This window comes from Molossus molossus, unplaced genomic scaffold (genome assembly GCF_014108415.1).
Source record: "Molossus molossus isolate mMolMol1 unplaced genomic scaffold, mMolMol1.p scaffold_m16_p_5, whole genome shotgun sequence".
NCBI classification, from domain to species: domain Eukaryota; kingdom Metazoa; phylum Chordata; class Mammalia; order Chiroptera; family Molossidae; genus Molossus; species Molossus molossus.
In genome coordinates, this window is record NW_023425388.1 from 73,066,786 (window position 1) to 73,132,590 (window position 65,805).

The window sequence follows — 65,805 nt, forward strand, 5'->3', positions numbered from 1 at the left end:
AATACCACGTTTACCTATGCCACAAACTTAACCGGAAGGTAACCACCATTCTGATTTACATTTTAAAAAAGGTCATTGTATCTGCTGTGTGGAAGATTTTAGGGAAGAGGTGGAAAATTTAGAGACTATTGATAACATAGGCAAGATTTAATTATGATTTGGACAAGGGTGGGAATACTAGAGGTGGTAGGAATTGGATGGATATGGGATGTGTTATGGAGAATGTAAAAATCTATTCTCTCCCCTTTTAAAAAATCTCTCTCACGCATGTTTATAGGTATAGGTTTTATTTGTTTGTTTGTTTATATTCTCTTGCCTGTTTTCAACCACTAGAACATAAGCTCCATGAGGTCAGGAGCTCATTCATTGTTATATCCTTAGTAACTAGAACAATGTTTGGCATTGAATAAATATTTGTTGAATGAATGTATTGGCATCCTGTTAGTTAACCCCTCCTTATGTCAGGTGATGTTCTGAGTGGTGGAATCCAAACCTGGAGAGAAGGGTCAATACAGAGAAAGAAGAAGTAAAAGACAGGGCAATCTAACAGGGCAGGCACAAGGGACAGAGCCAAGATAATAAGAACCTGGAAATGAGAATGAACGGACTGCCAGGCAAATTAGCACATCCTTCCAGACAGAGTATTTTGGACTCTTATAGACTAGTGGACTCTAGAGCCAGCAGAATATAGCAAGTGAGATTTTCCAGGTGCCACACAGTGGATGCCACAGGAAGCCTCTTTCTGTGTAAAACCTGCTCCAACAAACAAAGAAGCAACACCTTGGACAAGAATGAACTCTAGGCATATTGGCTGCAGCCGTAGTCAGCACTGACTTTTTACATAATGAGAAGGTCAACAGTGCTGCTACAGAGAGCACAACTGACTAATATTTGTTTATCTCTTCTTGTGGACTGTGAGCTACTAAAGGGAAGAGACTGCCTGCTACGAAGTTTGCATTCTTAGAAAATGATTGAGAGAAGAGATGAAAGGAGGCAGAAATAAATTGGATCATGACGCTCTTCTTGGCTATACCTAAGAGCGTGGAGAGTAGTTTTAGCCTCTTAAAATCAAATTGATAGAAATCTTTGTATGCGAGAAAAAATGGCGGCGGAGTGAATGGAAGCTACACAGACCATCTCCCAGGACCAAATTGGAATTACAATGAAAATAAAGACAAATAGTCAGGAAGGGGCAACCGAAAGGCAGCTTGGAGGACCACATAACCAAGCACACTGACTCAATCCTGGTAGGCTTGCGAGGATGCAAGAGGGGGCCGGGAGCCCACGGTCCCCAGCGGCCTGGGCTGGGACCAGCAAACTTGGCTGGGACCAGGGGACTCAGCTGGAAGCTGTGCCCTTGGCTGGGTCCTGTGGCCTTGGCTGGGTCCTGTGACCTCAGCTGGGTGCTACGCCCTCAGCTGGGACCTGTAAACTCGGCTGGGTGCTATGCCCTCAGCTGGTGCCGCAGCCTCAGCTGCCCATGGCTGGGAGCAGCGCCCTTGGGTTAAAAGTCCCAGGAGGATCCACGACGCAGAGTCTGGACAGAGGCTAAATTGGCAGCAGCCACTCACCTTGGGCTCCGGCAGAGGGAAGGCAGACTGGACGGGAACTGTGTGGGGAAACTCGGGATTTGGAGGGTACTTAGAGTTTTTGCTGAGTGCAGCCATGCAGAACTGTGGTCATCTTACTCCTTCCCAGGGCCCCGGGGAGAGACATCAGCCCCTCCCTTGGAGATTCAACCCCACCCATGGCCATTGAAATGCTAATTGAGGCCCATTAACAACCAGCACCTGCCCCACCCTCTGGAAATCCTTACACTGAGCACCTAGGGAGTTTTTCAGTCAACTCAGAAACCAAGGTTCCTCACATGACCTCTACTAATAGCCTCCAGGCAAAAAAGCTAGAGGATAACTACCATTCCCTGGGCTAGCAACTCTAACCAGGAAAGTTAAGACTTGACAGTGGTGTTTAAAGTGGGTCCTCCCTGCCTCATTTAAACCCAGGTGAGGGAGCCACAAATAGCAGAACACCAACACCCACAGAGAAAATTTGGTAGATTTCAAAGCCCACTGTGATAGCCAAAATGGTGAAAAACAGAAACAAAAGGCAAATAAAAGAACAAGAGACGTCTACCGAACATGAGATAAATGAGGTGCAGTTAAGCAAGTTAACAGAACTAGAATTCAGAGCCATGATCTTGAGGAAGCTCAACAGCATGTGTAAGGACAAGAGCACCATGAGTAAAGACATAGAAATGTTGAAAATCAACCAATTGGAAATTAAAAACCACCAAGAAGAAATGAAGAATGACATATCAGAAATGAAAAACACATTGGAAGGTCTAAAAGCAGAGTAGAGAAAGCTGAAGACTGGATCAGTGAATTAGAAGACAGGGTAGAAAAAATCAACCAATCAGAAAACCAAAAGGAAAAAATAAATAACAAACAGGAAAACGGCTTAAGAGAACTGTGGGACAACTGGAAACAGAAAAATATTTGCATCATAGGAGTCCCCGAAGAAGAAGAAAATGAACAAGGGTTAGAGAATATATTCAAAGAAATAGTGACAGAAAAATTCCCTAATTTGGTGAAGGGAGAAGGCATTCAAGTTCAAGAAGCACAGAGAGCCCCAATTAAGAAGAACCCACACAGGCCCACACCAAGAGACACAATAATCAAATTGCCAAAAATTAAAGACAAAGAGAGAATCCTAAAAGCAGCAAGAGATAAGCAACAGGTTACCTACAAAGGAAACCCCATAAGGCTTTCAGCAGACATCTCACAAGAAACACTACAGGCCAGAAGGGAATGGCATGAAGTAATCAAGGACATGAAAAACAAGGATCTGAACCCAAGACTACTCTACCCAGCAAGGCTATCATTCAAAATAGAAGGTCAAATAAAGAGCTTCCTAGACAAAACAAGGCTAAGGGAACACATTAGCACCAAACCAGTGCTACAAGAAATGTTAAAAGGACTGCTGTAATTAGCAGGAGAAATGGGAAGAAAAATAGAACCACACTAAACAAAAATGTCAATAAATAAGTACATATCAATAATCACCTTAAACGTAAATGGATGGAATGCTCCCATAAAAAGACACAGAGTAGCTGACTGGATAAGAAAGCATGACTCATCTATATGTTATTTACAAGAGACCCACCTCACAACTAAAGACTCAGATAGGTTGAAAGTGAAGGGATGGAAAAAAATCTTACAAGCAAACAGAAAGGAAAAAAAAGCTGGGATAGCAATACTCATATCTGATAAAATAGATTTCAAAATGAAAGCCATAACTAGAGACAAAGAAGGCCACTACATAATATTGAAAGAATCTATCCAACAGGAAGATATAACCTTGATAAGCATATATGCACCCAATATAGGAGCACCAAAATATATTAAAAATCTTCTGGAGGACTTCAAAGGAGAAATCAATAGCAATACAATCATAGCAGGGGACTTCAACACTCCACTGACATCACTGGATAGATTCTCTAGAAATAAAAATTAGCAAGAAAACAGAGACTCTAAATGAAGCACTAGACCAAATGGATTTAATAGATATCTATAGAGAATTACACCCAAAAACTGCAGAATTCACATTCCTCTCAAGTGCACATGGGACATTCTCAAAGGTGGACCACATGTTAGGACACAAACTAAATCTTTACAAGTTCAAGAAGATTGAAATCATATCAAGCATCTTCTCAGATCACAATGGCATGAAACTAGAAATCAATTGCAACAAGAACATGTAGACATTTGAACACATGGAGGCTAAATAGCATGTTATTAAACAATGAATGGGTTACCGAGATGATCAAGGAAGAAATTAAAACTTCCAGGAAACCAATGAAAATGAACACACAACAACACAAAATCTATGGGATGCAGCGAAAGCAGTTCTGAGAGGGAAGTTCATAGCACTTCAGGCCAACCTTAAGAAACAAGAAAAATTTCTAATTGACTGTCTAACCTCAAACTTAAAGGACTAGAAAGCAAACAAAAAGAAAACCCCAGAGCAAGTAGAAGGAAGGAAATAGTAATGATAAGAGAAGAAATAAATGACATAGAGACCAAAAAAACAATTCAAAGGATCAATGAAACAAAAAGCTGTTTTTTCGAAAAGATAAACAAGATTGATGGACCCTTAGCTAGACTCACCAAGAAAAAAGAGACAGAACCCAAATGCATTAAATCAGAAATGAAAGAGGAGAAGTAACAACTGACACCACAGAAATACAAAAGATTGTTAACAGCTACTATGAACAATTGTATGGCCACATTTTGACAATCTAAGCGAAATGGTCAAATTTCTAGAAACATACAGTCTCCCAAAACTGTACCGGGAAGAGATAGAAAACTTGAACAGACCAATAACAACTAAGGAAATTGAAGAGGTAATCAAGACTCTCCCAGCAAACAAAAGCCCAGGCCCAGATGGCTATACGAGGGAGTTTTACCGAACATTCAAAGAACTAACACCCATTCTCCTCAAACTATTTCAAAAAATTCAAGAAGAAGGAACACTTCCAAACTCATATTATGAGTCCAGCATAATTCTAATTCCATAACCAGAAAAAGACACTACGAAGAAAGAAAACCACAGGCCAATATCCCTGATGAACACAGATGCCAAAATCCTGAACAAAATACTAGCAAATCAGATCCAGCAATACACCAAAAAAATTATCCACCATGACCAAGTGGGATACATCCCAGGGATGCAAGGTTGGCACAATATTCACAAATCAATAAACGTGATTCACCACATAAATAAAATGAACAATAAAAACCACATGATCATATCAATAGATGCCGAAAAAGCCTTTGACAAAATCCAGCATCCGCCTCTGATAAAAATGCTCAGCAATGTGGGAATAGAGGGATCATATCTAGATATAATAAAGGCCATATATGAAAGCCCTACAGCCAACATCATACTCAATGGGCAAAAATTAAAAGCATTTACCTTAAGAACAGGAACAAGCAAGGATGCCCACTTTCACCACTCTTATTTAACATAGTACTGGAAGTCTTAGCCACAGCAATCAGACAGGAAGAAAAAATAAAAGGGATCCAAATTGGAAAGGAGGAAGTGAAACTGTCATTATTTGCAGATGACATGGTACTATACGTAGAAAACCCCAAAGACTCCATCAAAAATTTACTAGGCTTAATAAATCAATTTGGCAAAGTAGCAGGATACAAAATTAACGTCAGGAAATCGATGGCACTCTTATACAACAATGATGAACTCACAGAGAGAAACTAAGAAAATAATCCCATTTACCATTGTGGCAAAAAAATTAAGATACCTAGGAATAAACTTAACCAAAGAAATAAAGGACCTATTCGCAGAAAACTACAGGTCATTGAAAAAAGAAATAGAACAAGATATAAAAAAGTGGAAGCACATACCCTGTTCATGGATTGGGAGAATTAACATCATTAAAATGTCCATATTACCCAAAGCAATCTATAGATTCAATGCAATCCCCATCAAAATACCAACGTCATACTTCACAGAATTAGAACAAGTACTTCAAAAGTTTATATGGAACCAAAAAAGACCTCAAATAGCCACAGCATTCTTGAGAAAGAAGAACAAAGTTGGAAGGATCGCATTATCAGATTTCAGGTTATACTACAAAGCGAATGTAATCAAAACAGCCTGGTACTGGCACAAGAACAGGCATATAGACCAGTGGAACAGAACAGAGAACCCAGAAATGGACCCAAGGCAATATGCTCAATTAATATTTGACAAAGGTGGCAAGAGCATACAATGGAGTAAGGACAGCCTCTTTAATAAATGGTGCTGGGAAAATTGGACAGCTACATGCAGAAAAATGAAACTAGACCGTCAACTTACACCATACACAAGAATAAACTCAACATGAATAAAAGACTTAAATGTGACTCATGAATCCATAAACATCCTAGAAGAAAATGTAGGCAATAAAATTTCAGACATCATATGCAACAGAGTTTTCACTGATACATCACCTAAGGCAATAGAAACAAAGGAGAAAGTGAACACATGGGACTACATCAAACTCAAAAGCTTCTGCACAGCAAAAGATACAAGCATCAAAACGGAAAGGCAACCCACTGTATGGGAGCGCATCATTGCCAATGATATATCAGATAAAGGGTTAATTTCCAATACATATAGAGTGCTCATACAACTTCACAAAAGGGAGACAAAGAACCCAATTAAAAAATGGGCAGAGGAACTAAATAAACACCTCTCCAAACAGGACATACAAATGGCTAAGAGACATATGAAGAAATGCTTAACATCACTAATCATCATACAGATGCAAATTAAAACAACAATGAGGTATCACCTCACACCTGTCAGAATGGCCGCCATCAACAAATCATCAAACAACAAGTGTTGGCGAGGGTGTGGAGAAAAGGGGACTCTAGTACACTGTTGGTGGGAATGCGAACTGGTACAGCCACTATGGAAAACAATATGGTGTTACCTCAAAAAATTAAAAATTGAACTTCCACTTGACCCAGTGATCCCACTTGTAGGAATATACCCTAAGAAGCCTGAAACACCAACCAGAAAGAATATATGTACCCCCATGTTTGTAGCAGCACTATTTACAATAGCTAAGATCTGGAAACAGCCCAAGTGCCCATCAGTAGACGAATGGATAAAAAAGCAGTGGTACAGACAGACCGAAAAATGGCGGCGGAGTGAACGGAGCTACACAGACCGTCTCCCAGAACCAAACTGGAATTACAACTATAACACAGACAAATCGACGGGAAAAACCAACAGAAAAGCAGCTTGCGAGGACCAGACAACGAGGGACACTGACTCCATCCCGGTAGGCTTGCGAAGGCGCGAGATGGGGCTGGGAGCCCACGGTCGGCAGCTCGGCAGCGGCCTTAGCTGGGAGCGGCGCCCTCGGGTTACACTCCCAGGCGGTTCCCAGCGCAGCCGGAACAGAGGCTAAAACACCCACAGCCAATCACCTTGGGCTCCGGCAGAGGGAGGGCGGACTGGACTGGAACTGTGTCGGGACACTCGGGGTTTGGAGGGCGCTCAGAGCTTTGGCTGAGTGCAGCCACTAAGGACGTGGCCACATTGCTCCTTCCCAGGGCTCTGAGAGAGGCAGCAGCCCCTCCCTCGGAGATCCAACCCCACCCTGTGGGCCATTGAAGTGCTAATTGAGGCTCACTAACAACCAGCATCTGCCCCACCCTCGTGAAAGCCCCTTGGCAGAGCACCAGAGGGAGTTTTTCAATCAACTGACAACCCAAAACTCATCAATTAACCTAGACTACTAGCCTCCAGGCAAAAAGCTAGAGGATAACAGTACCTTTCCTGGGCTGGCAACTTTAACCAGGAAAGTAAGACTTGACAGTGGTGTTCAACGTGGGTCCTACCTCGCTCATCTAAACACAGGAGAGGGAACCACAAACACCCACAGGGAGAACTTGACAGGCTCCAAAGCCCACAGTGATAGCCAAAATGGTGAAACACAGAAACAGAAGCCAAATGAAAGAACAAGACACCTCCACCGAAGATGAGATCAATGTGGAGCAATTAGGCATGTTAACAGAGCTAGAATTCAGAGCCATGATCTTGAGGAAGCTGAACATCATGAGTAAGGACATAGAGACACTGAAAATAAGCCAAATGGAAATTAAAAACCAACAAGAAGAGATAAAAAATGACATATCCGAAATGAAAAACACATTGGAAGGTTTAAAAAGCAGAGTAGGGGAAGCTGAGGACCGGATCAGTGAATTAGAAGACAGGGTAGAAAAAATCAACCAATCAGAAAAACAAAAGGAAAAAACTATTAAAAAACAGGAAGACAGCTTAAGAGAACTATGGGACAACTGGAAACGTAATAATATTCGCATCATAGGAGTCCCCGAAGAAGAAGAAAAGGAGCAAGGGATAGAGAATATATTCAAAAAAATAGTGAGAGAAAACTTCCCTAATTTGGTGAAGGAAGAAGGCATTCAAGTTCAAGAAGCACAGAGAGTCCCAAGTAAGAAGAACCCAAACAGGCCCACACCAAGACACATAGTAATTAAAATGCCACAAATTAATGACAAAGAGAGAATCCTAAAAGCAGCAAGAGATAAGCAACAGGTTACCTACAAAGGGAACCCCATAAGGCTCTCAGCTGACTTCTCCCAAGAAACACTACAGGCCAGAAGAGAATGGCATAAAGTAATCAAAGTCATGAAAAAGAAGAATCTGAATCCAAGACTACTCTACCCAGCAAGGCTATCATTCAAAATAGAAGATCAAATAAAGAGCTTCCCAGACAAAAAAAGGCTAAGGGAATACATTAGCACCAAACCAGCACTGCAAGAAATGTTAAAAGGACTGCTGTAATTAGCAGGAGAAATGGGAAGAAAAATAGAACCACACTAAACAAAAATGGCAATAAATAAGTACATATCAATAATCACCTTAAAAGTTAATGGATTGAATGCTCCCATAAAGAGACACAGAGTAGCTGATTGGATAAGAAAGCATGACTCATCTATATGTTGTTTACAAGAGACCCACCTCTCAACAAAAGACTCACATAGGTTGAAAGTGAAGGGATGGAAAAAAATTTTCCAAGCAAATGGAAAGCAAAAAAAAGCTGGGGTAGCAATTCTCATATCTGATAAAATAGATTTCAAAATGAAGACCATAACTAGAGACAAAGACGGCCACTACATAATATTGAAAGGATCTATCCAACAGGAAGATATAACTTTGATAAACATATATGCACCCAATATAGGAGCACCAAAATATATTAAAAATCTTCTGGAGGACTTCCAAGGAGAAATCGACAACAATACAATCATAGCAGGGGACTTCAACACCCCGTTGACAGCACTGGATAGATCCTCTAGGCAAAAAATTAGCAAGGAAACAGAGACTCTAAATGAAGCACTAGACCAAATGGATTTAATAGATATCTACAGAGAATTACACCCCAAAACTACAGAATACACATTCTTCTCAAGTGCACATGGGACATTCTCAAAGACAGACCACATGATAGGACACAAACTAAATCTCTACAAGTTCAAGAAGATTGAAATCATATCAAGCATCTTCTCAGATCACAATGGCATGAAACTAGAAATCAATTGCAACAAGAACATGCAAAGACATTTCAACACATGGAGGCTAAATAGCATGTTATTAAACAATGAATGGGTCACCGAGGAGATCAAAGAAGAAATTAAAAACTTTCTGGAAACCAATTAAAATGAACACACAACAACACAAAAACTATGGGATGCAGCGAAAGCAGTTCTGAGAGGGAAGTTCATAGCACTACAGGCCTACCCCAAAAAACAAGAAAAATTTCTAATTGACTGTCTAACCTCACAACTTAAAGAATTAGAAAGCAAACAAAAAGAAAACCCCAGAGCAAGTAGAAGGAAGGAAATAGTAAAGATCAGAGCAGAAATAAATGACATAGAGACCAAAAAAACAATTCAAAGGATCAATGAAACAAAGAGCTGGTTTTTCGAAAAGAAACAAGATTGATGGACCCTTAGCTAGACTCACCAAGAAACAAAGAGAGAGAACCCAAATACACAAAATCAGAAATGAAAGAGGAGAAGTAACAACCAATACCACGGAAATACAAAAGATCGTTAACAACTACTATGAACAACTATATGGCAACAAATTTGACAATCTAAGCGAAATGGACAAATTTCTAGAAACACACAGTCTCCCAAAACTATTCCCGGAAGAGATAGAAAACTTGAACAGACCAATAACAACTAAGGAAATTGAAGAGGTAATCAAGACTCTCCCAGCAAACAAAAGCCCAGGCCCAGATGGCTTCACAGGGGAGTTTTACCGAACATTCAAAAAAGAACTAACACCCATTCTCCTCAAACTAATTCAAAAAATTCAAGAAGAAGGAAGATTTCCAAACACGTTCTATGAGGCCAGTATAATTCTAATTCCAAAACCAGAAAAAGACACTACGAAGAAAGAAAACTACAGGCCAATATCCCTGATGAACATAGACGCCAAAATCCTGAACAAAATATTAGCAAATCGGATCCAGAAATACATCAAAAAAATTATTCACCATGACCAAGTGGGATTCATTCCAGGGATGCAAGGCTGGTACAATATTCGCAAATCAATAAACGTGATACACCACATAAACAAAATGAAGAATAAAAACCACATGATCATATCAATAGATGCTGAAAAAGCATTCGACAAAATCCAGCATCCATTTCTGATAAAAACGCTCAGCAATGTAGGAATAGAGGGATCGTATCTCGACATAATAAAGGCCATATATGAAAGACCTACAGCCAACATCATACTCAATGGACAGAAACTAAAAACATTTCCATTAAGAACAGGAACAAGACAGGGATGTCCACTTTCGCCACTCTTATTTAACATAGTACTGGAAGTCTTAGCCACAGCAATCAGACATGAAGAAAAAATAAAAGGGATCCAAACTGGAAAGGAGGAAGTGAAACTGTCATTATTTGCAGATGACATGATATTGTACATAGAAAACCCTAAAGACTCCATCAAAAATCTATTAGACTTAATAAATGAATTTGGCAAAGTAGCAGGATACAAAATTAACTTCAAGAAATCGAGGGCATTCTTGTACATCAATGATGAACTCACAGAAAGAGAAACTGAAAAAACAATCCCATTTACCATCGCTCCAAAAAAATTACGATACCTAGGAATAAACTTAACCAAAGAAGTAAAGGACCTATTTGCAGAAAACTACAGGTCATTGAAAAAAGAAATAGAGGAAGATATAAAAAAGTGGAAGCACATACCCTGTTCATGGATTGGAAGAATTAACATAATTAAAATGTCCATACTACCCAAAGCAATCTATTGATTCAATGCAATCCCCATCAAAATACCAACGACATATTTCATAGAACTAGAACAAATACTTCAAAAGTTCATATGGAACCAAAAAAGACCCCGAATAGCCACAGCAACCTTGAAAAAGAAGAACAAAGTAGGTGGGATCACAATACCAGATATCAGGTTATACTACAAAGTGAGTGTAACCAAAACAGCCTGGTACTGGCACAAGAACAGGCATATAGACCAGTGGAACAGAACAGAGAACCCAGAAATGGACCCAAGGCAATATGCTCAATTAATATTTGACAAAGGTGGCAAGAGCATACAGTGGAGTAAAGACAGCCTCTTTAATAAATGCTGTTGGGAAAATTGGACAGCTACATGCAAAAAAAGGAAACTAGACCATCAACTTACACCATACACAAAAATAAACTCAAAATGGATAAAAGACTTAAATGTGACCCGTGAATCCATAAAAATTCTAGAAGAAAATGTAGGCAACAAAATTTCGGACATCATACGGAGCAGAATTTTCACTGATACATCACCTAAGGCAACAGAAATAAAGGAGAAAATGAACACATGGGACTACATCAAACTAAAAAGCTTCTGCACAGCAAAAGAAACAATCATCAAAATGGAAAGGCAACTCACTGTATGGGAGAACATCATTGCCAATGATGTATCAGATAAGGGGTTAATTTCCAATATATATAGAGTGCTCATACAACTCCACAAAAGGAAGACAAAGAACCCAATTAAAAAATGGGCAGAGGAGCTGAATAGACACCTCTCCAAACAGAACATACAAATGGCCAAGAGACATATGAAGAAATGCTCAACATCACTAATCATCAGAGAGATGCAAATTAAAACAACAATGAGGTATCACGTCACACCTGTCAGAATGGCCGCCATCAACAAATCATCAAACAACAAGTGTTGGCGAGGGTGTGGAGAAAAGGGGACTCTAATACACTGCTGGTGGGAATGCAGACTGGTGCAGCCGCTATGGAAAACAATATGGTGCTACCTCAAAAAATTAAAAATTGAACTTCCATTTGACCCAGTGATCCCACTGCTGGGAATATACCCTAAGAAGCCTGAAACACCAATCAGGAAGAATATATGTACCCCCATGTTCATAGCAGCACTATTTACAATAGCTAAGATCTGGAAACAGCCCAAGTGTCCACCAGTAGACGAATGGATAAAAAAGCTGTGGTACATATACACAATGGAGTACTATGCAGCGGTAAGAAAGAAAGATCTCTTATCCTTTGAGACGACATGGAGGGACCTGGAAAATATTATCCTAAGTGAAAGAAGCCAAGCAGAAAAAGACAAATACCACATGATCTCACTTATATACGGAATATAATGAACATAACAGTCTGAGGAATACAGTAGACCCAGACACATGGAAGTAGGGCACAGACTGACATCCCTCAAAAGAGGGATGGGGGGTGAGGGGGTGGGAAGGGATAAACCACAAAACTTATATGCATGTATGCATGACCAATGGACATGGACAACTAAGCCGGGGACAGGGTGGAGGGGGTGGGTGGGGAGGGGGGTGCCAATGGGGTAAAAAGGTAAAATATCTGTAACAAAAAAATAAATAAAAATTCATAAAAAAAAAAAAAAGAAAAAAAAAAGCAGTGGTACATATACACAATGGAGTACTATGCAGCTATAAGGAAGAAAGATCTCTTATCCTTTTGAGACTACATGGAGGGACCTGGAAAGTATCATCCTAAGTGAAACAAGCCAAACAGGAAAGACAAGTATCATATGATCTCACTTATTTGTGGAATATAGTGAACATAACAGTCTGAGGAATGGGGTAGTCCCAGAGACGTGGAAGTGGGGTACAGACTGACAATCCCCAGAAGAAGGGGTGGTGGGGGAGAGATAAACCACAGAACTTATATGCATGTATGCATGAACAGTGGACATGGACAACAAAGCTGGGGACAGGGCAGGGAGGGAGGGGGAAGGGAGAATCAGTGTGGGAAAAAGGAGAAACATCTGTAACAAAAATTAATTAATAAAAATAAATAAATTTTAAAAAAAGAAATCTTTGTGTGCATTAAATTGTCAATGGTTAAGACTTTGAGCTCAATACCATCGACTTCTTCCCAGTTTAGAATTTGCTCCCAAGCAGCAAATTGATCCACCCACTAGTTTAAACTACTCACACAGAATGGCCACCAATAAAAAATATGAACTTGAAATTACTGATGTCAAAAATTTTAAATGAGCCATTAGGGCATTTACATAGCTCCTTAATCTTTGCTAGGGAAAGATCCTTCAACTTGCTTTACTTAGGAGTCTGACAGTTTCTTAATTAAACAACTTTCCACCTAGAAAAGGACTTTTCCAAAGTAATTAAAAATAAATGAATAAGAAAAGAATATGAAGACTGTTCTTCCAAATAGTTTTGGTCAGTATTCCATCAGGTAACTTTATTTATTTAGTTAGTTATTTAAAGTATACAAATCCTTCCACTTTGGATTAAATGCAACCTTGTTGACATTTCAGAGCTATTTTAGAGGGTTTCTTTGTGTGTGGGGGAGGTACCATTTCTCACAGTTTCTCTGGGCTGCAGCAGCATCCTGAGGTAACAGGATGTCCTAGTGTGTCCTACTCTATGAATACTGAGAAAGAGAATTCTTTTTTATTCTGAAGGCCAAAAGTGAGGCTTAAGACTGAGCACTGATTAAAGATGCAAATGAGCCCTGGCCGGTTTGGTTCAGTGTTTAGAGCCTTGGCCTGTGGTCTGGAGAGATGCGGGTTCGGTTCCCGCTAAGGGCACGTACCTCGGTTGCAGTTTGTCCCCAGCCCTGGTCGGTTGTGCAGGTGGCAGCCACTCAATGTGTTCCTTTCACGTCGATGTTTCTCTTTCTGTCTCTTCCTCTCTCACCCTCCCACCCTATCTGAACAAAAAACAAAAACCTGTCCTCAGGTGAGGATTTAAAAAAAACAAAAAACAAAACAAAAGTTGTAAATGAAAAGAAAAAAGCATGTAGCATTATCCTCGATGTGAATATTGTTTGTGTCTCTGCCACAGAAGTTTGATAAAATGGCTCTGCTATTTTTCCTGCTGGGGAAACCGCTTATCACAGAGCAGGAGAGGTGGTGTCCCTCCAAGACCAAAGTGAAGAGCTTGTATTTTGCCTCCTTTTCTTTTTTCCCCATTTCCTCTTAGGCACATAATTTTTCCAGGCAATAGAACAATGTTTTGAATTCAGTTACTCTGTGCAAGAGGACAAACTATGTGTGACAGAGACCGTGGTTTCTCAGGGTGTCTGGGACAACATATTTCCCCAAGTCTTGGTTCCAGGTTGCTGAGAATGTAGGTCAGCATGGGTCTGATCAGTGAGTACACCCCCTTCTGGATACCTCCTTACATTTACTCTCATGTTCATCAAATAACTACCCACTTTTCCAGTGTCTCTAAAGCTACTCTGTTGTGCACATCTGGCCTTTCCTCCCGCTCAATTCATATGCAACCAATGTTAGGTAGTGTCTTGTCAGTGAATTCCAAACTTGCACTTCCAAAAGCTAGTTTTGAATTTTATTTATTTTTTTTTTTTTTTTTATTGATTAATTTTTGTTAGAAATGATTCTCCTTTTTTCCCCCAGTGGTTCCCCCCTCCCCCTTCCCTCCCCGCCCCTTCCCCTGATTGTTGTCCATGTCCACTGTTCATGCCTATATGCATATAAATTCTGTTGTTCATCCCTCTCTCAGCTCCCCACTCCTTAGGGGATTGTCCTCAAACTGTTATGTTCATTATATTCCAGAAATCAGTGAGATCATATGAAATTTGTCTTTCTCTGCTTGGCTTGTTTCACTCAGGATGATACTTTCCAGGTCCCTCCATGTAGTCTCAAAGGACAAGAGATCTTTCTTTCTTATCGCTGCGTAGTACTCCATTGTGTATATGTACCACAGCTTTTTAATCCATTCGTCTACTGATGGGCACTTGGGCTGTTTCCAGATCTTAGCGATTGTAAATAGTGCTGCTACAAAGATGGGGGTACATATATTCTTTCTGATTGGTGTTTCAGGCTTCTTAGGGTATATTCCTAGAAGTGGGATCACTGGGTCAAATGGGAGTTCAATTTTTAATTTTTTGAGGTGACACCATATTGTTTTCCATAGTGGCTGCACCAGTCTGCATTCCCACCAACAGTGTACTAGAGTCCCCTTTTCTCCACACCCTCGCCAACACTTGTTGTTTGATGATTTGTTGATGGCGGCCATTCTGACCGGTGTGAGGTGATACCTCATTGTTGTTTTGATTTGCATCTCTCTGATGATTAGTGATGATGAACATTTCTTCATATGTCTCTTAGCCATTTGTATGTCCTGTTTGGAGAGGTGTCTATTTAGTTCCTCTGCCCATTTTTTAATTGGATTCTTTGTCTTCCTTTTGTGGAGTTGTATGAGCACTCTATATGTATTGGAAATTAACCCCTTATCTGATATATCATTGGCAATTATGCTCTCCCATACAGTGGGTAGCCTTTCCGTTTTGATGGTTGTATCTTTCGCTGTGCAGAAGCTTTTGAGTTTGATGTAGTCCCATGTGTTCATTTTCTCCTTTGTTTCTATTGCCTTAGGTGATGTGTCAGTAAAAATTCTGCTGCGTATTATGTCTGAGATTTTGTTGCCCACAGTCTCCTCTAGGATTTTTATGGATTCATGGGTTACATTTAAGTCTTTTATCCATTTTGAGTTTATTTTGGTGTAGGGTGTAAGTTGATGGTCTAGTTTCATTTTTCGGCAAGTAGCTGTCCAATTTTCCCAGCACCATTTATTAAAGAGGCTGTCCTTACTCCACTGTATGCTCTTGCCACCTTTGTCAAATATTAATTGAGCATATTGCCTAGGGTCCATTTCTGGGTTCTCTATTCTGTTCCACTGGTCTATATACCTGTTCTTGTGCCAGTACCAGGCTGTTTTGATTATGGTGGCTTTGTAGTATAACCTGAAATCTGGTATTGTGATCCCTCCAACTTTGTTCTTCCTTTTCAAGATTGCTGTGGCTATTCGAGGCCTTTTTTGGTTCCATATGAACTTTTGAAGTAATTGTTCTAATTCTTTGAAGTATGCCGTTGGTATTTTGATGGGGATTGCGTTGAATCTATAGATTGCTTTGGGTAATATGGACATTTTAATGATGTTAATTCTCCCAATCCATGAACAGGGTATGTTCTTCCACTTTTTTACATCTTGCTCTATTTCATTTTTCAAAGATCTGTAGTTTTCTGCGAATAGGTCCTTTATCTCTTTGGTTAAGTTTATTCCTAGGTATCTTAATTTTTTTGCCGCAATGGTAAATGGGATTGTTTGCCTAGTTTCTCTTTCTGTGAGTTCATCATTGGTGTATAAGAATGCCATCGATTTCTTGACGTTAATTTGTATCCTGCTACTTTGCCAAATTCATTTATTAAGTCTAGCAAGCTTTTGGTGGAGTCTTTGGGATTTTCTATGTACAGTATCATGTCATCTGCAAATAATGACAATTTCACTTCCTCCTTTCCAATTTGGATCCCTTTTATTTTTTCTTCCTGTCTGATTGCTGTGGCTAAGACTTCCAGTACTATGTTAAATAGGAGTGGCGAAAGTGGGCATCCTTGCCTTGTTCCTGTTCTTAAGGGAAATGCTTTTAGTTTTTGCCCATTGAGTATGATGTTGGCTGTAGGTCTTTCATATATGGCCTTTATTATGTCTAGGTATGATCCCTCAATTCCCACACTGGTGAGCGTTTTTATCAGAAATGGATGCTGGATTTTGTCAAAGGCTTTTTCAGCATCTATTGATATGATCATGTGGTTTTTATTCTTCAATTTATTTATGTGGTGTATCACATTTATGGATTTGCGAATATTGTACCAGCCTTGCATCCCTGGGATGAATCCCACCTGGTCATGGTGGATAATTTTTCTGGAGTATTGCTGGATTCGATTTGCTAGTATTTTGTTCAGGATTTTGGCATCTATGTTCATCAGGGATATTGGCCTGTAGTTTTCTTTCTTTGTTGTGTCTTTTTCTGGTTTTGGAATTAGAGTTATGCTGGCTTCATAAAACGAGTTTGGCAGTCTTCCTTCTTCTTGAATTTTTTGAAATAGTTTGAGGAGAATGGGTATTAGTTCTTCTTTGAATGTTCGGTAAAACTCCCCTGTGAAGCCATCTGGGCCTGGGCTTTTGTTTGCTGGAAGAGTCTTGATTACATCTTCAATTTCCTCTGTTGTTATTGGTCTGTTCAAGTTTTCAATCTCTATCTGATCCAATTTTGGGAGGCTATGTGTTTCTAAAAATTTGTCCATTTCGCTTAGATTTTGGAATTTGTTGCCGTATAATTTTTCATAGTAGTTGTTAACGATCTTTTGTATTTCTGTAGGGTCAGTTGTTATCTCTCCTGTTTCATTTCTGATTTTATGTATTTGGGTTCTCTCTTTTTGTTTCTTGGTGAGTCTAGCTAAGGGTCCATCAATCTTGTTTATCTTTTCAAAAAACCAGCTCTTTGTTTTATTGATCCTCTGGATTGTTTTTTTGGTCTCTATGTCGTTTATTTCTGCTCTGATCCTTACTATTTCTTTTCTTCTGCTTGCTCTGGGGTTTTCTTTTTGTTTACTCTCTAGTTCTTTAAGTTGTGAGGTTAGGTAGTCTATTAGAGATTTTTCTTCTTTTTTGAGGTAGGCCTGTAGTGCTATAAACTTCCCTCTCAGAACTGCTTTTGCTGCATCCCATAGATTTTGTATTGTTGTGTCCTCATTTTCATTGGTTTCCAGGAAGTTTTTGATTTCTTCCTTGATTTCCTCGGTGACCCATTCATTGTTTAATAACATTCTATTTAGCTTCCATGTGTTAAAATGTCTTTGTATGTTCTTCTTGCAATTGATTTCTAGTTTCATACCATTGTGGTCTGAGAAGATGCTTGTTATAATTTCAATCTTCTTGAACTTGTAGAGACTTAGTTTGTGCCCTAACATGTGGTCTATCTTTGAGAATGTTCCATGTGCACTTGAGAAGAATGTGAATTCTGTAGTTTTGGGGTGTAGTTCTCTGTAGATATCTATTAAATCCATTTGGTCTAGTGCTTCATTTAGAGTCTCTGTTTCCTTGCTAATTTTTTGTCTAGTGGATCTATCCAGTGATGTGAGCGGGGTGTTGAAGTCCCCTGTTATGATTGTATTGCTATCGATTTCTCCTTTGAAGTCCTCCAGAAGATTTTTAATATATTTTGGTGCTCCTATATTGGGTGCATATATGTTTATCAATGTTATATCTTCCTGTTGGATAGATCCTTTCAATATTATGTAGTGGGCTTCTTTGTCTCTAGTTATGGCCTTCAATCTGAAGTCTATTTTATCAGATATCAGTATTGCTACCCCAGCTTTTTTTTCTTTTCCATTTGCTTGAAAGATTTTTTTCCATCCCTTCACTTTCAATCTGTGTGAGTCTTTTGTTGTGAGGTGGGTTTCTTGTAAACAGCATATAGATGAGTCTTGCTTTCTTATCCAATCAGCTACTCTGTGTCTTTTTATGGGAGCATTCAGTCCATTTACATTTAAGGTGGTTATTGATATGTACTTATTTATTGCCATTTTTGTTTAGTGTGGTTCTATTTTTCTTCCCATTTCTCCTGGTAATTACAGCAGTCCTTTTAACATTTCTTGCAGTGCTGGTTTGGTGCTAATGTACTCCCTTAGCCTTATTTTGTCTGGGAAGCTCTTTATTTGACCTTCTATTTTGAACGATAGCCTTGCTGGGTAGAGTAGTCTTGGATTCAGATCCTTGTTTTTCATGACCTTGATTACTTCATGCCATTCCCTTCGAGCCTGTAATGTTTCTTGTGAGAAGTCAGCTGAGAGCCTTATGGGGGTTCCTTTGTAGGTAATCTGTTGCTTATCTCTTGCTGCTTTTAGGATTCTCTCTTTGTCTTGAATTTTTGGCAGTTTGATTACTATGTGTCTTGGTGTGGGCCTGTTTGGGTTCTTCTTACTTGGGGCTCTCTGAGCTTCTTGAACTTGAATGCCTTCTTCCTTCACCAAATTAGGGAAGTTTTCTGTCACTATTTCTTTGAATATATTCTCTAGCCCTCGCTTACTTTCTTCTTCTTCAGGGACTCCTATGATACGAATATTATTACGTTTCCAGTTGTCCCACAATTCTCTTAAGCTCTCTTCTTGTTTCTTAATCTTTTTTTCCTTTTGGTTTTCTGATTGGTTGATTTCTTCTAGCCTGTCTTCTAATTCACTGATCCGGTCCTCAGCTTCCCCTACTCTGCTTTTTAGACCTTCCAGTGTGTTTTTCATTTCTGATATGTCATTCTTCATTTCTTCCTGTTGGTTTTTCATTTCCAGATGGTTTATTTTCAACATTTCTATGTCTTTACTCATGTTGCTCATGTCCTTACACATGCTGTTGAGCTTCCGCAACATCATGGCTCTAAATTCTAGTTCTGTTAACTTGCTTAACTGCACCTCATTTATTTCATCTTCTGTAGAGGTCTCTTGATCTTTCATTTGGCTTTTGTTTCTGTTTCTCACCATTTTGGTTATCACAGTGGGCTTTGGAGTCTGCCAAGTTTTCCCAGTGGGTGTTTGTGTTTTGCTGTTTGTGGCTCCCTCTCCTGGATTTGGATGCACCAGAGAGGACCCACTTTAATCCCGCCAAGTCCCCTGTTCTCCGGGAGTCTGTGTGGCTCCAGCGGAGAGTTTAGCAGGCTATAGCGTTAGGAGGGCCCATGCAGGGTGGCAAGGGAGATGGTGGGAATAATTTCCAGCCAAGTTCCCTGGTCCCGCCCAGTTCCCTGGGGGCCGTGAGTCCGTGGGGCTTCAGCGGCTGCAGAGTTTCCAGGGCCATGCAACGTTTGCAGGTCCCACCGAGTTGCCTGGGGGCCAGGAGTCTATGCGGCTTCAGCGGCTACAGGGCCTTGCACGGCAGGAGGGGAGGCAGTAGAATTAATTTTCCGCCTAGTTCCCAGGTCCCTCCGAGTTCCCTGGTCCCGCCCAGTTCCTTGGGGGCCAGGAGTCTGTGCGGCTCCAGCGGAGAGCCTAGCCTAGCCGGCTGCAGAGTTTCCAAGGCCGTGCACGGCAGGGAGGGAGGCGGTAGCGTTAACTCTCCACCGCGTTCCCCGGTCCCACCGAGTTGCCTGGGGTCTGCGAGTCTGTGCGGCTTCAGCAGAGAGCCTAGCCTAGCCGGCTGCGAGTCTGTGCGGCTCCAGCAGAGAGCCTAGCCTAGCCGGCTGCGAGTCTGTGCGGCTCCAGTGGAGAGCCTAGCCTAGCCGGCTACAGGGTTTCCAGGCCGTGCGCGGCGGGGAGAGAGGCGGTAGACTTAATTTTCCGCCGCGTTCCCCGGTCCCACTGAGTTGCCTGGGGGCCAGGAGTCTATGCGGCTTCAGCGGCTACAGGGCCTTGCACGGCAGGAGGGGAGGCAGTAGAATTAATTTTCCGCCTAGTTCCCCGGTCCCTCCGAATTCCCTGGTCCCGCCCAGTTCCTTGGGGGCCAGGAGTCTGTGCGGCTCCAGCGGAGAGCCTAGCCTAGCCGGCTGCAGAGTTTCCAGGCCGTGCACGGCAGGGAGGGAGGCGGTAGCGTTAACTCTCCACCGCGTTCCCCGGTCCCACCGAGTTGCCTGGGGTCTGCGAGTCTGTGCGGCTTCAGCAGAGAGCCTAGCCTAGCCGGCTGCGAGTCTGTGCAGCTCCAGCAGAGAGCCTAGCCTAGCCGGCTGCGAGTCTGTGCGGCTCCAGCGGAGAGCCTAGCCTAGCCGGCTACAGGGTTTCCAGGCCGTGCATGGCGGGGAGAGAGGCGGTAGACTTAATTTTCCGCCGCGTTCCCCGGTCCCACCGAGTTGCCTGGGGGCCAGGAGTCTGTGCGGCTTCAGCGGCTACAGGGCCTTGCACGGCAGGAGGGGAGGCAGTAGAATTAATTTTCCGCCTAGTTCCCAGGTCCCTCCGAGTTCCCTGGTCCCGCCCAGTTCCTTGGGGGCCAGGAGTCTGTGCGGCTCCAGTGGAGAGCCTAGCCTAGCCGGCTGCAGAGTTTCCAAGGCCGTGCACGGCAGGGAGGGAGGCGGTAGCGTTAGCTCTCCACCGCGTTCCCCGGTCCCACCGATTTGCCTGGGGTCTGCGAGTCTGTGCGGCTTCAGCAGAGAGCCTAGCCTAGCCGGCTACAGGGTCTCCAGGCCGTGCGGTGGGAAGAAAGATGGTAGAGTTAACTTCCCCTCTAGTTCCCTGGCCCCTGCCCAGGCCGCTGCGGACCCTGGGCTCTCGGTCCCCACTCCCGTCCTCGCAAACCTACCAGGACTGAGTGGGTGTTTCTGGTTAAGTGGTCCTCCAAGGTGTCCTTCAGCTGCCCTTTCCTGACGGTTTGCCTTTGTTTTCGTTGTAAATCCAGTTTGGTCTTGGGAGACGGTCTGGGTCCCTCCATTCACTTCGCCGCCATTTTTTCCAACCTCCTGATCCTTTCTTTAAGGCTATGTGGGAGGTGTCATTATTCCCATTTTATGGATGAGAGAAATGAGTCTATGGGACATTAGTAATTACCATGGGTCACTCTGTAAGAAGGAGAAAGTCAGGCCTTCCCCTTCAGGGTCACTCCATAAATCTTCACTGAGGTGCCAGATCAGCTGCCCAACTCACATCTGAATTTTATTTCTTTTACATTTATTTTACTTAGCATAAATCCCTCTCTCTTGCTCTCCTCTTTCTCTTGTTCTTCTCTCTTGTTCTCTTCTATTTAGTTAATGTTTCTTTCTTGGGTTAGAAAAAAAGATGGAAAGAGCTAAGTGAGGGACTTTTTAATATATGGCTCTTAAATCATGGAATAGAAATTGAGAATCATTACAAACCACATATCATCATAGGCTTTTCCAGAAAAGAGTAGATGCTAATTTGCTAATTTCTCTTATCAGGCATGTGCTCCCTGACTTCCCTAGGGGGCTTTAGGCATTGAGATTGAAGAATCCTGAGTAGGCACTGAGAAGCCCCACTTTGCCAGTGGGTCTATGTAGGGGGTGGGGACGCTTTAGGGAGACACCAAGGTGGCCAGCAGTATTAGGTCCTCTCCCACATATGAGTTGAGCACGCCATCTGGTGGTTGAAGCTCATAGAAGGAAAGAAAACTTGAGGCCCCAAGAAGACAGATACAGCTCAGGGTTAGGCTGGCTTCTCCTCTGAGTCAAATCCTGCTCACTGAGTGGCTGTATTTGAACTTTACAAATGCACAGGTGACAAATGTTATGCACAATATTAGGAGGTTGGTGGAAACCATGTGATATTTAAGAAAAAGAATAAAAGATTTTAAGGACCTATTAAGAAAGGTAAAAAGTACTATTATACAATTACTCCAGAAAGTAGAATTCTAAAAGTAAAAGTGCTCTGGTTGAACAAATAAATGAGACTCTTCTATGGGAAACACAGAAAGGTATTAAAGGAAGAGAAAAAAGAGAAAGTATGGGAAGAAAATAAAAGGGGGAGAGAGGGAAATGAGTGCTTTGTAGATAGTTCTAGACCTGGGTCCAATTTCTGTGCTGCCACTGATTTAAATCCTCTATGCCTCAGTGTGTCCAATGGGAATAATTCAACCTATCTCTTAGGGATGCTATGAGGGTCAGATAAAAAATATATGAAAGTGCCAAGCCCAGAACCCCACATAAAAATGCTCAATAAGTGGCCTGGTCAGTGTGGATGGGTCAGAATGTCATTCTCTACACCAGAGCGTCACAGGTTTGATTCCTGGTCAGGGCACTTGTCTGGTTTTTGGGTTTGATCCCCAGCCCTGGTTGGGGTGTGTGTAAGGGGTGACCAATCAATGTTTCTCTCTCACATCAATGTTTCTCCCACTCTCTCTACCTTCTCCCTTCCTTCCACTTTCTCTGAAATCAATGGGGAAAAAAAGATATCCTCGGGTGAGAATTTTTTTAAAAAGCTCAATAAATGGTAGTTGTTATTAGTAGAGAGAAGCCAAAAGAAAAGAAAAGAAAAGAAAAGAAAAGAAAAGAAAAGAAAAGAAAGAAGAGGAAAGACCTCCAAAGGAATGGTATAGAACACATTATGCTTTGAGAAAGGAAACACCATCTAGACTGTCTAACTTGGCACAGGTATTTGATCAACTTAAGAGGTGTAGACCATGAAAGGAAAACTCTTCTCTAGCTCTGGTGGACAGGGGGTCTCTGTCTGAAGCCCACCTTTGTTATAATAGTCACAAGAGTCTGTGAGGGCTCCACAGGAGGGCCTTCCCTCTTGGCTCCCCTTGGTCCTCAAGCTATGGGCTGACAGCCTTACTCAACACCCAGTGGGTCTTTAATTACATGCTGGGAGCTTATGTGAAGGAAAGGCTTGTGACCCACTGGAGATGGGCTGATGAAAGGGTAGCAACTGAGGGCCAAGTTTTGTTCAGTGAGAGTTGCGATTAGCATGGCGTAGTTTGCAAAGGGCTTTCTGAGAACCCTGGCTCGCCACAGTGTGTGGCAATTCATACCACCTGAATTCTCTTGGAAAAGTTGGACAAAATATTTGTATAACCTGAGGCACCTTTCCACTCACCTAAAATCTGACTGCTCATGACAGACCCAGGAGGTGGACACAGAGAGCTGCTTCAGTCTCTTGTTTGGAACCTGATATGCTATTTCTAAGGATTGCCTAAAGTCCTCCAGATACCTGAAGCTTTTGGAGAGCAAAACACTGCACTGCACCACACACACACACACACACACACACACACGCCTTTAAGGAAGGTCTTAGCCAGAACCCAGAACTGGAGATCATAATGCCCCTCCCCTGATGTAATGGCTGACCTGTCTCAGGGGAACAACAGCGATTGCCTGCATTTCTAACCTTTTACCAGCTTCCTTCCATGCCAAGGAGAAAACTAGGAACAAGAATACAGTAATATGATCTCCAATTAGCATAAAATAAAAACAACCCAGTCATGTTTTCCACGGGCTTTTCCAGCCTCAAACTAAATGCATGAAGTAGGGAGAAAGATAAAAATATATACATGGAAATCTAAATATATATATTGTCTCTGTGTGTACTGCCAAGCACCCTGACCCAGTGATTATCTATCTCTAGGAAAACCAAGCGGCCAGATGCAGAAATCTGAGAATTTTCCCGCTCCAGAGTGCAGTGTGAGTACAGACAGGGAGGGAGAATATCCTGATTACTCAGTATAGAAGGGGTTAAGTCCTCAGCCATCCTATTCTAAAGTGATTTATGATGATGGGTAGTGTTTCAAAACTTTCCCCCACCCAAAGAACAGCCCTCTCCCTCCCCACCGAGTCCACTCTCAACGTGCTGAAATGGGAAGGAGGCGGTGTTTTGCTGATCTGTTAAATTCTTAGTGAAGTTTCCTTGATTTCCAGTGGCTGCTGTTGTTTGAGTTTGGTTTGGATCAAAACTGAGGTTGTCCTGGCATTCCTGGGACTGAAACCAGGCAAGAGGAAGAAGAAACAGAAGGAGAAGGAAAAGAGGAGGGGAAAAAAGGTGGCAAGAAATAAAGGGAGGAGAGAAGCGCAGGAAAAGAGAAAAAGCCTATTTTCAACATCACATTCCTGTGTTTTCCCTCAGCCTGGAAAACATATTAATCCCAGTGCTTTTACGCTCGGAAACAAAGGGACCAAGCCAGGCTGTGGGGAAAAGGGTGATAAGAAGGATCCTGGGACTCTAAAGAGAGAAGAGTGAGAATCGGAAATACCTGGGGCTCCACTTCAAGGGGCGTCCTGTCGGCACAGGGATTGGCACACACAGATACAAGGCTGAGCAGAAACGACAGAAAAATGGAGATGCAAAGACTTAAAAGGACAGCTCCTGTCACCTCATCCTGCTTGTCAAGAAGGTAAAAAGCCAGAAAGAAAAGAAGAAAGCAGCTGAGCCATCAGGTCAGGACAGGCGACTTTGGGAGCTGGAGCTGCAGCTCACCCCAGCCTTGTAAAGGAGGCAGAGGGTTGGGAGGAAAAGCATTTCATCTAGGAAACTGTCCTGGGACCACACTTCAGATTGCTTTTTGGATCCTCTGCATTCCATCTCTATGAGCCACAATGTAAGTGTGTAATCAATCCTTTCTGTTTTTGGTGTGTTTGTTTCTTTGTTGCTTGTTTGAAGAAATGAAATGGGAATGTTGTCATAATTAATACGCTCAATGTGCATTTTCTCTGGACATCACAGAATCAGACGAAGGGCGCAGTATGCTGAATGGGGCACTGAGTTGGGTTTCTTGCTTAATGTAACTGTCTCTGCTAAGCGCTGACAACTTATAGGGGCTTAAAAGTAACAGGATCTCATCCTGTTTTCCATTCCCTGACCTCCCTCCTTGTTCTTCTCTAACCATCCCTTCCCCCAGCCTTTGGCCAAAGTAGAGAAAGGGAAAATGCCCAGCTCTGTTTGCAATTAAATAATTTTCTTTCTTTCTCCCCTTCCCCTCCCCGTTTGTGTTTTGACCTTGCTGCCTCCCAAAGTGGATTGCACAATGACATGGAGGATGGGACCCAGTTTTACCATGCTGTTGACAATGTGGCTGGTGTGTGGATCCGAACCCCACTCCCAGGCCATGAATCGAGGGGCCAATGGAGGACAGAAAGCGCCTCTGGCCTCCCCAGTCAACAGAAGGCCAGCTCGGTTGCTGAGGCACACGGGGAGGTCTCAGGGAATTGAGAGAACCGCTCTGGGAGGACGAAATCATCAGCCTCTCCAAAGAAGGAGCAGCGGGCCGGTGTTAAGAATGGCTCATGAAAAGGCCCCTCCAGCCACGCTGGACATCAACGGGGCCCCGGTGAGACCTGAACGGAGACCGACAGTCCGGAGTTCTCCCCGTGAGATGGTCCGAGATGAGGGGTCCTCAGCTCGGTCAAGAATGTTGCGCTTCCCCTCTGGGTCCAGCTCTCCCAACATCCTCGCCAGCTTTGCAGGGAAGAATCGCGTGTGGGTCATCTCGGCCCCTCACGCCTCGGAAGGCTACTACCGCCTGATGATGAGCCTCCTGAAGGACGACGTGTACTGCGAGCTGGCGGAAAGGCACATCCAGCAGATAGTGCTGTTCCACCAGGCCGGCGAGGAAGGCGGCAAGGTGCGGAGGATCACCAGTGAGGGCCGGGTGCTGGAGCAGGCCCTGGACCCCAGCCTCATCCCGAAGCTGATGAGCTTCCTGAAGCTGGAGAGGGGGAAGTTCGGCATGGTGCTGCTGAAGAAGACGCTGCAGGTGGAGGAGCGCTACCCTTACCCGGTCAGGCTCGAGGCCATGTACGAGATCATCGACCAGGGCCCCATCCGCAGGATAGAGAAGATCAGGCAGAAGGGCTTTGTCCAAAAGTGTAAGGCCTCCGGGGTGGAGGGCCAGGTGGTGGAGGAAGGGAACGACGGCGGGGGCGCGGGAAGGCCAGGCCCGAGCAGCGAGAAGAGGAAAGAGGACCCGAGGAGAGCACAAGTCCCACCCACCAGGGAGAGTCGGGTGAAGGTGCTGCGAAAACCGGCCACCACGACAGCAGCACCTCCGCCTCCTGCTCCCACCCTGAGGGTCACCACCCTGCCTCCTGCTTCAGTCACAACAGTGACTCGGGCCACCTCGCGGGTGGTAACTGTAGCTGCCAGACCTACAACCACCATGGCCTTTCCGACCACACAGAGGCCCTGGACCGCCCGGGTGCACCCCTTCTCAGAGGCCCACAGGCCCCCAGCAACAGCGGAGGTGACCACTGTCAGGAGTGCCGTAGCCTCAGAGAATCTCTACCCTCCACCCAGGAAGGAGCAGCACAGGGAGAGGCCACAGACCACCCGGAGGCCCAGCAAGGCCACCAGCGTCGACAGCTCCACCGCGCCCCCTCCCACGCCCACCTGGGAGCACAGCACCAGGGCAGCCGGCCGTTTCCGGGACAACCGCACAGACAGGCGGGAGCATGGCCACCGGGACCCCAATGTGGTGCCAGGTCCTCACAAGCCAGCAAAGGGGAAACCTCCCAAAAAGAAAGCCCAAGACAAAATTCTTAGCAATGAGTATGAGGATAAGTATGATCCCAGCCGGCCCACTGCCTCTCAGCTGGAGGAGGAGCTGCAGGTGGGGAATATTCCCCCGCAAAAAGCAAAGGAGCCTAAAAAGCATGAAAAGCTTGAGAAACCTGAGAAGGAGAAGAAAAAAAAGGTGAAGAATGAAAAAGCAGACAAGCTACTCAAAAGTGAAAAGCAAGTGAAGAAGGACAAGGCTGAGAAAAAGAACAGGCCGGAGAAAGACAAGAGCAAGAAGAAAAAAGCAGGTAAAACAGAGCAGGATGGCTACCTGAAACCCACCACAAAGTACTTCACTCAGAGTCCCAAGAAGCTGGTGGCTGACCTGCTGGGCTCCTTTGAAGGCAAACGAAGGCTCCTTGTAAGTAATCTTCTCCTTGGCATTGTTCTGTGGGCCGAGGCAGGGCGTGTTCGTGTTCCGTTTGTTTTTCTAAAACCACATTGCTGGATGGCAGACTGTGGCTGAACCCGCACCATGTCAAGAAGGTCAGGAGGTATATCAAGCAAGGGTAGCCAGGCCAGCAGCTCCGTTTGTTTTCTATGTTCTCTGAATCCTTTTCACAGACTCGGAGTCATTGGTCAGGCGACCTGAGACATGAACCCAGGGAAGCACCTGTTGTCAGCTTCTTCCAAACCCATTAGTACCCACCCCACATCCCTACTCCTCTCTTCCAAGGGATAGTTCTGAATACAGCTCCATTTTACTGAGTTCAAAGAATAAGAAAGAATGAAGAAGTTCCTATAATAGTATGCATGGACTCTGGTCACAACTTAGGAAAAGGGTTTCTCGCTTCATGAGTTTAGAAACCTGACACATATATATGAAGAAATAACAAGGTTTCCTCTCTCCCTGCTTGTTAGGTCTATATCAACAATTGGAAAATTCAAAGGGGAAACTAAGGCAGCCTGGGTAGAGAGTAGGTATGACTGGGAGTGGGGTGGGGTCCTTCCTGGTGTGACCTTCATGAATGCTTTTAAACCAGCTGTCTGAAATCTTCACCCCTTAAAGGCTGCCTCTTCCAACCAGTAATATGCCAAAAGGATTGAGTGTGGGAACTGGATTGTTGTAATTTCCAATACCCTAGGGACACTTCTGAACTTGGAGTCTAGATGGCAGTTTCCCTGAGACTATGAAATGAGCATGAGTGTGTGTGTGTGTGTGTGTGTGAAAAAGGAGACAAGGAGTCCTTACTTCTATTTTGCCTCTGTTCCTGAGTGCTACTAGAATTGAGTGAGTCATAGGTATATCTCAGTAGCTATCTCTTTGGAAATTACTTGCTCCCACCCAAAGACTAATAACGTTATCTAGTCATATCCCGGGAATAAGCCCCATCCTAAATGTAAGGGCAGTTCTCATCAGCAATGTGAGAATAGTTTCTTCTCTCCAAGTCTCCTTACTCACTCTTTTAGTGTCCTTCCAAGATTTTACCCCTAGCTTCTTAATGCTGGCATTTTACTCCAGGCAGTCAAAGAGGAAAAGAGTATGATACAATTACTTCAGAGAAAAAGATCAGTAATTAATGTTGGGTAATATGAATCAGTAATGATTCTCTCAGCTACCTGGGTGGGGGGCATCTCATGCCACTGAGGACATCACCTACCCTACAAGGTGACTCTGTGCCCTGCATTTTCTTCACCAAAGGAGATAGACTCTCTTCTCACAAAGTATTTCTCAGAAAGTCTTTTAGATTTTTTCCAGTCTGCCTTAAATTTGGATTCATGATCTGAGCCAGAGAGACTCTGGTATCCATCTCTCTTTAGTGGTTTTTAAAAATTTAAATGTGCATTTGAAATATTATTCAGTGCAGTCCCTTGTGATATTTATCATGGGTGGGGAATGTCCCCACATTCTTTTTTTTTTTTTTTTATCTTCACCAAAGGACATTTTTTTGATATTTTGTTCAGATAGAGTGGGAAGGAGAGAGAGAGAGAGAAACATCAACGTGAAAGGGAAACATCGAGTAGTTGCCACCTGCACAACCCAACCAGGGCCGGGGAAAAACTGCAACTGAGGCATGTGCCCTTAGTGGGAACTGAACCCGGGTCTCTCAGGACCGCAGGCCGACGCTCTAACTGCTGAGCCAAACCGGCTAGGGCCCCACATTCTTTTAGGTGTCCCATCAATAGTGTATTTATGTATTAGGACAAAACCTAAGTTTTGATCGATTCTACAGGTTGTGTGTGTGTGTGATTTTTTTGTATGTTGTTACTCATTTTAACCAGAGCCTTAAAGTCACTATACAAACTTAGGTTAGTAGAGGATAGGTTGTCAGAGCAGTTTAACAGCTACTTGGTTATTCCCAGAGTTACATACATTTAAATGGGAATGTTCCTGTGAGAACCCAAGAATCACTGGTTGCAGAGTAGAACTCCACCTGGTACTTGAATGTTTGCTAAGGAATCTGTTGGCGGGGGGCGGGGGGGGGAGTTTGCGCTCATTGGGCTGTGAAAAGGCATCAGTGGTGTGCTCTGCTGCCCTCCTCCTGAGTTCCTGGGACTTTGTCCAGCCTGCTAAAGCACATCACCCAACCCTGACCATTTAGCCAATAGGGCAGCCAAAGTGTTCCTCATGGTCAGGTTTTAACTAGGGGAAAATAATCATAGGTAAACTGTCAGGATTGTAATTGTGCACCTGCGGGTAAATACTTCCATTACTGCTAGTCTGTGAGTCAGAAGAAAGGGGTTTTCATACATACCCTTGATATTAGTCACCCTTTTATTTCTCTCCCTTTCTCTCCACTCCCTTAGTCAGGGATTTGAAAACCCAGCTGGGTCTTTTCTGCTTTTAACAGTATCCCTGATCATAAATTTCTAGCAAATGAAACTCAAATGACAGCTTCTGCTGATGTCATGTGAGGCAAAACAGAAACCAGCTGGGATTGCTCTTGGTGACTGGTGAGAGAACCAGGTTTGTTATTACAAAGCAAGTCCCAACAAGAGGCATTTCAGTCTTGCAATCCCACATGTGCCCAGCTGATGAGCATCTCAAAATGTGTTTTCTAAAGAGCTCATGACATCTAAAATAAGAAAGATAAAATAAGCATGATACAATATCAAAAGATGAAGAGAAAAGACTGTTTGACCAGACAGAGAGGAGACTTGTATTTCTGGGCGAAAGACCTAGTTGGTGCCATTTATCGTTTTTCCACTCATTTTCCCGGTCAAACATGGCTGATGTTATTCAGGAAGCTGGGTGATTCAATTAATATTCATTAAGGCTTAGCACTCTCCAAGCTGTTCAAGTACGGCTGACAACATATACCTCCAGCTGGCCTCAGCCTAACCCAGTATGCTCAAGCTTAAACGAGGTTCTGAGGTTCGCATTCCAGGGGGCCGTGCAAGCCTTTGAGCTTATCTTTCCTGGGTTTCAGTGACCTGGGGCCCTGTTACAATTTATCATAAACCTCTGATGCTTTGCACTTATTAATTCTTTAGATGTGAAAACATCACATATCCTCCACTTAACCAATTACTTAGAGAAACACTGGCAGCAATGGTATAGTGAACAGCATCCTAGAAGCCTTCAAAGGAGCTTCAGGAGGAGCCAAGTGTCCTTTTCTTAGGCCTGAGGTCAGTCCTTCAAACCCCCTGCCTCTCAGTCTGTCAAAGAAAAAGAGCACATCCTACCAGGGGCTTTTTGAGACTGTTGCATTAATTTTCACGACAATCCCATGAGGAAGGACAAGGAAACAGGAGCTTAGAGAGGTTGAGAAGTTTCCCAAGGTGAATGGTTCATATATGGCAAAGCCAGAATTAGAACTCAGGTATGTTTTATTTTATTTTATTATTATTATTACTATTATTATTATTATTATTATTTTATCCTCACCCAAGGACAATTTTTGCATTTATCTTCAGATAGAGCAAGAGGGAGGGAGGGAGAAAGAGAGAGAGAGAAACATCGATGTGAGAGAGACACATCGACTGGCTGCCACCCACATGATCCCAACTGGGGCCGGAGACAAACTACAACCAAGGTAGATGCCCTTAGCAAGAACCTAATCCGGGTCTCTCTGGACTGCAGGCTGACACTCTAACTGCTGAGCCAAACCAACCAGGGTTGGTATGTTTGACTTTAAAGCTCATGCTCAAGCCACTCCCCCATTCTGCCTTCCTGTGAGTGTGAATATGGGGTGTATGCCATAAAATGAAGGGGAAACTTTTCTGTTAATTAATCAACACAGACATTTAAAAATTCACTTTACCCCTTGAATTACTGAGATAAATGGTCAGACATATCAATTGTCAACATTTGGTGCTAAGCACCGATGCAGAGTTTCTGCTCATCTTCAGCACCTCAACTCTCTGGCTCTCCCAGCAGTCAGTCAAGAAAATAGATTGAATCCCAATTAACCTAATCCCTCAGACTGGCTGGTGTCAGTTTGGGGGTGAGAATATAGATAAACTATTTATCACTTAAACACAGGACTGTGTGGAGTATAGCTGACAAGCCATCATTGTGTGCCCTGAGAATCTAGCTACTTGTCAATTAACAAGAGTTCTCATAGTGCTGAATTGCAAAGATTCAAGTTCAAGTTCAAGCATTCTTAGGAGATTGCATCTATTGTAACTCAAGTGGGTTAATACTTTCAACCTTACTTCAGAAATCTGTATATTGGGACAACAATCTACTTATTTGATTTAATTTTAGAAAGGCATATAAAGCTCTGATTTACTAAGGCAGACTACTAGCTTAAATGTTATTTTTCAGAATCCTGTAAAAAAAAATCTAGTGTTTTTAGCCTAGCACAGTATGTAGAATAAACTGACACTTCTAATAATTTCCCCTAGCATTTTCCATTGCTGTTTGCTCCCTTTATTAATGCAAACTGGCTTCATTATACTCTGAGGCCCCATGTGCCAACACACTGTTGGAACAGAGACATAAAAGAGAACCACAACACAATTCTAAATTCATGAGACATGCCACCAAACTGGAAAGAGGCCAAGTACCAGACAATAATGTTTACTGAGAAGTCCTAGGATGCTCTCTTCAGGAAGAGGGGATTAGAAATGGTTACCATTTTAAATACTGTTTGAAACACCATCAGACTAGAAAGTTAATGGGATGGAGATATCAATACACGGGGAAAGAATCCTTGAAATGTATTCAGATGATCAGCCTCCTCTACTTTCCCTGATGTGAACTTGAGGAACAGATTAAACCAGCTGGTGTGTAGACCACAGCTAGACATTCATAGGCATTGTGTTTCTGAGGGGCTCCCCTCTCCTGGCTGGAGTGAAGCATGTAACCTGAGGAATGTGGGCCAGGTTTTGTTTTCCCACCGTGGGTATGGCAGTGGTAGAGGCTGGTGCTTTAGGGCCTTGAGGAACTTACTCTCTAGTTGGGGAGATGTGACATAAAGATAAAATATAATGGTAAATCAAGGAAATATGTAAATCCCAAGGGAATAGGGCAGACTATAAGAACAGTAACTAAAAAGAAGAAGTGATCATTGAGAGATAGAAAAGACTTTAGGGAGGAGGCTGCATTTAAAGAATGATCCAGAATCAGATACGTTGGAGGCCATGGGAGGGCTCTCTGAGTGGGAGGGGTAATACAGGCCGAGGCAGAGGAAGGAGTGTGGGCAAACCATTCAGAGGCGATATGCATGTATGGTACTGGGGTACACACAGCCTTGCACATGTCTTTTCATTTATTTTTGCTCAGTTCTCACTACTTTATGAGGTTGGCAAGGATGTTGTTCCATTGTAAAGATGAGAACACTAAGGTTAATAAAGATAAATGACCCTGTTAAGGCTACATTGAAGCCAGGGGTTGAATAAGGATTAAAATGCAGGCCCTCCAACTTTGACTATAGTCACCCTTTCTCTGTGCCACTCTGCCAAGTTTTCTTTCATGTCATAATTCAGAATGGTCTGGCTATGGAGTGAAGAGGGCACCTAAGGGAGAATAGGAGGAAAGGTTAGCAAAAGAGAGCCTGGGGCCAGATCACTGAGTGCAAGAAGCCGGGTAATGAGTCATGCAAAAATGAATGTCACCTCAGGGTGGGTTAAGGCACCCTTGGGCAAAAGACCTGAGGTGAAAATAAACATTAGAGCTCCTGATTTATTACAGTGTGATTCCCATTGGGTATCCCCTGGCCTAAGACTACTATGTTCAGAGATCCCTGAGAGAGACTTCCAGAAAGGAGGATGAGGTTCTATATGATTATATATTGTCTGAAATTCTCAATTATGTACAATGGGGAGAAGGCCAGAGGGAGTTTTGTGAACTCTTAAAATCTGGTCATATCATGGCCTGTCAATGGACTAACGGTCCATGGCAAAGTGTGAGATGAATAAAATGGAGTCTATGTATGGATCTGAAGTTACAGGGGCAGGTAATTATCAGTCATTTAGCTTCTGGGCAGCTGTGCCCTAGAGACTCCTCTAAATAGATTCTAAATATGGGCTTATCCTTCATTTAGAGTAGGTAGTTCAAAACCACGACCGGTAAATCTTACCTTTGTTTTTGACTATTTTGTGTTCTCACTTAAACATTTATTCATGTTATTTATTTCAAAGTAGTGTGTTTGTGAGCAAAGAATAGCCAGAAAGAAAAACATAAAACATACCAAGTGAAAATAAAACTCCAAGATTTGGGCTACCATAAATACTTAAGGAAATATAGCTAATTAAAAACTAACAAACCAAAAATACCATTACTATCTCTTTTTATAGCCACCTTAAGTCACTTTTAAGGCTAAGTAGGAATCAATGAATACATTTGAGGAAATTTAATTATTTTTCCTTTTAGGAAATTGCATTTCTAAAACAATCATTTTTCTACCTATTGTGTCCATCTGAACAGACATATAAACACAAAATAAAAAATGAATAAAACCATGGCTACTTAAAATAAATAACAATCTGAAAAAAAAAAGTATAAATTTATCCCAGAAAACCTCTGTTCATGTTCCACTCAAAAGCTAGCGAACACATCTTGATTTCCGCGAGGGATAGTATTTTGTCAAGCATAGAGAATTCTTAGAAGGGAAAGCCTGCAGGAAGCAATAAACACATTTCTGACAGAGAAAAATAAACAGCAGGATAGAGTTAGGACAGACAGTTACCATTTTGAGAAATAATTTGAAAGACGAACGTGGTGACTTCCCCTCTGAGAAATGTCAAGCGACAGACTTCAGAATTATTTATAAGGTTGGATGGCTAAGTAGAGAAGTGGCTGATAAATTTGAATGTAGTGGATGGGAGAACATGTACAGAGGCTGACCTCTGAGCTCAGTGATGAGTAAGCAAAGGGTGAACAGACTGTGTTCATTGCAGACATCAGCCATCAAATGTTCCAGAGTGCCCAAGGCCTGGCTATGAAACTCTGTCAACCCTGTGATGCATGAAACAATAGTAGTAACCACACAATTCTCAAAGGTCAGAGCAGCCCATTAGGATACTGAAGATTAAAATGAGGGGAGGGAGATAGCATTTACTGAACAATTTTTACACGCCAAGAATTTATGCAGTGCCCACAACAGCCTTGCACAATAAGTACTACTGTGCAGAGTTCACAAGTGAGGAAACCAAGACACATGGAGATGAGTAAGGAGTGTAAATAGTGGAAATAATCAGAAAACGCTAGGCTGTCTGGAGCCATTTAAAAACAAAAGCCCTGCCCTGGCTGGTTTGTCTCAGCGGTTAGAGTGTTGGCCCCTGGACTGGAGAGTCCCAGGTTCAGTTCCCGCTAAGAGCATGTACCTCTGTTGCAGTTTGTCGTGTGGATAGAAACCACTCGATGTGTCTCTTTCACATCGATGTTTCTCTCTCTCTCTTCCTCCCTCACTCCCTCCCACTCTATCTGAAGATAAATGCAAAAATGTCCTCAGGTGAGAATTAAAAATAAATATATAAAAAACAAAACAAACAAGCAGACAAAAAGCCCTTTACAAATAGTCTCTTGGCCCTAATTATGCTAACTGTCCAACAAAACCACCTAGTCTACTCTAGTTTAGCTTAGTTTAGCTTAATTTAGTTTAAATAAGTTTTGGTGCCAGGCACTACCAGCCCTCTATTCCAAATCATCCTTTTGGATTTTGCCTCAGTGTAAAACGATCATAATAAATTAATATGTGCTTGCCTCTGCCCATCTCCAGCTGATCACCGCTCCTAAGGTTGAGAACGACATGTATGTGCAACAGCGAGATGAATATCTGGAAAGCTTCTGCAAGATGGCCACCAGGAAAATCTCTGTGATCACCATCTTCGGCCCTGTCAACAACAGCACCATGAAAATCGACCACTTCCAGCTAGGTTCTCTTAACCATTTTAATTATGTTATGGTTGTTCTCATAGCTATGGTGGGACAAATTTTATGGGAGAGGTTGGTGGGGAATCACAAGGAAACCAGATATGCAGAGCACTCTTTCCTTGTGGCAACAAAGGTCAGTTTACCTAACATTATATTTGCATAACCATTCCAGATGGTTCTGGTTTACGTTTTAGGCACTTTAAAATGAAGAATATGCAAGCACTCTGGTTTGAAAGTCAGTAAAGGTGGAGAAAAAAGAGAGAAGTACAACAGTGGGGATTGGTAGAGGGGGGATGAGAAAGGCATTCAGACCCTTTCTTTTGGATTCTGAGTCTTCTTGCCTGTGAGCATCATCATCTGATCATTCTGCAGCCTTTATGCTACAGGCGACTCACTCACAGATGGGGACCTGCCAGACACTTAAAGTACTTGAGTCTGACAAGGCTGGGGAGGGAATTAACCAGGGCTGACAGAAGCTGCTAAGATAAATGAGAAGTCACTGAAATATGGACTGAACTATGACCAAGTCCTTTTGGAGAGCAGAAGAATTTGGCTGAATGTAGCATTTTCACAATTTTTCATATTAATGATGCGTGTGGGACTCTTGAGCATACAGCTCAGTGTTGGGCTGCTGAGATCTAACTTATTGCAGTTCTCCTGGGAACGTTGCAAGACTTACTGTGAGTAATAAACCTCTTAGTCTGAAGCCCCAAATCTGCCCCACCCATTTCTTTTCTAATTATTACATCTCTAGGGCTTTATTTTTTTAAAACTATTACATGCATTCGCTACATTTTTATTCTCCTCTAACTATAATGAAAATCCTTCCTATTCTACCATTTGCATATCTGCATATTTTTCATAAAGTACATTACATCTGAAAGAATATAAAACATATTTTATCCATTAGTTAACATTTATTTATTTATGTATTTATTTATTTTTCTTTATTGATTTTAGAGAGAGAGAAAGGGAGAGGGAGAGAGAGAGAGAAACGTCAATGAGAGAGAACATCAACTGACCACCTCCTGCATGTCCTCCAGTGGGGATTTGGCCCATAACCTGGGCATGTACCCTGAATGGGAATTGAACCAGTGACTTCTTGGTGTGTGGGTCGACACTCAACCACTGAGCTACACCTGCCGGGCCCATTAAGTTAACATTTAACTTCAATACATATAACACATTGTCTCCTAGATTTTTCTGTCATGTGATCTTGGTATAATTGAACACATATCAGTTGTAATTATATCATGATAATGTCAATTCGATTTTTAATATGGCCTAGCTTTCTAAGTCCTATTTTTTATTGTGGTCAAAACACAATATGAGATCCACCCTCTTAACTAATTTTTAAGTACATAGTATAGTATTGCTAACCTTAGATCTGTGTTGTACAGCAGGTTTCTAGAATTTACTCAGGCATGAAGTTTCAGTTCTACGTTCTCTTTTATTAGCCCACTTTCCCCTGACATAGGAAAATAAATAGCATCCTTTCCAATGTTCCGCCATAAATTACTGTGGATCAGTGATTTATCTGTGGATGTGCTGCTGTGTGTGTTTTTGGCAGGGGGTGTGTGCTGCGTGTGTTTTAACAAAATGTCCTTACTGTAACTGAAACAATAGTCATACAAACAGAAGACGCAAACAAAATTGTGCAAACAAACCGCTTCAAAAACTTAGTCATGTCTTTGTTGTGTGACCTTGACTAAGCTACTTCCTAAGTCACAGTTTAGAACACAGTTCTATATATTTCCAGACTAGGGTGAGGATTTAATTAGAAAGTGTATGTAAATATCCCTCAAGTAATGAGCACTATTACTGTGTTCACCATCATCACCGTTTGCTCTGGCAGGCATCTAGAGATCAGTGAGCTGTCACAGAGATGAGAGGATCTATGATTGAAAAGTACCTATAATTGGTTTCTGCTCATTGCAGAATGTTGACAGTGAACCCTCACAACTGCTCTTCAAGGTCCGGCTGCATTACTACTCCTGGTGAAAATACTCCAAAGCCACATGTTTAGTGGTTAACTGGAATTCAACCATTGGCTTCCTGGATTTTCAAATAGTAGCATGAGCCAGTGAGCTCAATTATGATCCAGATGTCTAGAGAGGAAGTAGGTATTCAACCCAGTGCAGAAACGGGTTCTGGCTGGTGATGAAAATTCTCCTTCACCAGGTGTTCCTGGTGTCAAATGTGTTAACCACCGACTCTCACACAAAGAATTCTCATTCCTTATTTGAGGGATGTTTGGAAAAATCATTATGTCTCCTACGTCAATGTCTATATGGTTCTGTTATAAGCATCTGGTGCTGCCTTGGCAAAACTTTAACATTAATCCTGCTGTTTTCTAGACATCTGGATTGAATATGAACTGTAAATGGACTGAGGTTTTTTTTTTTTTTCCCTATTAGGAATCAGGTATTGTGATTTGGGTGTTTGCCTCTCACTGAATGGCAGCTTGGACCTGGTTTGGGGTGCCTTTTATCTTGTTCCTCCTCTAATTCCTGGAAGGCCTTTCTGTCCTTTTTCATGTCCCAGGTTACCCTTGTAGGAAAGGCTGGAGTATTTGCAGCCAAGACTGGGAGTCAGATATGGGAAAATAGGAATTGGCATGCTTCATGGTCTATGAACCAAACTCCAGCCTTGACCAATTTTCAGCTGGAAAGCCATCAGATGGCCTTACTTTCCTTAAAAATAAATCAAGCACTCTGTACTCTTTCAGACTTCCACTGGACCTAAAAAGCAGAGGCCCACGTACAATTACAGTGTGAGCTGTCCTCCCTCTTGCTCCATCTTGTTAAATGTATGTGAACTCGAGAGGATGGACCTGCAGATACCAGGAAAGGTACCTAAAGATTTCAGGCATTAGCTTAAGAAAAGTTACTCAGGCTTGAGCAAATTCCAGTGCAGAATAAGCCCATCTGTTTTTGCCAGCACAGAGTGTTATATGGGAGGGTTGAAAATGACCTAACACATAAAATGCATTCTTAATTAATAGTGGTATTTAAAATGTGGATCTAGGATAGGAATATTGGTGTATATGTCAAGAGGATAGATTCTAGACAAAATTTGTTTGGAAGAAGTTGCTAGCTAAAGACACTTTGTTGCAGAACGAAAGGAGAACAAGGGGGAAATGCAGAAAGTGTGTTTCTTAGCAAAATAGAAAAGTTTGAAGATAATCCATAAAAAGGGAGGTGGAAAAGTTGATGGAGATACAGTGTGGCAAGCAGGAGAGAAAGTGTTAATTCCTTATTTGTGAGTATGGAATTCATAGGTGAATTTCTAAAAAAAAAATTATAAGTGATTATGATAGAATATGTTTCAGCATAAAATACTCTCTGTCTTTGATCCTATTGAAGAGAATTATTCTTTGTGTGTGTGTGTGTGTGTGTGTGTGTGTGTGTGTGTGTGTGACAGATGTTTCTCCTTTTTTCCCCCATTGACACCCTCCTCCACATCCCTCCACCTTGTCCCCGGCTTTGTTGTCCGTGTCCATTGGTTATGCGTACATGCATATAAGTTCTGTGGTTAATCTCTTCCCTTCCCCCAAGAGAATTATTCTTTATGGACAAGCTTCATAACCATCAGGATCCATAAAAATGCAAAAGCACTGCTTTCCCTCAGGAGCACCTGAAACCTTGGCCCTTTGCCCCAACTCCTCCTTTTATCACTGGTGACACTGTCTGGCAGCTGCCTTCTCTAGACCCTGCCACCCTGTGCTGGGAGGCAAGGCTGAGTGAGTGATCAGATTTCCAGACACTGCAGTTCTTCTCTGTTTATTCAGTCTCTGATTATCAATCACTCTGTGCCCTAGAGGCTAGAGGGGCTGTCCCCTCCCTTGTTTAGTCATTCTATTTCACTGTCCTCAGCTGCTTCTAGCATCAAGTGTATCAGTGTCAAGATCAGCCTCTGACAATCAAGGAGTGTAAAGTGTCTAGTCAGTCAAATGTTTGAAGAATGCGGTGCAGTCATCAGAGAAGGTATTGTAAATATCAGAATTTTGAAAAGTGGTTCGATTTAATGGAGGCGCCTTAAAACTGAGTAGATTTTTTTTTTTTTTTGTAGTGATGACTCTATCAAGGTACTTTTGGTTTTTACTTATTGTTTTAAAAATGATACATTTCTTTTTACTCCAAAGCCAAAGGTGCATAAAAAAGTACACACAAATAAATCCTATTCCCATTTCTGGTCTCTTTTCCCTGTTTCTCTCTGCTCCCTTAGGTATTTTTATGATTTCTTGTTTGTTCATTTAGCACTTCTCTGTGCAAATACAAATAAATATAAATACCTATATCCCCTTCTTTTTATACATAATATAGTATATTTATATATGCTGTTCTGCACTTTGCTTTTTTCAATTAAATTATTTCCTGGAGATCTTTCCTTGTGAGTTTATAGAGATCTTTTACACTTTTTATTAAGCCATGGTGAGATTGAGTCTGTCATTGTTTATTTAACTTGTCCCCTTGTTGATAAACACTTGGATTGTTTTCAGTATTTTGTTAGAAACAGTTCACAATGAATAATCTCATACATTTGTCATTCTGTGTATATGGGTACATCTTGGCAGTACATTCTTAGAAGTAGGATTGTAGATCAAATGGAAATGTATTTAGTTTTGGTACATATCAACAGATTTCTCTCTATACAGGTTGTAACTTTTTGCAGTCCCACCAGCAATGTATAAATACATTTCTGTTTCTCCAAAACACTCCATGGAATATGTGATCAAACTTGTGAATGATTTTAGGCAATGTGGTCTGTGAAAGACGATGTCTCAGTGGAGTGTTGGGCTGCAATTCTCTGTTTATGAGCATAACTGAACATCTTGTCATATCATTAAGTGTTTTTAGTGTCCTTTGAGCCTTTTCCTATTGATATTGGGATTGGTATTCTTTATAAATTAGAAGAAAAACTCAGACCCCCAAGCCCCCTCCTCAATCCAAGACACTGACTCAGTTTAGGGGTGGGGTCCAGGAATCTCTTTCCAAAAATGTTACTCAAGCAATTCTGATTTATAGCCTGGTTTGGTCTAGAGCAGAAGAGTGGGGGCAGGATAGAAGAGAAGGGAGGGCTAGATAAGTAGGTTGTCACCACATTTTAGACAATTTTAAATACCAGGACAAAGGCCATGGCTGGTTTGGCTCAGCAATTAGAACGTTGGCCCACGGACTGGAGAGTCCCGGGTTCAGTTCTCACTAAGGGCACATACCTCGGTTGCAATTTGTCCCTGGCCCCGGTTGGGGTTGCGTGGGTGGCAACCACTCGATGTCTCTCTCACATTGATGTTTCTCTCTCTCTCTCTCTTCCCCCATTTCTCCCTCCCGCTCTATCGGAAGATAAATGCAAAAATGTCCCTGGGTGAGGATAAAAAAAAAAAAAAAATACAGGACAAAGAATTCAAACCGTCTTCAGCAAAATACATGAAGTCACTAAAGATATTGGAATTTTTTTTTGCAAATAAATTACACATAACTTTTAAGGTTTGGCAGAGCCAGTATGTAGGATAGAAAAGTGCCTGGCAGGCCCTGGCTGGTTTGGCTCAGCGATTAGAGCATCAGCCTGCGGTCCAGAGAGACCCCGGTTTGGTTCCCGCTAAGGACATGTACCTCGGTTACAGTTTGTCCCTGGCCCTGGTTGGTCATGCGGGTGGCAGCCACTCGATGTGTCCCTTTCACGTTGATGTTTCCTCTCTCTCCCTCCCACTCTATCTGAACAAAAAATGGAAAAATGCACTCGAGTGAAAAAAAAAAAAAAGTGCTTGGCAGAACACATTCTTCATATATAAGACAGGTTACTCTTTCTAGGGACCGAGTAAGCAGCAGCTTTGTGATCAGGAATGGCCAGGCTAGTCCCATCTATCAATGTGATCCAGTCACTCATCTTACAAGGACGGTAGGCAGGCTAACACCCACTCACAGTGTGGAATAGGAGCAAGCAGATCAACTGCAAAGTCATTTGAGTTGACCTATTTCTAATTAAAAGGAAATAAATCCCACACCTGTAGGCCAAGGTTATCTGAACTGAAATAGCCTACTTTTTCCCAACTGCTCAGCAATCCTGGGAATATTCTTGAGATAAAAACAGTTCAGCCTCTGCTAGAGTCTTTGTCTCCAGATTTATCCAAAATGTAACAGAGAGATTTTTTTGTCTCATACTGCCTTCTTGAATAGGATAGTTATATTTTAATGTCTTATTAGTATGTTTTATTTATGTGATCTGTTACCCCAGGACAGAGTTTATTAAGGTATGGTGGTGAATGGTGTGGCACCGTGAATGATATTCAAGAGCCTGGAATGTCAAAGGAAAATACAAATCACTGCTCACAGGTCCCAGGCAGGAAGCTGCAGCGTGTCTGTAGAAACACAGGAGAAACACCAAGCTTTGGTGAGGAAGCAGAAACAAGAGTGAGGAGAGAGCCCAGGCCACAGTCTTTATTGGGGTTTTCGTGGGAAAAGGTAAAGCAGGACAGGATGAACAGCTTCAGGTTGGCCAGTTTGAATAATTTCAGTAGGCTTTGGGCTCTAGGAGTGGTCCCTAGCTGCCTAGTACCTGGCCCTGGAATGATTAAGGCAGAGGACTATTGTTGGCTGGGGTCCACGGGCCAGAGAAAGGGGTTAGGGTTCTGGACTGGTTAGTTTGCATTTCAAAGACCTGCTCCCTGCTTGGCCCTTTGCTGTGTCTCAGAATTGGCTAGCCCAGAGGACAGTCACTTCCCAGCCAGAAAGTTTTTTTTTTAAGATGTCAAAACAACATAATATACAGAAAATTTTAAAAATATTTATGATTCATCCAATTATAAGATCTCATACATGAAAACCCAAATTAAAAAAATAAATAGATATAATATGTTTTCTCAAATTATACTTGAATTGGTTGTGTTTGGGGCTCAAAAGATAAAAGAAAGTGTAGGAGTTTGATGGTGGGTTTCCTACGCAGATCAGAACTGCTCACCTTCTTTACTCTATCCCTCCCTCTTTTCTCATGTGACATCTTTCTTAGGGGAAGTTCTCATGATTACCAAATCTGTGTCAAGTGCCCATGCGTACCAGGCTGTAAGGATTTTGAAGATGACCAAGCCTCAGTTCTGAGTGTTGGGTTGTTCCTGTCCAGTGGGATCATAGACGTGTCAATAATTGGTTGCAATGCAAGGTGCTAGGCATTATTACAGAAGAATGTAAAAACGTTATGAGTGCACAGGTGAAGTACAGGTAACCAGGAGCTCCCATGTGAACAAGGGCAGGGTTCGCATGCCAGAAAGGGAAGACATGTTTCTAGATACTGAAAATAGAAAGCTGGTGCAAAATGTATGGAAGAAGAGTTGAGAGACAGCTAATTAAGACAGGCTGAGCCCAGGATATAAACGGCCTGTATGCAATGCCAAGGGTACACATTTTATCTCTGCCACTATGGTGTATAATACTCACCCAGTAAACTTGTTAAAATGCAGTTTCCTGAGTTTCCCTACTAGAGGTTATGATCCAAGTGATCTGGATCCAAGGATTGTAGTTTTAATATGAACTCAAGGTGATTGTGATGAAGGTAGACAGTGAGTCATACTTTTAAAAAGGTGGTAAAGGAGATAGAGAACTTCCAAAGCACTGGGAGAAACCAAAGCGGTCCAGGGACGTTGGTGGCATTGCCTGGGCTTAGGGATGACAGGGTGGGAAGAGAAGCCAGGGATATTACAGAGGAGAAGCAGTCACAGATGAAAACTTCAAACATCGGTGTTTAACAAATTGTAACCGAAGCTGTTTTCTGCAGTGTCATGGCTAGATGTAGAAGAGCAAATACAGAAGTAGATGTAGAAAAGCAAATACAGGAAGAAATTTACTACTACCTGAATTTGACCATGGACTTTGAGTTGGAATTCTTAAAAGGTGGAAAACGAAACAGATGTCCCACATGTAGAGCCAATTCTTACCAGCACCCAGCAGAGTTCATGCTCCCTGCTATCCCTCCTAGTAATCTTAGGTATGGGAAAGCCTATGTAGAATGACCAAATTCCACCAAATGGGCTGGAATCTGTGAGTCATTTCTGCTGGATCAGAACCAGATGGACAGTTTATAGGATGTTCCCTGAAGAATGTTTGCTTCTAAGCCGTGCAACACTTGACGAGGACTACAGAGCTTTGGCAAAACAAGAAACTGTCAAATTTATGCTGCTTTCCCAGAGAGCCTCTTGCCGTCCAGCCCTGATTTAGGCAGAATGCAGAGCATCGCACAGACCTCTAGGAGCAGGCAGCTGGAGACAGGAGCCAGCCTCACACGGACCTCCCACAGAACTCAGCCAGAATTCTACGTTTTATTTCTAATGTTCGGTCAAAATGCTTCAGAAAATATTTTAGTTTAAAGGAGAAACCTTTGGAAATTAGTTTCTTGCCATATCCTATAGGACAAACTTTGCCTTACATCTTGGTCCTGGGTCCTCTCTCTCTTTGAGTGTGACATATTTTGGTAAGATGGAAAGAGCACTGGGAAGGAATGAGATCATTTTATTTGAATCTTAACCCTCACTCTGTTACTAACTAGCAATGTGAACTTGAGCAAGTTGCTCCTTTCCTGGGATCTGTGAGAGGCTGGTATCCTGGGAAACAGACTCTTGAGGCTTTCAGATTTGCATTTAGGAAGTTAATGAGGAATAACCCTAGGAATAATACCAATGAGAGATGAGGGATACTAGATGACAAAGGGAGAATTTGAATTGCAGTGCAGTTGACCCCTCAAAGTTGTTCACTTTGAGGCAAGGAGAACAGCTTTTACATCCACCACCAGGCCCTGCGTGCGTGCACACACACACACACACACACACACACACTCACACTGCATTAACCATTGAACATGGGCCTGTCCCCTAGTAAAGGTGTAACTTGGAGCAAGGCAGCTCTTTTGGAAGGAGAACAATTTTTAGATTGGGCCCTTAACGTTCACAGCAGCCTTAGTCTGAAAGTAGGGTCTGGACTGCACACCGCAGTGGGCACTACACACTATTTCTTAGTTTCAGCCTCACTAATGTGACTGGATTGGGCCTGATAATGTCGGTATCAATTATCTAGTGCCACAATAAGGCTATGTAATAAAGAGCCACACACTTCAGTGGCATATTACATTAAATATTCATTTAGCCACAAGTCTGTTGGGTTCAACTTCTCTGGGCTTGACTTGGCTAGGCTGCTCATGTAGTTTCAGTCAGCTACATGTTGGTCAGATGGTTCTGCTGATGTTGGTTGGACTTGCACACAGGACAGGTGTCCACTGGGTGTCTGCTGATCTGGGATAGCCCAGGTTGAGATGGGACCAGGATAACTTGACTTGACTTAGTCTCTGGAAGTCTAGTGTGGGTGTGTAGTCATGGCAACAGCAGAAGCAAGAGCAATCCCAAATGTGCAAGCCTATTTCTAGCCTCTATTTGTGTTACTTATGTTAACAAAGCAATTCAGAGAGATGAGCTCAGAATCTGAAGACAAGACAGCTCAACCCATTTCCCGTAATAGGGAGCTGTGCAGTTATTGGGCAGAGTGTTAAGTACAGGGAGGGGTGGAGAATTAGGACCATTTTTTAAATCTGCTATAATCTCCAACTTCCTTCTATCTCAGCCATTCAATGTTTTGTGTGTGTGTGTGTGATTTTGTCTGGTAGGTAGATGCTAATAGTCTAATTTTGATTTTAACTAGGAACTTGAGCTCCGTCTAAGCATACTTATCTCTGAATCCAGCACCCAAAACAGAATCAGCTCGGGACACTGGAGACAAATATTTTGTTTAATGAACAAAAGCAAAAATGAATGTATGTTGGGAATTAAAAGCAGTAATTCCTAGGTTCAAGATAAAATCTGGTTTGTAAAATCTTAGAATCAGAACATTAATTGTTAAGGACATTTTTAAAATCCATTTTTAAATGATTTTTTAAATGATTTTTTCCTTCTTATTAATTATTACTAATCATAAAGTAAAATTAAAAAATATAGACATGCATAGAGTAAACAATGAAAGCTTCCACCTCACCACTCCCCACTCTCCAGAGGCAACTGTAGGAGCAGAAAAATAACTTTCTTTCTATCCTTGTAAGCTCTTCTGGAAGTGCTGATAATCAAAGTAACTTGAGATTAACAGGAGAAAATGGCCAAATTTATTTCTTATGTACATACAAGGGTTCCACATGAATAGCGGACCCAGGGACAAACTGAGCAGGTGTGATTTGAGACTTCAAAGTGCAGAAAGGCAATTAACATGAAGATGGTAAAGTAAATGGTTGATCAACAAATGTTTGTTGGGCCACCTTGAACAACAGGACAGAGAGAAGACTTTGATCAAACAGGCCTAACAAGGTTCTTTCGTTTCTATCATACCTAGTTCATATTAAACTATAGTTTAATCTATGACGACAGCTCCCTCCCCGGAGCAGGTTCTCTATCTAAATTCTTAAGGCAGTTTGGCAGAATATAAAAGGTTCTTCCTGAATATCATTTCTTAAAAATAACCAGTTTAAAATAATCAATATCCCCAAAAAGGCACATTTTGGTGTGACAAATTCTGCTTCTCCTCACAACCATTGTTAATAGCTATGTGTCCTGATGCATATGTACCTTTTCCTGTGTATATGTACATGTGGGTGTATGGTCTTTTGTCTTGTTTCCTTTAAATGAAGAATAAAGTCATACAACGCATTTTATTCTGCAACTAGGTTTTTTTTTACTCAGTGAAATATGAGAAACAAAAGTAACAACAAGACTCTAGCAATTCTTTTAAATAATTTATATTTTTATGAATGAGAGCAAATATGTACATTTAAAAATAGTTTATATGTATGAGGTACTTTGCAGACAGTGCTTGGAACTTATGTAGGCTCTTAGCTCCCATGCCTTTGGATCACCTCCATGAAGAACTGTTATGATTTTGGGAAGGAAAACAGATTCTTTCTCCTCTCATTTTGATCTACTTGGGAGAAATCAAGTTTCTTGTTTATATACTTTCAACAAACCTAATAAATAAACCAAAGTAATAGTTAAATTGTAATGGTCTCTTTAAAAAAAATCAATACAAGAGTAGTAGTCAGTCATATTCAAGCTATATAACCTCAATATCTGCAAAATTGTGGTTATTTCTACTGCAGTAAAATTCATTGGATAACAATGTTGTATTATAACTGATGGGTTATCTTCACTAAGGTATCTATTAATTATATATTTGCTAATTTTATTCATTTATTTCTTTAATTTATCATTATTGTTGAAAGTATTACAGATGTATCCCACATTTTTTGTTGTTGCTAACTCTAATTATTCACATTAAAAAAAAAATACAGGGAATTCTTTTGCAGATAAAAATGCTAATAGAGTTGAAGGAAACAGTGACTTGTATGGGAGAGAAGAAGTAAATAAAGCTGTCCTATCATTTCCAAAATGCTTCCCAGACACAGGAGTCACTATGTTCACACTTCCCATTAACCCAGGGCACCTTCAGGAACCATTCTGAATTGTGATAATTTATTTTTAAGGCTTGATGTTTGAAAAAATACACAATGGTTAAAACTCTCATAAATTCAGTAGCACTGCTTAAAATTGTATTCACTAACAAAATGTTTATTATGAATAGCTTGATTTTTCTCTGGAGCCAAAATGAACCACATACCAGGTTTGAACCTAGACTTTTCATTTCTCTCTATAGGAATGACATGGTTCACTGAGTCCCAAAGCTATTCTGTAATAAAAGGGAGGAACAGACACAGATTTTAGACTTAACTAAATATATAACTAAAACTAAAATCAATTTTAAAATTAAGTAAAACTTAAAAGTACTTGGTCTAGTTTCCCGCTGAGTTAGGGTGATGACTCACTCTCGGGGGAGGTGGCAGTCTTGCTGGGATGACTTGGCAGTCTTCGCTCTGATTTTGCTCCAGTGCATTTCTACAACCAGGGTGGGCAGAGATGGGGCTTGCTCATCTTTAGAAGAGTGACTTTCAAAATTAGTTTATTTATTCATTCTTTTCTGTATTTATTCACCTTGTACAATTTTGTTTAAACCAAATTTTAGCCAAATATGTGCAACTAATGAAAGATGTTCTAATTAACCCTGGAGGGAGACCCAGATTCTCTACTCATTCGTTCCTACTGACGTCTATCTTGTCACGCCCATATTTATTCACATTTCATTTGCCTTAAGATAATGAGAAACCCATGCAAGTGGTGGATGATGAGGACTTGGTAGACCAACATCTCATCAGCGAGCTGAGGAGAGAGTATGGAATGACCTATGATGACTTCTTCATGGTGCTAACAGATGTGGACCTGAGAGTCAAGGTACGGGTTCCTGTTTTGGATAACGTGGTGTCATTCCTTAGAAAAACAACTCTGAAATTTTTGTCAACGAGTCTATTAGACATATGAGTAAACACAAATTATTTTATAAATGGAAAGGTTTAGAAATGGTCCAAATATTCCACATTGGTCTATAGCATTTGTGTCCAGAAATGTGGTCTCTGGAAAAGACTGGGTTGGATGGCCTCCTATGCCCCAGCTATTTGACTCAGACTTCTGTAACATCAATGTCTTGCATTCATTAGCCACTTATTGAATAGCCACGATGTGCCAGGTCCTGGGGATAAAAGGTAAAGAGTATTTGGCCTCTGCCTGCAGGAAAACCAGATTTGACATAGGCCTACTTTGGAAGGGCTTAGAAGTTTAACTCCTGATTGAATACGGACAAGCCAGTAGGGTTTTATACCTACTTTATTTATACGCTTTGGGACAAAGGTTCTGAACTATGAAAAATAATTTTTAAAAATAATAACAAAGATAGCTACTTTGTTTAGTACTTTCCTTATGCCAGACACTCATCTTAACTTTTTATAATCCTTATCTCAAACATCTAAGATAGACCACAAGAATTATTTTTGTTTCACAGAGAGTTTCAGAGTAGCTAAGTACCTTGCCCAAGTCACCTGGTTAACATTGGACTTCACATCCACACACACTGGCCCCAGAGTCCACGGTCTTAACCATTCTAGTGTACTGAGAGCATACCATGCTCATGTGAAAATCATCAGGAAAAAGACTGCCTATCCAAATAGACTGGAAATAGGTCCCTTCGTTAATTCATTCTGTATTTGTGCTGCCGACCTCCAGTGTGCTGCCCCACCTCTAACCTTAGATAATCTCTACAATTTCTGCCAGCTTTCACATCCACTGGTTTACAGATTTTCCCACTGGGGGCCTATATAGCTCCAAGCCATGTCCAGACTTCTCCTTCACTTTTGCTTGTTATGCTCAGCCAGCCTTGGCCCAAATCCATCTCAGGTTGCTGTTGTAAGTCCAGACAAGTATGATCCGGGAAACTGCATTTCATTATCCTCAAATTGGATCCCAGCTCTTTTCTGAGACTACATGAGGAAACATGATCTAACTTTAAGTGATGGTCACTCAATAAAATAATCTCTGGGAATCACAAAAAGTTTATGTAGATTCCTAATGGCTGAGGAACAGGCCCCCTTCTGGTGAAAAATTACCCTCCTTGCTCAGCTAAGATATTCTAACATGTTAGTCCATTCCTGTGTTAGCTACAGCATCTCTCACTTTCCGGTTGTGTAGTGAACAGGAACCAGCTTAGTCCCAGAAGTAGGGAAGTGAACCTAGGGTACGTGTGGTGAGGAAGGCATGGACCCTTTCCAACAAAAGGAGTGCAGTTTAGAGCAATCCTCATAAAAGGTAAGTGGCTGTTGTTTCATGGATTCTGAAGTTCAAACCATCACCAGGGGATCTGTTACAGGAGAGAGTTTATAAATCACTAAGCCCTTCAGGCTTTTACTTTCTCGGATCTCCCTTGAATTCTCCTGGACTATCTATCCTCTGATCAGAGGGAAGAAAACCCTTATACATTATATGCTTCCTATTCTTTCTTAAACAGCAATACTATGAGGTGCCTATAGCAATGAAGTCTGTGTTTGATTTGATCGATACTTTCCAGTCCCGAATCAAGGACATGGAAAAACAGAAGAAGGAGGGCATTGTTTGCAAGGAAGACAAGAAGCAGTCACTGGAGAACTTCCTATCCAGGTACATCACCTTTGGAATCTCTGAGGAGGCAGGCAGGGATGTGTTCTTGGTGAGCTAATGAACAGGCCCAGGAAGCACAGAGCAAATGTGTGCAAAGAGTGACCTTCCCTGGTGAAAGGTCTGTCTGCTTCCCAGCCCTCTGGCCACTGGGCTTAGTCTGTGCCCTGATGGAAGTAGGTCTGGTTACAAGGCTGGCTGGGGTCAGCTCCAAACTTGAATGTTAACTTAACAGCTTTGGATGAATCTTTTCTGCTTCTCTTTTTGGCACAGAATATAGAATTCTGACCTGTGAGGGTAACTTATTCAGTCAGTGAATTTGGAGGGCTTTGTAGACAGTATTTTTATTTTAGGTATTTATTTATTGGGCCCCTTCTAGTTTCAAACAGGATTTGAAACACTGTGCTTGCTTTTCAGCTTCCTTCCAACTCTGCAGAGAACAGCAAAAGCCCAACCAGGGCCTCAAAGGGAGCAATGCTCGGGTTCCCCAGGGAGTGTGGTTTATTGCAAACCATTGTAGGGAAACTCTTTTCTGTACACATGCACAGAAAAGAGTGTAAAAATAAAATCTCTTCACGTCCTCCCTTCTTCATCCCTTCCCCCATGTTGGATAAAAATTCTACAGGGCCTTTGGGGTCCTAGGCAGTGCAAAGCTGCTAATTCCACTCACAACAAATAAACTCAGAGACCTCAGGGTATAACGTCACCCAAACTATATTGTGTGGCAGAGGGGCTCCTAAAATGAAGCAAGCCTTTGTTTGGAGGCTCAGGATTAACTGTGTATCACTCTAGGCAGAACTTCCTTACTTGTGCCTGTAAAGCACATTCTCCGCAAATGAGTCAGAGAATCGAGAATTCTACCATGAGTAAGTGGATAATCTGAATTCCTCTAGAGTCAGGAGGCTTGGGCCTCTTGGAGATAATGTGTAAAGAACATAGGACTTATTCATCTAAGTTTTGGACCTGCAGTTTACTAGATGTGCTGCCCCTATTTTTCTTTATTTAATTAAACTGCTTTAAAAATCTTTCGCCAACAAATGAGAATAAAGACAATAAGTAGCCTTACCTCCATCCCAGTGCTGCTGTGATCGCTTTCTGTATGATCACCTCTCTATCAGGCACTTCATCTTTTCTGGGTTTAGTCTTCACAAAGATCCCATGATCTAAACACTGTAACAGTATTTGCATGTTATGTGCAGATGAGACAACCGAGGCTAATGGAGACTTAGTAACTAACTTTCTCTTATCCCTGGGCTAGTGTCAGCTCTAGGGCTCAGTGACCCCAGGATAATCTGGCTCCCAAAGTCCACATTCTTATCTAATACTCTTTTTGAAAATATAAAGTGAATTATTTTTCGTGTTGGACCCAGAGGCCCAGAGTTTGAAGTGAAGGAAGAGAATCCTAAAACCACAGGCTTTCAGAGCTAAAAGGAATCTGAGGTTCTTCCTTCACCCCATGTTCAGTGCAGAGCAAGCAGCTGGAATGGAGGTGGACAGTGGATGGCTCCACACGGATCTGATGCTCAGCTCGGCCTTCATGCCACTCTCTTGGCTAATAAGGGTTCCAGGGCTCCACTGGGCAGTCCTGGGGCCACTGACACATCAACCTCTGACCCAAGGTCATCCCTCTAGATGGCCATGACTTAGAAGATCAATAAAAAGAGCTTGTTGTCCTTGAGGAGTTTTTTAAAAGTTTCTTTTCCTTTTCTTTTCTTTCCTCCCTCCCTTCTATCCTTCCTTCCTGGCAGAAAAGATTCTTTAGAAGTTTACTTTTGATCTTAGTTCTCCCTTAAAAGTTTAAGTTAGACTTTTAAATCTTTTTATTCTATTTATAACTTAGGAAATCTTAGCTATCAGTTTTAAGGGGCTTTAATGTTTGATCTTGCTTACAAACTTAGACATTAAACACCTTCATTATTTCCAGTGGGCATTTTACATTCAATATATTTCTTGTAATTGCTTGAAGTAAATAAAGAATTTCTGTGTACTTAAATGATCCATAAGTTTAATAAGTTAATCTTGTAGACACAGTGAATCTAAAGTTCTCTTTTATGTTCCAGTAACTGTATACACTTAGTGAGATTTCAACTTAAAACCGTATATTTACACCTATTACTCAAGTATATATTCTAATTTGGAGTTTTAAGGATGTCATTTTATTAGGCCAAATTTTCTTAAGTTTTACAAGGACATAAATTATATAAAGAAAACCAAGATCTTCTTAAAAATACATATTATTACTATGATTTTGACTCTTTGAAAACATTCACTTTTTAATTCTAAGTCTTTCAGGACTAAAAGATGCATACCTTCTGAACCATCCCAGTAAATTCAGGTTGTCCAACCTCTATAACAGGCAGTTACCACCCAGTTCATTGATGCTATTTATAGCTAAGAATTTGGGCCAGCCGTGACACCCTCAGCCTCAGACATCATGAGGGATTCTTCTTACCACCCCCAGGCAGACTGTCTTTTTATAATCACTGTGTCATGGGTTTTAAACCTGAAAAGAAAATCTGACATTATCTCAATTTTATTCATGCACAAACTTGCTATGCTCATTCACATTGATCACTAATTTGAATTTGTTATATTTTTGATTCTTAAGACTTATACACACACTTTGCATCTAAAGTCTTTTGAACTAGATAGGGCCCTAGAATATATAACTATATAGTCCTTATAATGTATATTACTATTTCAGGAACATAATCTCTTATGGATATTCAGAATGGTATATGATTATAATTTGAATGTTCTGTGGCTATACATAACTATGGTCACAGTTCATGAAATCACTGTACTGATAGTTATCAGTGGTCTTAAAAATTAAAGTTCAATAGTATATTATTTAAAGTCTTGAGTAAGACAGCCCAGAGTTTAATTCCTGGTTTCTCTACTTGTTAGCTATGTGATTTGGGGCTGATTACTTAACCAGCGGTTCTCAACCTGTGGGTAGCGACCCCTTTGGGGGTCAAACGACCCTTTCACAGGGGTCACCTAAGACATAACAATAGCAAAATTACAGTTATGAAGTAGCAACAAAAAAAATTTTGTGGTTGGGGGTCACCACAACATGAGGAACTATATTAAAGGGTTGCGGCACTAGGAAGGTTGAGAACCACTGATTAACCTCTTGGGCTTTAGTTTTCTCATTTGCAAAAGGGGAATAATAAGTGTATCTAGTCTTAAGATTGTTGTAAAAAGGTAAACTTAGTATTAAAAATATTGATGACCCAAGATCTAGCATAAAATGAACAATCAATAAATGCAAGCTATTAGTAGTACAAGGGCCAGTTAGTTAGAGGTTTTTGTCATCAAGGCAGAAGTGAGAAAAGGAGATTTAGTAAATACCTTAGCATTAAAACCTAGGCAAAGAGAACGGAAAAAAAAAAAAATTTTTTTTTAAAAATAAAAGTTATATAAATAAACCAGTATCCAAATGGGAATTTTCCTTCAAAGTTGCTGAGTCGTTGGGTCTGTAAAGCCTGGTTTCAGCTGACCAGACTCTGAAGTCAGTCTAGCCTTTAGCGACATTCATCTGGTTCAGGCTATAATTACCTTTCTCTGACACAGAAGCCCCAAAGAGTGGGCAAAGGCACACTAATTTTGGAATGCCAGTTAAGAGAAGCAAATATATCCATAGCTCGTAGAATTTTTATTTACCGAGAAGCTAAAGTAGCAGAAAAACAAGTTGTCCAGAATAAGGATCTGTGTCACATGCACCTCTCATCTTACATCCTATGGACATTACTTCCCTCAGTGTCTCAATTTAGGGGCTTTTATCTTCATGGGAAGGGCCGTGGGAGAAAAAAACCATTCCTTAGGGGAAATGACCTCTTGGTGTGTCTGCGACAGGGAGTCTCAGACCCCATCCCTCTGCAATCAGGACAGCCATCAGGGCTGCACACAGGTAAACAAGTCAAAATATACCTCACCCAAAATAGCTCCCTGCAGGATCCCCTGCCGCTCTGTGTGAGGCCGGGAAGGCTGGCCTGGTTTGGATACTGGCTAGGGGAGCAGCTCTGGTCTGGCCTGTCTCCTAAGGAAGCAGGGAAGATGCAGGAGACCATGTCTGTGATCTGACAACAGTCACTGGTCCTTTTCCCAGGAAACCTTGGACCGTCTCAGATGCTCCTCTCTCCTCCTCCGAGCCAAATACATTCATCTCCCTATCCTCAGTGGAGATTTTCGTTTTCCTTTCCCTTTGAAGAAAAACAAGCAGAGGAAGCGAATGTAATGTCACAGCAAGCAATTCTTGGCGAGCCTTGCTCCAGGCGTCTATTCAGAGGTTGTATTTCATCAGACTATCATTTTCTCTTATTCGCCCAAACCACTATTCCCCCAAGAGGCCATTTTCTTTGGGTTGAAAATGCTCATGTTCACTCTGAGGCTAGAAGGGGCACCAGGAGAGAAGCGATGAATAAAATCAGCTGCCTACACTGAAGGCAGAAAGCAAAACCCCTTCTCCCGTGGAGGTGGAATCCGAGACAGCTCCATCCAGCTGCCCCTCAGCTGCATACGCTCTCTCCCTCCTACCCTCTCAGGGACCCTGGCAGCACCAGCTGAGCATCAGGATTGCTGAGGGTGGGAGACAGGGAAATGACGGCCTGGGAGTCAGAGAACTCTGTTAATTTGCCACCACCTCTTAGTTTTACTAGTTAGACAAGTTACTTCACTTCCCTAAGCCTCATTTTGTCATCAGTAGAACAAAGACAATATGTTGTGTGCTCACTGAGCTCTAACGAGGAACACAGATGGTGCAGGTGAAATTGAGCTACAAAATAACACAAAACATGGGTTAGATCAGTTGTCATACACCAATGCTATACACTACACCCAAGGCCTGTTTATGGACAAACTTCTCCATCTAGGAGCCAGTGGATAAAGGCAAGGTCTATATCCATGTCACCACATGGTTAACATTGGTGAGCTTTGGTTTAATTCTCATAACACCTCTTTGAAGTAGATGCTATTTTTGATTCTAGACATAAAGGGAAAACTGAGACTTCGATGAATTGAGGGACATGCTTAAGGAATGTCAGAAGCAGCAGTAATGAAACATTTCCTGGCTACAAGACAAAAACTCTTTCCATGACCCTACTGTGTTGGAGCTATAATAGCAGAAACAAATTTACTCTATATTCTAAATGCCTATGGCTATTGGTTTAGCCCCACTGTGTTTCACAGGGGTGCTTTATAAGTGTTGGCTCTTACTAATAGTGTAGGGTGTATTTTAGAACGTGTGCTTGCCTCTGGAGAAGCCACTAGCTATTGAGGAAGGCAAATCGAGCTTTGTTTTTCTAGGAATCCTCCTTGACCCTTTGAGCCACTTTTCCATTTTCTTTCTTCCTGTCACCTACTTAAAATGCAGTCCTCTTTTTCTATTCTGTTTCCTGTCCATCTAATTATTTTTTAACCCTCGCTAAGACCCAGGGAACTCTGCTAGAACTTAGGCTTTCCCCAGTTCCCTTCTGATTCCTGACATTCAATCCACTGAGCCACACCAGCCGGGCTGATTCCTTGTTTCTGTTGCTACAATATGGCATACAATGTTGGCCAGTCTTCACTGCATCTGAGAGCTGTGTCTCTTCCTAAGTGATCTCATCAGGCATGGTGGCCAAACTCATGCCCGACGTACCATGCAAATGCCACAGTAGGCAGATGGTAACAGGAAAGGTACAAGAAGTGTGCAAATGCAGTTGAATGGCTTTCAGGAGACATTTCTGAGTCCATGCTTTTTATTCTGGGTGTAGGAAAATACCAATAGCCAAAGTTGCTCTGCTTTCTCACACTGGCCTCTATTATTTGAAGCAGGAATTGTGGCCTTTTGCTTCTTTCCCAGGTTCCGATGGAGGAGGCGGTTGCTGGTGATCTCTGCTCCTAATGATGAAGACTGGGCCTATTCACAGCAGCTCTCGGCCCTCAGCGGTCAGGCATGCAATTTTGGTGAGTGGGCAGCCTCGTCATCACTGCTTTCCCATACCACTCTCTTCCTGGTCAACTCTAAAATGAAACACAGAAGCTTAGCTCATTCAAATATTCCCCTGTCCAGACTGGAGATTCCCAGACACTTACTCAATTATACTGAGTATAAAGTTGCTTTCAGACGGGAGCATTAGTCATCTGGGGTCTATTTTTTTTTTCTCAATATTCCCCCCTCTCAAGTTCTTTATTAAAGTGTCTGAAAATGCCAGCGCCTTTACTTTCAGTGATCTATATCATGCCATATAATGTCTCAAGGTCATATATATCATCATTTACCTAGGTAATGATACTCAGGTATCCTCATTTACTTAGGTGATTCTTTGGTACCAACACTGGATACTTCTCCACAAATTAAATGTCTTTTGTAAAACAGGAAAGGCTTTGGGAATTAAAGTATTAATTGAAGCACATTAGACGATTTTGCCATTCCTTTATTTATTTATTTATTTATTTATTTATTTATTTATTTATTTTTCTGTATTGATTTTAGAGAGAGAGGAAAGGAGAGGGAGAGAGAGATAGAAACATCGATGAGAGAGAACATCAATTGGCCGCCTCCTGCATGCCCCCCACTGGGGATCTAGCCCACAACCTGGGCATGTGCTCTGACCAGAAATTGGACTGGCAACCTCTTGGTGCATAGGTTGACGACGCTCAACCACTTAGCCACACCGGTTGGGTTATATTGTCATTTCTTTAAAAAGGCACCAAGAAGACAACAACATCTGTTAAACAGAACCTTATTTTTCAGATAAGCAGGTAAAAGAGAAACAGATTTGTTTTTTGTTTTTTTTTGTAGTGAATTGCCCAGTATTTTGAAAACTAATGGATGCTTTTTTTTTTTAACCAAAATGATAGAGCTAATACCATTTTGAATGTGCATATATAGAAAAGGAAATGCATAGGACATAAAACTAACAAGTTCAGTGATGAGCCACAGAGATAACAGCAATTTCAAAAGTAGAAACCACAACTGAGGTCTCATTTAAGATATACCTCTGCAGAGGGGAATCTTTGAGACTCATGGGCTTGGGGAAGTAGCAGGGGCCATAGTTTAGAAAATTTATTATTGGAACACAGATGAATCAGCATTATTTTATACTTCTGTTAGGAAGAAAAATTATTTGTTGTAAAACTGTACTTGATTTATCAAAGGGTAGGGGTGAGTTTTATAAAGCATTAATAGGACCTGGATCCTTGCTATGTACCAGTACCTGTAAATTATAAATACATTTCAGTTTATACGTAGACTGCTATTTACAAGGTTAAAATTTAAGACTATTTCAACGTGTATATGATTTGATTGTACCACTCTTCTTAAGCACATTTTAAATTATTTATAGCCACCAATGGTGCTGGAAAATAGAAGTTCTTAGGGCAGTTAATGACCCTTTACAATAGGAATATAAATAAAATTATGACTTTTTAATTTTCTAAGGACAACTTTGCACAGCTCTTAGGTGGTGTTTTTAGCCTCTGCCAACAGCCTAAGTCACATTACTGCAGGATACTTTTTTGTTTACAACATTCAGGAAATGAGAACAAATCATGTTTTTCAGGAATCATTAAATTCACGATCTTCCCTTTTGGGAACACAACTCAACAACATGGAGAATAGAATGCTTCACTTCTCTGGGAAAAGAGTAAAGACCACAAAAATATTTTTTGACATTGCATTTTGCCTTAAGCTCCTCCTTAAAAGAGACCTCCCATAGTGGTTGGTGTTCAATGTTCTCCCCTGAACAATAAACACCATCAATATTCATATTATTAGTCCCAAGTGATTACCCTGCCTAGGCTGGGATCTAAGCCATGAAATCTTGAGAGGATGAATTGACAGCCCTATTGCCCTCCTCCTTCTTTCTCCTGAATCCCTTCACATGAGCTTCATCTTCAAAAGAATTCCAGTGAGCTACCAAGGCATGACCTCTCCTTTCTGAAACTTTAGCTGAGGGTGGGAAGCAGACTGTGCTTGTCTAAGTGCAACCTACTCCTCTGAATTCTCTGAATACGTGATAAGAACCTGCTCATAAAGCAACAAACTTTGTTCAGGGAAGCCAAATATTTCTTTAACAATCACAGTGAATGAGGGGTCTTCAGTCTCTTCTCTGAAAGTTTTCCATGTAAGTTTATGTGATCTTTTTCAGAACACTAATCAGTTTAGGCCATCTTAGATATTTCAGTGTTCTGATCATTTTATTTTTGTTTTGCCATTTAATTAAGTGAGAATCACAGTTGAAGAGCAAATTCTTCTATATTAATCTGCAAAACAACAACAACAACAACAACAAAACAACCTATAAAAACCACCCCAAAGTAAACAACATCTGACCCTGTTGTAGTTCCAAAATCTGCAATTGGTCTTCTTCAAGGTTTTAGAAGTATTTAGTATTTTAGCATAGAATAATTTTAAAATAGATTATTCTGTCTAATCAGGTTATGTTCTATATTCTTTTTAAACTTAGAGGTTTTAATTGTCAGACATTGGTCTTTGGAAGTAAAATATGACTTAGAGTCCTTTCCACTAACTCTATGGCTTTCTTCTTCTCTCAGGTCTGCGCCACATAACCATTCTGAAGCTTTTAGGTGTTGGAGAAGAAATTGGGGGAGTCTTAGAACTGTTCCCGATTAATGGTATAGTGTTGTTATTTTTAACTGTGAATGACTCTGGTTCAGTTAAATTATATTGAATTACAGTGGAACCTCAGTTATCAAACTTAATTCATTCTGGAAAACTGTTAGAAAATCAAAGCATTTTTTTTTCTCATTAGAAATAATGTAAATTAAATTAATCCATTCCAGACCCCCCAAATTATTTCTGTTTTAACCTTTCTTATATACAATACATATCTTATGTACTGTTTAATCTATAAACACATTAAAAACAAAAGGTACATGAAATGTGAATGAAAAATTAACAAAAAGGAAATGAAGTGTATAGTAATAAATGAAAATATAATAATAAGCAGCAGCAAAAGCAAAAAAACAAAACAAAAAAAACCCACAAAAATATTTACAGTACAATTTCCTGAGATGTTAATAGCAGTAAACTGACTCATACTCTCAAATTCTCTCCTTTGTTCCCTGAGAGATGTGTGACTGATCATACAGGTATCAGCATGAAAGGGTTGTCAGGTTGAGAAGCAAATTGTTTGAAATGGGAGACATTGAAACAAAGGTTTGACTGTACATATTCACAAGCAGTAGTATACCTCTAAGGTCCACTCCACCTCCTTTGCATACACAGATATGTGTGTGTGTACTGGCACATGCCCACACAGTATGTGTGTAGAGGAGGGGGAAGTGGAGTGAAAAAACTATCATTGTTTTTATTATACAATCACTCATAAGTGATAGTTAAATATCCACTTACTTAATTAGCGATTTTTGTCTGCATAGGGCTCTAATGTTGACAAAACATTTTCATCTATTTTATCTCATTTAATTCTCACAATGGTACTACGAGGCCCATAGGTTATATCTTACTGATTCCCTGTCAACAGATGAAAATGTATACTGAAAGGCTCCAAGGAGCTGAAAGAAGATGACTAGTGACTAAAGTTTCAGAAGGCACATCCAGTCCTTCCTTCCAAGATCACGCTCTTTCCATGAGAAAATGTGGATAAACCCAGGCAAAATGCTGCAGTGTCACAATTCATAAGAGTTTAAATGCACTTCTTCTTTTCAGTTATCTTACTAGCTTAAATACATTTATCCAGCTCTTACATCATTGGTGTTTTTCACCTTTGACAATAAAATAAGATTTTTTTATACAGACAACAGCATCAAAAGAAAAACTGTAATTGCAAAGAACTAACTAAGCTAATTGGAAATAAACTTAGAAATATAAACAATATAATCTTTGTTAGTGACAAATTTATAGAAATTAATCTTGATAGGATTCAATTGAGGGGCTGGTTTTATGTTTTGTAACATTCCTATAAAGGAGAAGCATTGTACCTCAAAGTTTGACACTAATAATGATGCAGAACAGCAGGGACATTTAATTTCTAGTAGGAAAACACAGCAAACTTCTTTAATTGGATTTTGAGCTAAAGAAATTTCTTCTCACTTTGTTTTCCTTAGTGCTGACTCTTTAATCCACTAACAATTTTTCTAATCCTATTATAGGGAGCTCTGTGGTTGAGCGAGAAGACGTACCAGCCCATTTGGTGAAAGACATACGTAACTATTTTCAAGTGAGCCCTGAATACTTCTCTATGCTTCTAGTTGGAAAAGATGGAAATGTAAAATCCTGGTATCCGTCCCCAATGTGGTCCATGGTGATTGTGTACGATTTAATTGATTCGATGCAACTCCGGAGACAGGAAATGGCCATTCAGCAGTCACTGGGGATGCGCTGCCCAGAAGATGAGTATGCAGGCTACGGTTACCATAGTTACCACCAAGGATACCAGGATGGTTACCAGGATGACTACCGTCATCATGAGAGTTACCACCATGGATACCCTTACTGAACAGAAATATGTAACCTTAGCTCCAGCCAGTTTCCCCTTCAGCTGTTAAAGCCACACGAGGCCAGCTACGTAAAGGAGTTCTGCCTACATTCCACACTGCCCACTGTGTTCCCCTCCTTTTTCTTTCAGTGTTCTTCCGAGATTAAATAATAGCAAACCTTTGTCTACTCGTGAGTTGTTATTGGAGCCTTCAATCATTAAGACATTGAAAAGATTTGCTTGTTTCTCTAACTGGAGGAGATCTAGTGCGAACTAATGGTATTGAAAATGGATATTTCACTTTTCTTACATGATGAATATGACTTGGAATACAAATGTCTATAGAATAAGTATTTATGTCTCTCTTTTACATTTTTTTTAGTATTAATTGGCAAGTGAAAACTATGATAAAGAAAATTAAAGATCACAGCACATATTTTCAGAAAACATCTGAACAGTTGGAATAGACAGAACAGTTTCTTAACTTCTTTTGAAATATCAGTCTAGAAATGATTACATGGCTCTGCTTTTTTTATGTTGTTACTTTCTTTCATGAAGCTTGATACCACAGGTGTCCGGTGATGTTGGCTACCAAACCAGGGCAAGTATCTAAACCAGCCTTTATATCATAGCCACTTCCTGCTCTGTTGCTGTTATCTTTAGTGTCCTTTCAGAGACAGGTCAGGGAAAAGGAATCCCTACATCACCAGCAGAGTCCGACACTGCTGCTAGAGGTGATACCTAGGGAGTTCTAGCAGGTACCATGAACTTCCTGGCATGGAACACATTGATCCCATCTCATTCAGTTAATTTTCTTTCTTTCTTTCTTTTTTATTTATTTATTTTTGTTACAGATGTTTCTCTTTTTTCCCCCCATTGACACCCTCCTCCCAATCCCGCCACCCCTCCCAGCATTGTTGTCTATGTCCTTGTTTACACATATATACGTAAAAGTTCTGTGGTTTATCTCTTCCCTCCCCCCACATCCACCTCTTCTGAGGCTTGTCAGTCTGTACCCCACTTCCATGTCTCTGGGTCTGTTTGGTTCCTCAACTTGTTTTGTTCATTATAACTTTCCATTACTTACTTGCTAATGGGGCTGTTACTGTACTGGGCCTTGTGAAATAAAATGACAAAGAAGGAGATTATATTCAGGAGTTCTTTTGTGTTTTCAAAGGCAAATGTTACTACATCACGGTGGATAAAATTGTAGCTGGAGTACAAAAAATAATCCTTGTCTTTGATAAAGAACATTTATTCTTTACATATGGCATATAAGCTAAATGCCCTCCCTTCCTCCCTCCTTCTTTCCCTTCCTTCCTTCTTTTCTTTTTTCAGCAAACAACTATCGAGCACTATTATTACACACTAATATCTATGAGCTTGCCCTGGGGCAGCCAGTCAGATTCCCGGGCATTGGCACACTGACAGTACTAGCCTTTTTCAATAAATGGGAGGCTTATTTTTTGCCACTGTTATTAATAATAACTATTTTTTCAAATAATCTTTGCGTTGGTTAGTAACTCTAATGAGCACAGATATCAATCAATAACTTCATTCAAGCCACATGTGAATGTTAGCTATTAACTTACCTGTGCCTATTTGCACAAATTGGTCTTCACATCATCTGAACTTTGTTATAATTATAGTAAAAGTGGAAATTGTGATTCAATGAGCTTCAGAAATCCCTTGTTTTGCCTTTCATTCTCCATGAAGACCATTCTTACCTGTTATACAAGCAACTGAGGTCCAGAAAGTTCAAGTGACTTAATACAGTTCTCTTATTGTGTAAATTATGCTTCCACCACACCCCTCTCTCATGGTGGAGCGCTTTTCTCCTCCCTCCTTCTAGAATAGTCTGTACTAGCTGCTAGAGAAGTTCAGAGGGGAGAGCCAGGTTGATGTGTATTGCTCTTAAATTATTTTTAAAATATGTTTTTATTGATTTTTTTAGAGAGAGATAGAAACATCCATGTGAGAGAGATGCACCATTGGCTGCCTCCTGCACGCCCCCTGCTGGGGATGGAGCCCTAAACCCCGGCATGTGCACTGACCAGGAATCGAACCGGGACCTCTCAGTCCAGGGGATGATGCTCAGTCCACTGAGCCACACCAGCCAGGCTATTGCTCTTAAATTTATGCCAAAGTGAAGCACAGCTGAAATTGCCAATAAAAATGAATTTTTAACCATTGCTTTTGAAATGATGTAGGGCCAATTTTTAAGTAAGAGAACCAAATAGTCTCAGTTTTAGGAAATATGATAATAAAGGAGTTTTGTCTCCTGAGGAAATGAATTAGATACAAATAAAAAATTTACTCCTAGAATAATATCAATAAGGTTGTAGCTCCTAAAACCAAAGAAAGACAGCCCTTTTTCATAACCGTAGATTTCTTTTTCAGTAATTCTCTGGCTTCGCTGGCACTGAGATGAATAATGAGCAATGCATCTGAACTCTCCTTTCTCTAAAGAATGGGCCAAAGAGTCAGGGATCATGGTTTGGAGCAATGCAGAATTAGCCATAGCTCAGCAAAAACCCTGAAATACCTTCAGAAGAAGATGCTTTTGGTAAAAGTCCTCAAATTCTGTAACCTGGTAAAATGCAAAATATATTTCAGCAGGTGAGAGAATTGGAGACTTAGGTTACCTGAATCTCTGTCTCCTGAGGGTGTACATCAGATAGTTTGAAATCTAGGTACTGGTTTTCTGTAAAAGCATTTCCTTTAAAACAATAGCAACAAAAATGGTAAGGAACAAAAAATATATAGTTTTTGAGAAAGATTATGGAATTACAGTATTTATTGTTTTAAAATGTTTTTAGAGACAGAGGAACCGAGAGGGAAAGAGAAACATTCATGTGAGAGAGAAACATCGATCAACTGCCCCCTACTAGTGACTGAGCCCGCAATCCAGGCGTGTGCCCTGATGTTGACCAGGAATGAACCTGTGACCTGTGACCTTTTGGTGTGTGGGATAACACTCAACCAACCAAGCCACATCGACCAAGGAAAGAATTATGCTATTTGAAAAGAAAAGTGCCCAGTTGAGTTAGGGAAATCTGGAAGATTCTCAAAAGACATGGCCTTGCCAAAATTACTGGTTGTCACAAGTCCCTTCCACGAATTTCCAAGAATTGTTTTCACCAGAGAAACCCCAGGGCTCTGCAGTGAATATTAATTCAGCAGAGAGATCTTTCTCTGCTATAGAGGGAAGCAGTTCAGATGCTGTGGAGTCTGTGGCAACCACATAGTCTCGTTTTCTGGAGTTTAGTTAATAATGAAACTCACACCTTCTCAACTTCTATAGCACTGAGGATAAAAACAGTTCAAGATGAGGGTGGATGGTGACCTCTGCAGGCCCTGACTGATTTTCCTAGGACTCAGTAATGTATGGAGATTACAGATAAAGAGAAGCTCTTGAAAGAAACTTTGTCTGTCCTGGCCGGTTTGGGTCAGTGGTTAGAGCGTCCACCCATGGAAAAGAGTCGCAGGTTCAATTCCGGCCAAGGGCACATACCTCAGATGCGGTTCGTCTTTGGCCCTGGTTGGGTTGTGCAGGAGGCAACAAATTTATGTGTCTCTCTCACATCGATGCCCCCCGCCCTTCCCTTTTACTCTATCTAAAAATAAATGGAAAATAATGTCCTCGGGTGAGGAAAGAAAGAAAGAAAGAAAGAAAGAAAGAAAGAAAGAAAGAAAGAAAGAAAGAAAGAAAGAAAGAAGAAAGAAAGAAAGAAAAAGAAAGAAAGAAAGAAAGAAAGAAAGAAAGAAAGAAAGAAAGAAAGAAAGAAAGAAAGAAAGAGAAAGAAAAACTGTCCATTGCTCTGCCACCACGAATTCTCCTTTCCTTGCCGATTGCTTTTTCTCCTTTCTCCTCCTTGGCTGCTCTATACTTAATGGTTGGGGGCGTGCAGATAGTGGAGTGTAGTTGGTGAGTACCAACTTAACTTCATGACGAAATGAAGCAGTTAAAATGCTAACTACTTCTCTTCAGTTCCCTCAGAGTCGGTGCAAAGCTCCAATGCTAGACTTCCTCTTAATTTGGTACGTTATTATGAGCTCAAGAATCAAGGTTACAGAGATGTTTTGCGTTGGTCTCAGCCTATGATAGTGATGCTATCAGCTAGGAACACCCGAGGCATTTACCTGGGGCCATACTACTGTGGCAACCCCCACAGATATTTTCCCAAGCAGAGCCAATGTTATGGCTGATCAGGCCTTGTCCTTATTACGATGGCAAGATGCAGTACAGCAACAACCCTCAGGGAACTTGGGGAGGGGGGGAGAAAAAGCACACCTTTATTACTCACAGGTCCTGGAGGGGACAAACAGCAAGGTAAAGGGTGGGGTGCCTAGGGTTTCATGGGTTCACTATTTATTGGTGAATTTAAAACATAAGAGCAGGAGTTAAAGTGAGGGAAGAAAAAAGTAAGGTGACTCAAGTGGCCAGTTATCTAGGTAATCCAGGGCTTCCTAAATGGGGAACTTCAGCCTTGGTTCGGTGGCTCAGTTGTTAGTTAGAGCATCATCCCATACATCAAGGTTGTAGCTTCCATCCCCGATCAGGGCATGTACTGGAGGCAACCCATTGATGCTTCTCTCTCATATCATTGTTTCTCCCCCCCTCCCCACTTTCCTCTGTCTCTGAAATCAATGAAAAAACAACAACATTTTCTCAGATGAGTATAAATAAGTAAATAAGTAAAAGGGGAACTTCACAGGTGGGCATCTGGCACCTTATTTAGTTATATAGTTGGCAATACGTTTATTTGAGATGGATGTCTTTGAAGTTAGTGCCTTGGAAGCCAAAGTTATTGTCAAGCATGTACATTACAAATCAAAAAAGCTAATTGTCAGGCCCTTGCACTGCAGGTAGTGAGGGGCAAAGGCCTAATTGTGACAGATTCAACTGGTGTCTAAAAAGGCCACTGGGTCCTGGCCGCTTTGGCTCAGTGGTTGGAGCGTCGGCCTGCGGACCAGAGAATCCCGGGTTCGGTTCCCACTAGGGGCACGTACCAAAAACAAAAGGCCTCTGGACTGGGGAAAACTGCTGGTCCTTGCCCTACCATGTACTTACCTATGTGACCTAACATGGGACACTTACCTCCGGAGCTAAGTTTCTCAGCTCCAAACAAGAGAGTAGGACTAGATATCTAAGTTTCTGTCTAACTCTGTGACATTGATGAATCTTTCTTGACCTTTAGGAAGTAGAATTCTAAGCTCTGGGGTTTCCTGTGATCAAATTAGATGGAATTATCAGAGAATCCAGACTTTATAGTTCAGAATTCAGTTCCAGATTTTTATGGGGTTGGGGAAAAGGATTAAATAACATCACTGAGTTCTTCCCAGTATGGTGCAGTGCTGCTGCTGAATCAGCGAGGTCATCACCTCCTTACAGCCAGACTGGCACATCCAAGAACATTCGGGTTGGCAAAGACTGAGCGCATACTGAACACTTAAGGAGTCCCTTCAAGGCATATGCTTATTTTTCAAAACAATTTCCTAGTTTGGTGACCACATGCACCATCTGATGCCCTGCAGTTTGGACAGACTGGGCAGTTTCTGGCAGACTGCAGAGGCCTTAAATACTGGTACTTTCTTTCTATAAAGCAAAAGAATGTTTCTCCATCCTCCAATCTATAGGTTGATACATGTGCTAAAGAAGCTGGGGGAGAAAATGGGGTGATTTTATTATTTTTGTTTTTTATCCTCACCCAAGGACATTTTTGCATTCATCTTCAGATAGAGCGGGAGGGAGAGAAGGGGGAAGAGAGAGAGAGAAAAATCGATGTGGGAGAGACACATCGACTGGTTGCCACCACACTACCCTAACGGGGGCCGGGGCTACTGCAACCAAGGCATGTGCCCTTAGCCGGAACCGAACCCAGGGCTCTCTGGTCTGCGGGTAGACGCTCTCACTGCTGAGCCAAAACAGCCAGGGCAAGATGGGGTGATTTTAAATAGATAAAACTGACCTTGGGCAACATTTTTTTTTAGTCTTTCTCCTCCTCCATATGCATCCTTTCCCTCTCTCCTGGTCCTTTCCATCTTTCTCAGGCACCTCTCTCATGATCCACTCTGGCTCACAGATGGCTATAACGGATTAGGTGTAACTGATAGGCCGAAGGAGCCACTCTCTCGAAGGATGTCTTCAATGCAAAAGGAGATCCTTG

At 41.5% G+C, this 65,805-nt stretch overlaps 1 protein-coding gene across 1 annotated transcript; it reads left to right on the forward strand.

Moving 5' to 3' along the window:
• Positions 1 to 24,014: 24,014 nt before the first annotated feature.
• CCDC80 (coiled-coil domain containing 80) lies at positions 24,015 to 59,988 on the forward strand. Its single transcript, XM_036243493.1, has 8 exons — positions 24,015 to 24,919; positions 25,335 to 27,235; positions 34,983 to 35,139; positions 47,305 to 47,441; positions 49,045 to 49,193; positions 55,036 to 55,139; positions 57,732 to 57,812; positions 59,310 to 59,988. Exons 2-8 carry the CDS (start codon positions 25,346 to 25,348, stop codon positions 59,654 to 59,656), a joined length of 2,865 nt encoding a protein of 954 aa, XP_036099386.1. The 5' UTR covers positions 24,015 to 24,919; positions 25,335 to 25,345; the 3' UTR covers positions 59,657 to 59,988.
• The last annotated feature ends 5,817 nt before the right edge of the window (positions 59,989 to 65,805 follow it).

Excerpts from the sequence above, each read along its gene's own strand:
- CCDC80 (XM_036243493.1), top strand. The coding sequence starts at position 25,346 with ATGACATGGAGGATGGGACCCAGTTTTACCATGCTGTTGACAATGTGG. Across the intron at positions 35,140-47,304 it reads AATCGACCACTTCCAGCTAG|ATAATGAGAAACCCATGCAA; the intron begins GTTCTCTTAACC and ends ATTTGCCTTAAG. Across the intron at positions 55,140-57,731 it reads CGGTCAGGCATGCAATTTTG|GTCTGCGCCACATAACCATT; the intron begins GTGAGTGGGCAG and ends TTCTTCTCTCAG.